The sequence below is a fragment of the Meriones unguiculatus genome, chromosome 4 (assembly GCF_030254825.1).
Source record: "Meriones unguiculatus strain TT.TT164.6M chromosome 4, Bangor_MerUng_6.1, whole genome shotgun sequence".
NCBI classification, from domain to species: Eukaryota; Metazoa; Chordata; class Mammalia; order Rodentia; family Muridae; genus Meriones; species Meriones unguiculatus.
Window position 1 is genome coordinate 78,681,084 of NC_083352.1, and position 72,089 is coordinate 78,753,172.

Here is a 72,089-nt window from a genome sequence, read left to right on the forward strand (position 1 = left end):
TTCCTTTTTTTTTTTTTTTTTTTTTTTACATTGATTCATTTTGCATCATGTCAAGGGCTTGTGCATGTCATGGGAAATGTGGAGGTCAGAGGACAACTTGCTGCAGTCTTCTCTCCTTCCACTATGTGGGATCCAGGGATTGAACTCAGGTCATTGGCCTTAGCAGCAAGTACCTTTACCCACCGAGCTATCTTACTGGCCCCATTTTTAACCCTTTAAGAGAGAGTCATCCTATGGAAATAGCTGCAATGGGGTCTGCCTTTGCCTGCATGGTAGTGTCTGAGATTCAGTCTGAGTACTGAAAAGAGGAAACAGGAGGAGAAGGTAGGGGAGGAGAATTTAAAAAATTAGAAGAGGGCTAGGAGAAAGGAGGAATGAGGAGAAAGGGAGAAAGGAAGTTCCTTTAGCATCTAATAATTCAAGCACTCATGTATGATGGTTTCACGACCTTCTGAAATTCAATATAAAATATTGTCTTTATTTATAATTACTTGTTTTCTTGGGAACAGGCCTAAAATGGAAACATTTATCGATGGAGCATTTCCAATATGGCATTTTTATTTTCTGTTTAAGTTTTGCCCTTAAATAAGTTCCTCTTTATGCCATTTGGTTTCAATTTAAGAGGAAAAACAGTTACTCACTGCCGTTGTTTGTTGCTTCAGGAAATAAATCAATTTAACTGGGAATCTCTCCCCCTCCTCAAATCTGTCCAACTCAAAAATCTTATTACATAAGCATCACTCATATCTTTCTGTGTGCTTGCTCTGTGGTTTGAACAGTGAACAACTTTTTTTCTTCTTCTCCTCCACCTCTTCCTCCTTCTCCACCTCCTCCTCCTTTGAAACAGGGTTTCTCTATTTTAGCTTTGGGCGTCCTGGAACTCATTCTGTAGACTAGGCTGGCTTTGAGCTCACAGAGATTAGCCTGCCTCTGGAGTGCTGGGATTAAAGGCCTGTGCCACCACGCTGTCAACTAGTGAACTTGTGTTTGTATTGCCCTCACACTTTGCAAAGCTACTTTGAAATCCTAACTTTGTTATCTGAATTTCTTGTACCTGGCCATCCTTGGCTCAGGCTGCAAAGCAGGCCTGCCCAGGAGATTATTCTAAGACCCTGAGCTTTTGGTCTGGATTGTGGAATATCTTCTATTAGTTCCTTTTCTCATCATTTTAACAAAAATATCTGAAAAGAAGAAACGTAAGGGTAGAAAGGCTTCTTTTGGCTCACAGTTTTGGGGAGACAGTTTATCACAGTGGGAAAGGTTGGAGGGGGCGAATGAGGCTGCTGGTCATATGGCATCTGCTGAGAGGACAACAGACAGGGAACCAAACCCCAATGACTTACTTCCTCCGGTTAGGCTCTACTTCCTAAAGGTTTCATAACTTTAAAAATCTGCAAGGGCAACTGGAGACCAAGTGTTCACATACAAGAACTTATAGGAGACATTTCATACTCAACCACAGCAGCATTCTGTCTAGACTAGGTCGAACGCCAAGGGTACTCCAAAGCTGTATAGAAAAACTTGCGGTTGGGACTAGTAATACACTTTCTAACCTGCTGCTCTGGATTTGTGTTGTTCCATAATCTACTCCTTGCAATGAAGTAGCTAGCGGTCAGCACATTATTTATTCCCCTTGCTTCTCTGTTTCTCGGCAACAGCTTCCCCAACTCTGTTGTTAATGGTACAGCGGTACTGGTAAATACAAGAATGCCTACCATGGAGAATAGTAGAATTTCAGCAAAACATTCACTACCTATCTCTTATGCTTCTCCTGGGGGAAACACAGCCAGCTCACAGCGCAGTTAAGTGGATTTGTAACTTCTTGTAAAACTAGACCTAGTGAATGCTGACTAATGAATCCATGGTGACCTTGGGTGGAGTAGGGATTGACAGAGAAAGAGTAAAGACTTTAATTTGTATTCTGTGGGAATTTCTTCCTTATTTTCTTATAATGAGACGGTGAGGAAGACCTAACCTGATAGAGCTATGTGCAAAAATCCTTCCATATAATTCAGAAATCTAATTGGGAATACACACAAACCTACCATACTACTGCTTACAGATGAAGTAAAAAAAGGACTGCACTGTGTGTGTGTACGTGTGTGTGCATGTGTCTGTGGGTGCAAGCACACTCATGCATGCATTTGTGCAGGTCACAGGAGGACGGTTGATGTCATCCCCTCGAGACAGGCTCTCTCCGCCATCCTGGATCTCATGGTGTTTTGGCTCTCCTTCCCTACCACTAGGATTACCAATGTTTCCCAGCACACCTGGCTTCTTAAGAAAATCATGTTCTGGGCATCAAACGTAGGTCCTCATGTTTACCAGATACACATTTTAGTCAACTGAGCTATTTTTTACTTACTTTCTTTTATTATAACCTTCTGATGTCTCTTCTGTAGATGCCCTAGGGGCAAAGGACATTGCCATTGGACAGAGGGAGAAACCCACATGGCAGGATTAATTGGCTTTAAATTAAAACAACAAATCACTGTCCGCAAACTAAGGTAGCACAGACAAGTCTTAGAATGTTTGGCTTCTTAGAATTATTTTCTCAAAGTACACCTTAATTAAAAGTGACTTGAAGATAGGATTGAGGCAAGCATTTACCATTCCCTACTATGTGCTAGACATCATGTTGAGTTTGTTTGTGTTTCCACACCATAGGGTATATGGTATTTTTTTTTTCAGTCTCTCTCTCTCTCAATCAATATCTTTCTCTCTTTCTCCCTCCCTCTTTCTCTCTCTCCTTCTCCATCTCTCCCCTTTCTTCTACTCTCCCTCTCTCCTGCTATCTCTCCTTTTACTCTGTGCCCCTCCTCTCATGAGTGTGTGTGTGTGTGTGTGTGTTTGTGTGTGTTCTTTTCCGTGCAAGTAAGTATTGGAGGCAAAAGGTTGATGTCAATCACTTTTACCTACCCCCTTTATGAGTCAGGGTCCCTCACTGAACCTGGGGCTTGCTATTTTGGCTAGGGTGGCCAGTGAAATCCAGGAATCCTATCTCTTACATCTAGCTTTGGATGTACTGGCTAGTTTTCCCTCAACTTGACACAGCTAGGGTGAGCTTGGAAGAGGGAACTTAGAATGAAAATGCCTCCTTATGATTGACCTGTGGGCAAATCTGTGGAGACGTTTTCTTGATCGATAATTCACGTTGGAGACACAGGACAACTGTGGGTGGTGCCATTCTTGGGCAAGTGGCCCTGGGTATGCCTTGGGAAGCAAACCAATAAGCAACATTCTTCCATTGCCCCTGCTTAACTTCCGATTCCACGTTCCTGACCTGAGCTCCTGCCCTGACTTCCTTGTATGATTAGCAGTGTGGACATATAAACCAAATAAACCCTTTCTTTCCCAGGTGGCTTTTGGTCACAATGTTTATCACAGCAGCTGAAGGTGAACAAGTGCAGTGCTATACAGACCCACATGGCACACCACACTCTGTGTGGGTGCTGGAGATCGGAATTTAAGTCCTCAAGTTTGTGCAGGAAATGCTTAGCCCACTGAGCCACCTCTCCAACCTCTAACCTCTAATCCACAGACAAAATACTGAGGGCCAATGACTTAGTTACTTATTGATTAAGAGAGAAGGAATTCCAGGCTCTTCTGGGCTTATCCCCACACAGACTCTTTCCATACAATTACATGGTACAGTTCCTGAACAGGAGGATATACAGAGCAGACCAAACAAAGTAAATTATAAAAAAGTCAAGACTACTTGTCAAAGTGAATGAATTCCAGCAGGAGGAGGTGAGACCGATGAGTTTTTGCCTCTACTCCTGCCATCTCACCACCAGGCAGGCAAAATAATCGCTGGTCACAGCAAAACTATGGGCTCTGCATAACTCATTAGCTTTTATTGTTTACTCTGATGACATATGACAAAAGAATTTGTTCCAGATGTCAACCCAATGCAATAGAATTGAACAGCTCATGGGGGAAAATGCCCAGCAAAGAAAACCACAGGAGATCTTCCAGGCAAAGGAAGTAGCTGCTTCAAGCCAGCCACCCTGATCCAAGTGTCCCCAGCTCTGATGGCCTCCTCTTCTCAGTCCCATGACCATTTTCTGTCTCACCAGTCATAAAGTTTTTGCTCTCTATTCTCAATGTTAATGTCTTTCCTGTTCTCTGAACTCAAGGCATTTGAAGAGATTATTGAGATAAATTCCTTGTGGGATTTAGTCTTGTTGAAACATTTTATCTGCAAAATATGTACTCATAGTATATATTCTTCACATAAGCTCAACGGCCAAGTTCAATGTATCTTGCTCTCTCTTTTGCTTGTCAGAAAGCTCAGAGCCCAATTTTGTACACAAGAGCAGAGCTCTACAAGGCCTCATTTCCTTATAAAATTATAAACCGCATTAGTCAAGGTTCTCCAGAGACATAGAGCCGCTAAGCTACATGCCTGTCAGAGGAATGCTGCATTTTTATGCAAACAATACTGTTATTGTGGAGGAAATTTGCTCATGTGAATATGCAATCCAGGAGGTCTCATAATCTCCACTCCAGAAAGGGAGGACTCAGGAGAGCAGAAAAAAGCCTGTCAGTTTGAGGTCATGCCTCTGAGAACTGGGGTTAAGGGTGAGGAGGCTTCTAGAAGTCTAATATCTCCAAGAGCTGAGAACCAGAAATTCTGTGGTCTGATGTCAGGAGACAAAGGATGCTCCAACTCACCTCTTCTCTCCCCTCCCATTCAGTCTGAGTCCTCATTGTGGCAGGTGACGGCTGCCTAAAATAAGAAAGGTTTAAGCTAGTCTGTTTTCATCACTGTGACAAGATACTTAAGGAAATAACAGAAATGGGGAAGGTTTATTTTAGCTTGTAATTTCAGAGTACCGTCATTTGGCTCTGTTCATACAAGAAGAAGATGGTGGCGAGTCTGTGACAAAATGAAAATGCTTGGTTCGTGAAAGACAGAAGGGAGTGAGGGGGCAGAAAGGAGGAGAATTTGAAGAAGAAAAAGGAAGAGGGGAAAAGAAGGGGAAGGAGGATAGGATAATGGAATGAAGAAGAAGAGGAGAAAAAGGAGTATTAGGATATAATGGCTAAGACATACCCTTTTCTAATTTCTTTTTCTGTCACTGTGATAAAATACTCTGACAAAACTTGGTTCTGGTGGTTCTCCAGGCATCTCCACCGTACAGACATTGTTTCTCCTTTGCAATCGATAGGTTACTATTTGTTGCAGCATGTTTTGAGATGTCAGTTATCCTATGTTATGTCCCGTGTGTCACCCAACAGCTACCATCTGCTTTAGGATGCCTGATTCAACACACATTTGAATTGGTGACTGTTGGTCCACCTTGTCACTATGGTGGCTGCCAATTGTTCAATTATTATGTCGCTCACTAAGGAAACAACCATACATTTTGAAGAGATTGTGAGTGAACAGGAACCCTTACACACTGCTGGTGGGGCTGTAAACAAGTGAGGTTCTTTAGAACTAAGTACTTAGGTTTGTTTTTTTTTCTTTCTTTCTTCAAAATACTAAGAATATTAGGGCTAGGAGATGGCTCAGTGGGTAAGTGCACTTGCTGTGCAAGAATGAGGATGTGAGTTTGAATCTCCAGAATTTTATAAAAAGGCAGGCACAGTTGCACATGCCTGTAAACGCACTGTTGAAGGTGGTGGTAGGTGGATCCCAAGAATTCACTGGCTGGCCAGCCAGCCTAGTCAAAATGCTGTGATTATAGCTCAGTGAGAGACTGTTCCAAGGCAATGTGGCAGAGGACAATAGAGGAAGACACTCAGCACCCTTTTCTGGCCTCTATAAATGCACCCACACATTCATAGGCGTATACCACATATTCCCCCCCACACACACACACAGAGACAGATAAAAAGTAAATAAATAAATGAATAAGACAGACCAGCCATATGACTCAACTGTACCATTCTTGTGTATTTACTTGAGGCACTCTAAGTCAACATATCACTGAGATTGCCACCCACGTCTACCCCGGCACTGTTCACAATAGTTAAATCATGCAAGCAACCTGAGTGTCCAACAGTAGATGGATTGATAAGAGAGATGATATGTATATATATATATATATATGTATATATATATCTATATACACACACATATGTATTCAGCCATAAGAAAGAAGACCTGTCATTTGCATGAAAATGGATGCAGCTGGAAATACAGTAGGCCTATCTCAGGCAAATATGTTTTCTTTTGTATTTTGTGGTTCCTAAAATAGTGTATGTGATGTGAATCAAATGGGATTTTTAAAAAATTGACATGCATACTTGTTATTGTTTCATTAATGAGACTTGATAGAAACAACTTAAACCAGGAAGAACTAATCTTGCCTCACAGTTTCAGAGGATCAGTCTATGACTGCTTCGGCCCATGTGATTGGAAAAAACGCTGTGTCAGCGGTAATTCATGTTTGAGTTTCTTTACCACATGATAGACAGGAAGTGAAGAATGTTAGTGAGAAACAAGAAATGGCAAGTATCTTAGAGACTCACTTCCTCAGTTAAATCCCACCTCTCAAAGATTCCAGAACTGTCTGAAACTGTGCTGTTATATTTTTTAAAATATTAATTTTATTTTTTTGTTTGTTTGTGTGTGTGTGTGTGTCTGTGTGTGTGTACCTGAGCCAGAAGGCCAGAAGAGGGCATTGGACCCCCTGGAGCTGGAGTTATCATAGGATGGGAGTCTCCTGGTCCCTTCCCCCAGAAGAGCATCAAGCTCTCTTAATCACTGAGGTATCTCTCCAACTCTGGTTATTTTCTTTTAGATAATGTTTTGTTCTAAGAAAGACCTTTCCATTCTCTGTCTAGGCATTTATTGTGTCACTATGGACCTTGAAATCCTCTTCTTACTCATTGCAGTATCGTCTATAGGACAGGGCAGACTACACCCAGACTGTTGTGGAATCATATTTGTTTGGCTTACTTCCATAGCGGCATGGATTCAGTGTTTACAGCCTGTCTGTTTACCATAGCAATACTGGTTCATTTCTTGGTTGGCTGAAGTTTATCATCCAGAATTTCTTTAACAAGATCTTATGGGATTTAGAATCTCTAAATTCATACACACTTTAAAAATTTTTCCCCTTTCCCTCTAACAGCTTCATTGAGTTACAATTCACATACCATACAATTCAGCCATTTGAATTTTCCAATTCAATGCTTTTTAATGTAGCCGGAGTCAGACAGTTCTCCCCAGAATCGATTTTAGGATTTTTTTCTGTCAATCCACACAGGAACTCAGCACCCATTCAAAGTCTTCCTATTCCTTCCAAAGCTCCATTTTTCTCCCAGATGTATTAAAAACAATCAATCAAACAAACACATAATATCAACAACAACTAATGATTGTGTGGATTTCCCTATTCTAGATCTAGCTTCCTTTCTTTCTTCCTTTTTCGTTTTGTTTTTCAAGACAGGGTTTCTCTGTGTAGCCCTGGCTATCCTAGACCTTACTCTGTAGACCAGGCTGGCCTTGAACTCAGGGATCTGCCTGCCTCTGTCTCCCAAGTGCTAGGATTAAAGGTGTGTGCCACCACTACTTGCCTTCGATTTTTCTTACAAGTGAAATAAGACAATATGTAGTAATTTTAGACTGGCTTCTATGCTGTGAACATATGTCTATTAGCTTTTTCTGTGGGAGTATATTTTCATTTCTCTAGAGCTTACACATTGATTGGAAATTATGGATTATATTTGGGTAAAATAGTCATAGGGTGTTATAGTGAAAATTTTGGTTTCCCTTTGTGTATTTTGTTTTGTTCCCAAATGTGGGATGTGGAAATGTTTTTAGTTCAACCTCAGTTGAAAACAAACTCGTGAGAGGGCACATGAGAACAGACCTGTGAGAAGGCACGTGGTGTTTTGCCGGAAGCTGTCTCTTGCATGGAGTAGGGTTTTGAAAGTTGGAAAAACAACTTTGTGTGGATTCTGAGAATCCCATGGACAGAGACAATGCTTTTGCATCACTACATTTGTAAGGTTCACATCGTTTCACTGGTCTTCACTTTTCTACAGAGAGAAACGCTCTAGAGAACTTCTTGTGACATTCTGGCTGAGAGTTGCCTCTTTTGCTGACTTGCATCAATTCGGCAGTCTTGCTGCTTTTGCTGAATCATGCTGCTGCTGTTGGTTTGTGTTGTTGTTTGGTGTTTGTTGTTTGACTGGACTGCTGGTATCCAGACAACAAAGAGTGGAATTGCCCCAAGGAACTACTTCTGAAGGTCCATAACCCCCTTTTCCTAATGGCCTTCTTTCTCCCCTACCTCTGGAGGTCGAAGTGTTTAAGAACCCTAAATGAAGCAGGGTTTTGAAAAATCCAACGCTAACTGTGTCATTTTGAGAGCTACCAAGGTGTCTCATGCAATATGTGTATCAGTTTACATTCACCAACATCTTAGAAGTGTTTCATCTCCACCTCAATTTTCATTGTGATGGCCCATTTCAATTAGTCATCTTGATGAGATCTAGAATCACTTAGGAGATGGGTCTAGAGCCGGGTTGGTGGGAGATTTTCTTGATTAAGTTAATTAAGATAGGAAGACTTGCCCACAGGCACCGTTTTTTGTACTTGGGGCCTTGGAATAAATAAATAAAGTGAGCTGGGCACCAGCATTCGTCTCTCTCTGCCTCCTGACTTGGATATAATGTCACTAGCTCCCTCAAACTTCTGTCACCTTGCCTTCTCCATTATGTTGTTTTGTGCCCTGGAACTGTACATTAAAATAAAGCCACCCTCATTTAAGTTGCTTTTGGGAGAGTGTTTTATCAGAACAACAGGCAAAGTATCAAAGACACTGATCAGTTTTTACTACTACCTATATTTTTGTTATTACGGCCATCATGTTGGCTTGAGAATACCATCAAATGGCAGTTTTGATCCACATTTAGTGGTTGGTCCCTGACTTTAACCATGTTTTCACCTGTTCCTTGCCCTGGAGCCTATTTCTGAAAAATTGCTTGTTCAGACTGTGTCATTATTTTTATTTTTAATTTTAATTTTTAATTGTTTGTATATGAACGTGTGTCAGAGTGTGCATAGGTGCCCTTCAGTATGGGCACCCATGGAGTCCAGAAAAGGAGTCATATCCTTAGAGTGTGAGTTCCACATCACTATGAGTCACCAATGTGGGTGCTGAGAACTGAACTCAGGTCCTCTTGAAGAGCAGCAAGTGCTTTTAACAGCTGAGCCATCTTTCCAGCTCCACCTGCTGATTTTTATACTTAAGTTCATTCAACTGTGACTCCTGGGTTCTAAGCATCTATTACAGATTTTGGATAAAATCCCCTTGTTAGATACATGGTTTGCAAATGCTTTCTTCAACATGTGGGTTGCATTCCCCTAACAGCTTGACAATGTCCTTGCAGGCAGGCATCTTTGGAGTCTACAAGAAGATCCAGTTTGCCTTTTATTGTCCATGCTTGTGCCATGCCCAAGAAACCATTGCCTATTCCAAGGACGTGCAAAGGTGCTCCCAATGTCTCTTCCAGCCACATGTAATGTGTGTGTGTTACACATCATCATATGAGGCCACCTTCTTCATTTGATTCAGTCCAGGACCTCAGCTCAAAGAATGGTGCCATCCACAGTAGATCCTCCCACCTCCATTAACCCAATCAAGATAATCTCCTACAAGCACACCTAGAGGCCTGTTGCCTAGGTGATTCTAGCTGTCATCAAGATGACAATTGAAATTAACTATCACCAAAGATGCTATCTAACCTCCCTGCCTCCGCCCCCCAGGTGGTGGGATTGCAGGTGTGCACCAACACACCCTGCATTCCAGCTTGTATTTCATCTCACCGTTGTCTCGCTAGATCTTTATTGTTGTTCATATTTCTGCCTTCAGCTCCAGTTCTTTATAATGCCCCATTAAACGTCTTTTTGAATGAAAGCCCAGTAGCTCCAGATCTGTGCTCAAAGACCGTATTTTCCTGTATGACTTTTTAATGTGCAATCTCCCTTTCTCTATTCCGTCATTCATCCTCGCACGGTTCCTGTTTATGTTCCGTCTTAGTCCCATTGATATACAGTTTGTATGTGGGTGAAATGAGTTTTTCCTGGGCATATCATTTATGGGTTCTTTCTGTGCCAGCAGGAATAGCAGTCAGTCTGCTCTTCATTCTGCTTTTCGGCCCAGAAGTAACGCCCTGCTTTAAGATAGAGTTTCTTTGAACTCTTCAGTGACTGTGTGAGCACACTTACCTCACCTGCACCAATGGAAGTGACCTCACACTTCAGCCTTCTTGTCCTTTTAATATTACCCATTCCCTGAAATATAGACACTTGTCCCATTATTGTTCCTTTCCTTTCCTTCCTTCCTTCCTTCCTTCCTTCCTTCCTTCCTTCCTTCCTCCCTTCCTTTCTTCCTTCTTTCTCCCCACTTTCTCTTCCCTTCCTTCCTTTTTTCCTTCCTTCCTTTCTTTTAACTTTATATGGTTTTATGTGGTGGTTAGCTTTAATTTTCAACTACACAAAACCTAGAATAACCTAGGAAGAGAGCCTTAATGAAGGGTTGTCTACATTGGGTTGGCCTTTGGGCATGTTTATAGGGGACTGTCTTATGTTAATTGGTAGTAGAAGACACAGTCCACCGTGGAGGCAACATCCACTAGACAGGACATAAGGAGATGTGTAAAATGTAGAAAGCAAGATGAGCATGAGCAAACAAGCAAAACAGCGAGCAAAGTAGCCTGGAATTGTAAGATGAAAACAAACCCCTTTCTCCCCAAAGTTTCATTTGCTAGAGTATTTTCTTATAACAGCAGGCATGAAATTAGTACATTATCATACTGGGGAGTAAGGCCAGAGCCCATGTCTTTCAGGCAGGTGCTCTACCACTGAGCTGTGCGTTCAGTTCTTTATGCTTTTTATTTTGAGTCAGGGCTCACTAAGTTGTCCAGGCCGATCTTGAACTTAACAATGCTCCTGACTCAGTCTCCTGAGTAGTTGGGATTTCAGGCTTATATCACCAGGCCCAGGAAGCTGTAGTACTCTTATGCACATAAGGGAAGAAAGTGTTAGAAAATGACCTTTCTGGTTATTTGGGAGGCATGAACTTGAAGCCTTTATTCTGTTCTATCTGTTCATCTTTACAAAAAAGCTTATTGCCTCTATACTTAATGCGCTAAATATTGTGTGTGTGTGTGTGTGTGTGTGTGTGTGTGTGTGTATGAAAGAGAGAGAGACAGAGAGAGGGGGTGTATATAATGAGACAAGAAGACATTGGACTTTTCTCCATCTTATTCCTTTGAGATAGGGTGTCTGTCTTCTTCAGCCTTGAGCTAGGAGGTGACAGCCACCAAGCCCCAGCAGTACTCCTGCCTCCACATGGCACAGTGCTGGGGTTAAACTCCCAGTTTTTCACACAGTGTGTGGGGATTTGAACTCAGGTTCCCATGTTTGTACCGCAAGTGCTCTAACCCACCGAGCCAAATCTCATCTCACTGGAACCAAATCAATGCCTTTTATTAAAATCATGAAGTTTGCATGGCTTCTGCAGACTTAGGAATAGACATTAGAAGGAAGAGAAGCTGGGTTTTCAAGGTGTCACCTGAAAGGCGTGACAGTGATGGATAATGACAAGGCAATTGAGGAAGGTGCAGAGAGCTCAGACATAGGAAGGCCAGAAAAACCACTGTAGTTAAGAAGGTCACCAGGTCAGGCAGAAACAATCTGGGAGCAAAGCTGGACAGTGAAACTCTTGTACATTGTGAAAATGTGATAATTCCTATGGGGGAGGACTCTGAAGAGCAGAGAGGTTAGGGACATAGCCTGGGCCTGTCCATTGTGAAGATGACGATTCAATCTCACTTGTATTTTTTTTCTATTTTCTAGTCACTTGCCCCCTTCCTAGCTCCCAGCTGAGGTATCTCAGGGTGCAGTAATGGTATTAGCCAAGAGAAGGAACAAAGAAAGAAAGACACAGAACTCTGTTTGGGATGTGATGAGTTATTGTTCCCAGAGCACTCTCAGTTCCACCACTGGCATCACATAGAGAAAGAGGCATCATTTCCCGTGAAAGCCCACTGAGCCTGTCATCTCACTCTTATCAGTCAAGTGAGGAAAGAAAATAATATTTCTAGAGCCCTGCTGGTGGCTGTCTCTTTCCCAGGATGAAACCATACAGTGAAGATGACACGGGGATCTCGAGATGGGGTTGTGACAGACAGCATCTGCTCTGAGTCATCCGTGGACCAAATGGCATGTCTCAGAATCCTTCTGCTCAGGGATTTCAGATGGGGGGGTATTCCAGGCACCTTGTGAGAGAGGTTGGTGTAGATGAGCAAAGCCAGCCTTATATAACTGTCTCAGAACATAGCATTTCCCTTCCCCGCCTGGTGACCTTGAACAGCCAGGCTCAGGGGGAGTTTTTACCAAGGTCATGCTATTCCCTTACATTTAAAAAGCTGGCACCACCATTCAGTTGGAAAGGGCTCTTGTTGCCAAGCCTGATGATGTGTATTAGATTTTGGGGACCCCCACGTTGAAAGAGAGAACTGATCCCTACAGGTTTTTCGTGACTTCCATACATATACATTGTGGTAAAGTCTCTCTCTCTCTCTCTCTCTCTTTCTCTCTCTCTCTCCTGAATAAAATATAAAACACCTTTTTTTACATTGTGGTAATTTGAATGAGAAAGATATCCATTGACTCATATACTTGAATACTTGGTTCCCAGTAAGTGGAACTATTAGGGAAGGATTAGGAGATGTGGCCCTGTTGGAAGAGATAAGTAACTGGGAAGGGTCCTGAGGTTTCAAAGAACTCTTACTATTCCTAGTGTGCTTTTCTGCTTCCAGTTTGTAGTTTGAATTATGAGCCCTCACCTAGTGCTCCAGTCAGCATGCCTGCTGAATGTCCAACCCAGAGCTCTACTGTTTCTCCATGATGGACTCTAACCCTTTGAAACCATAAGCCAAATTAAATGCTTTATTTTATAAGTTGCCCCGGTCGTGGTGTTTTATCATAGCAATAGGGTACCGGCTGGTTTTATATCAAACTGACACAGACTAGAGTCATCAGAGAAGAAAGAGCCTCCATTGAGGAAATGCCTCTATAAGATCCCTCTGCAAGATGTTTTCTTAATTAGTGCTTGATGGGGAAAGGCCCAGCCTATTGTAGGAGGTGCCAGCCCTGGGATGGTTGGTAGTCCTGGGCTTTATAAGGAAGCAGGCTGAGCAAGCTACAGGTAGCAAGCCAGTAAGAAGCATCTTTCCATGGCCTCTGCATCAGCTCCTGCCTCCAGGTTCCTGCCCTGCTTGAGTTCCTGTCCTGACTTGCTTTGATGATGAACAGTGATATGGAAGTGTAAGCTGAATAAACCGTTTCCTCTCCAAGTTGCTCATGGTGTTTTGTTACAATAATAAAAACTCTAAGTCAAATAGAAAAGTAACTAACACAAAGATATAAAAGCCCGAGAGTTAAGAAGAAAAGTGACTCATTAAATGACTTGCTGTGAAAATGTGAGTCCTGAGTTTCATTCCTAGAAGCAAAAAAGCCAGGCATGGTGGTCATGGTGGTGTAGTTTTAATTCCACCACTGGGGAGGTGGAGACAGGCAGATCCCCGAGACTTACTGACTGCAGGGACCTTGGCCAGCCCAGCCCGGCCAGCACGGCTCTGGTAGACCTTGCCCTTCTCCCCCATTCCCTCTGCCTTGCTAAAAATTGTTAGGTTATGTTCCTAAAACTAGCCACCAAGGTCTATTTGGCCACTTCTTCATCTTGAGGCTGACCACTAAGGTCCAGCTATCAAAGTATTGAAGTCCAGCAATGAAAAGTTCCCTTTGGCTGACCAATTGAAATTAACTCCCTTACCTTTATAAACTGCCGTTTGCTCATGTGCCAGATCTGTCTCCTGTCTACCCAGAGGCAGTCCTTTGTCCCTCTCCCCACACCCTCTCCCTGGCTCTCTTCTCTGTCTCTCCTGTCCTCTATCCTCTGTCTTTGTCTTGTATTTCCTGCCCTCTGTCCCTCTGGGCAAACAAATCCCCTTTGTGCTGAGAATTTGGTTGTGAGGGTCCTGAGCTGACACTGTTCTCTTATACTGACCATCCAGTCTACCATACCTGAAGAATTCCAGCCCAGACAGAGAGCCTGTCTCAGAACACAAGGTGGACCGATCCTGAGGAATGGTGCTGAGGTCCACCTCCCTGTGTAACACAAACACTTGCACACAACCCTCCCAGTGGGCATGCATCCACCCCTCCAGGAACATTCACGTATTCTACCTCTGTGGCACCACCGACCTTCTTGTTAAGCATTTATTTATTCAGTGCATGTATCCCTGTGTGTGCACAAGTGATCAGGTATGTACATATCACAGCCTACGTGTGGGAGTCGGAGGATGAGCTCCAGGAGTAGATTCTTCTTTTTCCATCGTGTGGATTCCGGAAATTGAGTTCAGGCAGTCAGGGTTGGTGGCAAACACCTTTTCCTTGTCCACCGTTTCAGTGGCTCTCACCCCAGCTCTCTGTTTGCTCCTCAGCGTGAGGCCAGACTCGTTAAGCTACTCCAGGCTTGCTTTGAAGCAACTTCATAACCCAGGCAGGTCTTGAACTTCGGATCTCCACATCAGCCTGCTGTGTAGCATCTCTGCAGGTCTGTACCACCAGCCTGAATCTGTGATTGTGTACTATGTCTGGATTCACATCCACACTTTGCCCCTTATGACCAGTTTCTAAACCTTAGTTTTCTTAGATAAGAACTGAGATACTGATTCTGGAGAAATGGCTTCATGGTTAAGAGCACCTGCTGTTCCTGCAGAGGACTTGAGTTCAATTCCCAGGACCCTCATCAGGTGCCTCACAACCACCTGTATATCAGGTTCCATGGGATCTGATGCCATCTTTTTGGTATCTCTCCACACACACACACACACACACACACACACACACACACACACACACACACAATTTGAAATAAATCTTTAAATCAATATAAAGTTAATCTCACGGATTGCTTGTGAAAATTCTATTACATGAGATAATGCACAGAAACTATTTGGCATAGGTTGCTTGAACAAAATAAGAGAGAAAGAGAAAAGAAAATACAAGATTTACCCTATTTCTCTTGACCACACAGATTTTGTGTTGAGCCTCTGCACAATTTCATTTCAAGTTTAGCTGCTGATGTAGCATGAAGCTGGCAAAAAGGCTCAATGGGTGAGTTAAGACACTTGCCAAATAAGTCTTGATGACCAGAATTTGAGCCCACACAAAGCTGGAAAGAGAATTAACTCCCCAAATTGTCCTCTGATCTCCACGTGCTCACCTTGGCACATGCACACTCACACTGCCCCTCACACCTGTGATTACTATTATGACCACCACCAATAATAATAGAATAAATAAAAAATATTTAAATGCTATGTGGCAGTTATGATGTCTTCTGAGATCTTAAGATCTACCTCTACAACTTAGTCTGCACTACTTTAGAATGGATAAGAAGATCCCAACATTGTCTATGTGCCTAAATGTATTTTACACATAGAGTCTGCTACCCATGTATGGAGAAAGTAGTGTGTACCACACAGGAATCAACTTCAGATAGTCAGCAGTAGAGAAGAGAAACTTTTGTTTTATGTAGCAATATGTTCTGAGCATCCAGTATGTAGTAAAGTCTTCAAGATTAAAGATTACAATAGTAATCATCTTTTATGTGCTAAGTACTGTGTAAAGGTGCTGTGTGGCTTTTCTGGCTTTAATTATCTTATACATGCTGGATATATATCAGTCAGGACAGGGCCGGTTGTGGTGTCATAACAAATAGCTCTCCAATGTTAGCAACTTGTGGCAGCAAGTGTTTCTTGCTCATTTATACTACATGTGCAATTTCTGTCTAGCTGACAGCTTAGTCTCTAAGTTTTCCCACTCCCAAACTCAGGAGGCAAAGCAGACACTGTTGCCAGTCACAGGGAGAGATAGATAGCTGAAAATAAAGATAATATATAGAGACAGAGCTAGAGAGAAATTGAGAGAGAGACAAAGATATATATATATATATATATATATATATCACATATATGTGAGAGGAAGAGAGACATGGAGACATAAAGAGAGATAGAATGGTGAAGGCAGAAATAGAAATAAGTAGAGAGAATAAGAAATGGAAAGAGAGAGACAGAAATAAACAGAGATGATAGATGATAGTGATTGAAAGATACAGATAAGTAGAGAGAAAGAGAGAGAGAAAGCAAGAGAGAGAGCAAGCTAGAGACACATGGAGGCAGAGAGTTAAGGAGAAAGTAGGGAGAGAGGAACAGCTAGAGATAGAGATAAATATAGAGTAGAGGAAGGAATGAAGAGTTGAGATATAAAGAAACAAGGACAGAAAGAGAACTAGAGAGAGATAAAATGGGAAAGAGGAGGCAACAGAGAGAAGGAAAAGGATAGACAGACACAAAGAGTTATGAAGAAAGGGAAAGAGAGAGGTAGACAGATAAAGTTATAGATGGAGGTAAAGAGGGAGGGAGGAGTAAAGGAAGGAGAGAAAGCCAGAGAACTAGAAAGATGAAAGTAGAGAGAGAGAGCTGGAATACTAGAGAGTACCAGAGATGGGTAAAGAGAAACAGACACACATGAAAGACAAGGAGGAGAGAAGGGGAGGAGAAGCAGGGAGGAAGAGATAGGAGGAAGGTGTGAAAGAGAGAGCTGTTAGCTCCCATCTCCAAGCAACATGAGTTGAAAGCTCATTGGTCAAATATGTCAATTGATCATGCTTAAAATCAAAAGGGACAAGGTAAGGTACACCTGTTCTTGTCCAGAGCCTGGAAGAACAGTTGAAATTTCTGTTAACAGTTCTAGCTTTTTCCCAAGGGTACTGACCCTCTCCCAGAGTAACTCCGCTAGGTGTAAAGGATTATGAAGCTGATCTGTGGGACTCCCTGGTCTGCTTGTTTCTACTGTCTTTATGCCATCAAAATGTTCAGTCTCTGAAGGAGATCTGATTTTCCCTGTGTTTGGATTGAATCAATTGACAAGACGAAGCTGCCAGTTCTTATAGACATCAAACTTCAGTGAACTGACTCCTGGGCCAGAGAGATCTCTGCAGAGCCACTGGAGCCTTGTCTGGTGAGATTCATAGGACACTAAGAAGCTGGTTTTGTCATTTTGAAGTGGCACAGATATCTAGGCTGCCTGAATCCCGGCGCCAACTGATACCTGGCTACATTGTGGTCAGGATGTTGTAGAATCCAGGCAAGCTCTTTTGTTGGTAATTCAAATACCAGCCTGCCTTTCCAAATGCCACCCACTGGCCCAGCTTCCGAAGCAACCATTGCCCTATGAAAGTGAGATGAAATCCTGTGATAGGTGCTCCAATTCCAGACAATCTTAGATTTTCACTCATATAAATATGAGGCTGAAGAGGTAACTCAGTTGGTAAAGTGCTTGCCAGCCTAGCTGAATCAGTGCATTGCCAGGTAGTAATAGATACTGTCTCAAAGACTCAAGATGGATGGCACCTGATAGCAACACCCATGGTTGTTCCTCACAAGGATGGCTTCAGTATGCATGCACAAACACATATATACACACTCTCCTTATACATATGAACACTCATGTATACACTCATACAACAAACCCTTAAAACATGTATTTATATGTATTCCCAAACACCAGCATTTCATGACTACCCACCATGATCAAGTCTGTATTAAATTTTCTATATATATGATTTCACCCTCAAACCAGGAGTTAGTTAGCAAATGGGTTCTAGGCAGGTCCACCTCATAACTCTTTTAATCTTTGCAGACCATATGGTTTGTCCCAGCCATAGAAAGCTTTCATTTGTATCAAAATCACCAGACAGAGCTGAAGAGATGACTCAGTGTTCAAGAGCACTTTATTACTCTTCCAAAGGACCCAAGTTCAGTTCCTAGCACCCATGTCAGGTATCTGTATTTCCAGCTTCAGGTATGCACCTCTCTCTTCTGGCCTCCATGGGGCACTCTCATATACACACACACAGGCACACATGTTGTGTGTTATTCATAGTTCTCTACGGAAACCGACCCTATACTGTATGTGTGTGTGCACATATATGTATATATATTTACAATTTATTAAATCAGTTTACATTAGAATAGTGACAATAGGCACCTCACACCAGAAAGACTGGAAGATTGGTAATTGATCAGTCCATGAAGCCGCCTCATCAGTCCCAGTTTGGTGCAGAAGAATTGGAAGTTTCGCAGAAAGCCAGTGAGCTTGCCCACAATTTAAGGTTCTTTAGACCTCTCCAAAGGAAGCAGATTGTTAGTTCTCAACTTACAGGTGAGATAGCAAAGCCCAGAGAAGAGTTTGAGCAAGTTTGGGGCAACAGCAGTTAAAAGTGTAAAAGGACGGTGGGGTCCACCTGATCCCAATTCTGTAGCAATTACTTCTAAACTGAGAAATAGTCCATCTGGAGGGAGGCTATGAAGACTCCGGAAGTAAATGACTCACAAGTTTCAGGAAGTCCTTGAAACTGAGAAGAGTCACCAGGCCCCTCCCTCTCAGCAATGAGGACTGCTGCGGAGAGGAGACCCTTGGACCCGCGGAGCTGTGTGAAAGTCAGGCGGAGAGCTCCTGGGTTCCAGCTTTCATGAGCTGTCACACCAGGTGTAGCGGGCTTTGAAAGGTGTTACAGCTTTCCAAGGAGGGCATGGCTGTGGTAAGTCCAAAGAAGTAGAGACAGGATATTTACCCAGAAGCCTTCCTAATATTTACTACTAAGAGTTTCTCCCAGGGAACTAATGATCCCTATGGACTTGAGGTTTCACTACTATCAGGCAGAGAAGTCATCTATTATTTGTTTTACTAAATTAGAACGTGTTATTGCTTGAAGCCCAGCTGCTGCCACTATTGGCAGAGAACACGAAACCCATAGGAGATGGTGACTAGGGGTATTCTACAGAGTGTAACACCTCTTCCCAAGGAGCCCATGGAGGTCAGAAGACAGCCTCTGGTGTCAGTTCTCACCTTCCACTTTGTTTGACACCATTCTCACCTTCTGCTGTTTGATGCTATGCACACCAGGCTAGGTAGCCATAAAGTCCCAGAAGTTCTTTGTTTCTTGCATAGGAACTCTGAATTACACTACTACACTCGACTTTGTTGGACTTTTGGGTATTCAAACTCTGGTCCTCATGCTTCTGTGGAAGTCCTTTAACCAAGTCTCCTCCCCACCTCCGACCCCTGCTTGGCAGATCTCCCTTTGAACTTGAGATGAGCTTTATTCATCCTACAGGAAGAGTAAATTCTCAGGCTGAAAGCTTTGCAGAGGCAGAGACAGTCCCACAGTGACAACCTTGGTGGCCTTGCTGCCCTGCAAGGATCACTGCCCCTGCACCCTTGGCTCTCTTCCTCTTCTTGCAGTACCTTGCTGAACTGTCATTCCAGAGTCATCTCCTGTGCCCTTCTCCGTCACCACCTCCAGTGAACAGCCTCTTTCCCTGAACTTTATGTAAGCTGGCTCCTTCCCAGGGCCCCCTGGCAGCTTTCCCAGTTGCTATTTTCTATCTGCCCGGCATCTCCTAGGTTCTCCTCTTAAGCTCTTATCCCTTTTTTGGCAGCCAAAATGCCCTCTATTTTATTCTCTCCCTTGGGCACACTCATACGATGGAACAAAGCCGAGAGATTGTTCACTTTCTCAACAGAAGCTGTTTTGAATTCAGCCTCAGCTGCTGCACCTTTCAGAAGCAAGATCGCTCCCAGAGCAGATGGCTCAGCACTGGCTATTTTAAGCCCCAGAGTCACAAGAACACACCCGAAATAACTCGGTCCAGCAGGGGTCAAATGCGGAGCAGGGAGCTGCTGGCTTCAGAGAAAGCATGACCTCTAGCTCACTGGAGTCACTGGCTAAGTCAGTGCTGGGGGTTTTCTGGTTAATGTTACCCTTCAGCTGATGCTTCCCAGCTGACTTGGCTACATGCTCAGCTGCTCTTGGGGAAAAACATCTCTGGCTATGATGATGCCATAGCTTGTATTCCTGTCTTTGTAGCTGCTACCAGACTACAAAGACTACTGGCATCAAGAGGGTTTCTCTTTGCCCTCTCTATCACTCAGCTCATTGTAGCTGTGAGGTAAAAAATGCTTTAGGGTTGGAAAGATTACTCAGTAAGTGCTTGACCTGCAAACATGAAGACCTGAATTTCATCCCTAGAACACATGAAAAAATTTCCTATTTATATTTCTATAACTGTGATAAAACACTCTGACCTAAAGTGACTTAAGGAGGGAAAGGTTTTATTTGATTTATACTTTCAGGTCACAGTCCTTATTTGAGGGAAGTTGGAGCAGGAACTAAAGATGGAACTTGAATAAGAAACTGTGGTGGAATGGTGCTTACTGGCTCATTGGAAAGCTCATGTTTAGGTAGCGATTATTTGTGTAGTCCAGTACTACCTACCTAGGAAATTATGTCACCCACAGTGGGATAGGCCATCTAGCCTCAAATTAGCAATCAAGATAATCCCTCACAGACTTGCCTGATTTGGTCAATCCCTCAATTGACACTCCCTTGTCACGTATCTCTAAGCTGTGGCAAGTTGATGATTACAGCTAGAACAGTCAAGTATGGTGGCATATGCTGTTAAACCAAGCTTTTGGGAGGAAAAGACAAGTGGATTCCTGAGGCTCAGTCATCAGCCAACCTAGCTGAGTCAACAAGCCCCAGCTCAGTAGAGACCCGATCTCAAAAAAGAAGGTGAATGACTCTTACAAAATGACACCTGTAGTTGACCTCTGGCCTCTCTATGTGCTTATGGGTGAGTGTGCATGTGCACACACCTACACACAGAGAGAGAGACACAGACAGAGACAGAGAGATAGAGAGAGACACAGAGAGAGAGAGAGAGATAGAGGTGGGGGGGCAAACACCTTGAAACACAATGATTTGTAGCATCAATTATCTATTCTCTTTTACCTTCCTGAACTTGGCTCAAGGGCAGCTGACCTGGGGCTCAGCCTGGTTGATCTTGGTTCCAGGTTGTGCATTTATTTCTCCTGTTTGACTTAAATTTCAGCTCATTGAGTTAAGGTTGGTTCTCAACAGCCTGTGCTAACCGCAGCAGTGGGAATACAATAGCAAACATTTGATCACATCTGAATATGCAGAGCCTTTATTTGCAGAATTGTGATAAACTGTCACTGGCCAGAGAAGTTTATGGAGGGAGCTTGTCATCAGTGGGGCAGTAGGGTCACATCATGCACGTTATGGTAGAATGGAGGGAAGAGTTGGGATTATGCTTAAGCTGCATAGCACTAGCCACAGAAGCGGAGTGGAGGAAGAGGAGTGGTCAAGGTGACAATCTGCTTTCCTTTTTTGGAATAAACATAAACTATTCTTTGTGCCTTTATAGGATGGATTCCCACATCAGTCCATGGAATGAGCTATTTAGTGCTGTTGAATTCTTCAAATGGGCTTCTTAGAGTTTTATATTCTTCCATTCCGTTCCATTCCATTCCACTTCACTCCACTCCACTCCATCTATTCTTCTGTTCTGTTCTGTTCTGTTCTGTTCTGTTCTGTTCTGTTCTGTTCTGTTCTGTTCTGTTCTGTTCTGTTCTGTTGTTCTGTTTTCCGTTCTCTTCTGTTCTGTTTTATATTTGGGGAATCTGTAAGTAAAAACAGGACAAAATGGGCCCCTTTAAATAAAACAAAGCTTTTTATTTGTATACCTTCATCCCTGCATGTAGGAGTATTTCCAGTTTCAACAAGACCAAACAAATGAGTTTCTGTCATCTTCAAGAAGACAGCAGCAGATAAGACTAATGTAACTGTGTTTTGAGGCCATCACAATGTGTCTGTGGGCTTGCAAAAGGGCTAGGGGTGCCCTCATATAAAAATTTATGTATAAAAGCCATGCCACACTAGCTACGTAGTTGTTATATCACTTTAAGTAGCCTGCTGAGTCTTTGGATAGGGAGCACTCCCTCCAAGGCTACAACAATGGTGCATCAGCTTCTGCCTCCTAGCTTTCCCTACCATGGGCTTCTATAACTTATTCAGCGCATCATATGACTTTTTATGTTTTAAGTCAGCATCTAATATGTTACAGTCTGCACTATCTGGATAGACCCAATGGTTGGGGAAAAAGTCTTTGGGCTGAAGAGGTGTCTCAGCAGTAAAGAGCACATCCAGTTCCCACAACCAATACTGGGTGGCTCCACAGTGTCCTGCAAGTCCAGCTGCAGGGGATCTAATGGCCTCTTCTAGCATCTGTGAGCACCTGCTCACACATCACACACACACACACACACACACACACACACCACACACACACACACACACACAATTTTAAAATACTATTTAAAATTTTTAACGGGGGAAAATAAAGGCAAAAGAATCAGTGTTGGAATGATGCCACTTGAGAAAAGTTGGACAAGTCACATCTGCTTTGAAGGTAAGAAAGCTCATCAGCCAAAATGTGAATAGCCAAAAGATCCTGGAAATTGCTACCAAAAGCTGTGTATATTAAAGCTCCTCACCTGTTAGAATTCAAGAAGTTTCAGTTGTGCAAACTCTTTTCTCTGTATGTGTAAGTACCGAAAATAGATTATTATTTTTTAATTTTTTATTAGTTCTTTGTGAATTTTGTACAAGGTATTTTGGTCATGTTCAGTCTTCCCAGATCTAGCCCCCTTTCCTACTCACCCAACATTGTGGCCTATTTTCTTTTAACACATTTCAAGTCAAGTCCCTTTCATGTTGTCCATATATTCTTGGATGGGGGACCTTTCTTTGGATCCTGGACAACTTAATCGGGATATACTCTTAAAGAAAATTGACTACCATAGAGGGCCTCTGAAAGGCTCTGCCCTGCAGGGTATTGAGGCAGATGCTGAGACTCATAGCCAAACTTTGGGCAGAGTGCAGGGAATCTTATGAAAGAAGTGGGAAATAGTGAGAGGATCTTCACAAGGAGAGCAACAGATCCAAAAGTCTGGGCACAGGGGTCTTTTCTGAGACTGATACTCCAGCCAAGGACCACTCATGGAGATTGCCTGGAACCCCTGCACAGAGGTAGCCCATGGCAGTTCAGTGTCCAAGTGGGTTCCATAGTAATGGGGACAGGGACTGTCTCTGACAGGAACTGATTGGCCTGCTCTTTGATCACCTTCCCCTGAGGGGGGAGAGCATCCTTACCAAGCCACAGAGGAAGATAATGCAACCAGTCCTGATGAGACCTGATAGACTAGGATCAGAGGGAAGGGAAGGAGGACCTCCTTTATCAGTGGACTTGGGGAGAGGCACAGGTGGGGATTGGAAGGGGAGGAGGGAAGGAGGTACTCGGGGATACAAAGTGAATAAACTGTAATTAATAAAAATAAAAATAATAAAAAATTGACTGCCTATCTCCTAGCAGTTATTGATTGCCAATATTCCATTGGCTAGGGGTAGGACTTCAAGATCACCTTCTGTCTCCATGACAGAATTTGCTCTAGCAGAGGCCTGCATACATCTTTCACATGCTGTTGGGACCCAAGAAGGCATCTACACTCATGAGCATACAGGAATAGATTCCTAAGGTTGGGCTGGTCTCAAGCAAATACACACAGTACTAAAACATTAATTTCACAATGGATGTGGCTGCGCATGACTGTTGTCCAAGCTTTTAGGAAGCAGCAGCAGAAGGATTACAAATCTAAGGTCAACCTGGGCTCCATAGTGACAGTGAGGCTAGTCTGGGTTACATATGGAAATCCCAATCCCCACAAGAGCGAACACATTAACCCCAGCCTACTTTGTATCCCACATTGTAAAACTGCCCACAATGTGAGCATATTAGAGTATAGTACAGTACAGGACAGCACAGTACAGTACAGTGCAGTCTGATATAGTTGGGGCTGAGTTTAGCTCCCCCAGTTGGGCTCTGATCTATCCTGTTTGACAGCTCACATTCCTCACATTCCAGTGTTATACCTCAAGAGCCTCCTTTTGCAGTTTCCTCTCATGTTGCTCTCCATAGTCCTGTTACTTCCATTTAAAGGCCAGCTAATGGCAGCCTTGTGGGAGGTGGGGGTTATGGCCCAGCAGTTGTTTGCTGGTCAAGTAACAGCTGTGTGAGTGGAGAGCCTTTGCCTGCCTGCTGACCACCAGCACAGAAGCAGCAAGGCCTGATTGCCCATCCACATGAATGACAAATAAGAGAGTTCTTTCTATATTTGTGCATGAGTATGTGTGTGTGTATATGTCTTATGTAATAGAGTGATATTGTGTGTGTGTCATACTCTGTGCGTGTGTGTGCATGCGTGTATGTACTGACATGGGTGTGCCATAGAGAACGGCCTCAGAACGGTTCTTCATCTTCCACCTAATTTGAGACAGGGTTTCTTGTTCTCTGCTGCATAGTGTTTACTGGCTGGCACTTGAGCTTCCGGGAAGTCACTTGTCTCCACCTCCTATCTCTCTGTCAAAGTACAGGGATCACATATATGTGCTACCACACTCAGCTTTATGTGGATTTGGGGGATCCACGCTCAGTCACAGATGCTTGGGCAGCAAGCACTTTACTTACTGAGCTGTCTGTCTCCCCAGCCAATTAACTGTGAAGCTTTAGCTCAGTTAAAGACCTTGTTGCAGGCTCAAGGACCCTGAAGACACTGGATCGTGCTCGGTAAGATGTTCTGAAGCGTGATAACTGGTTAATTTAAGTCCTACCCAGGGTCTTAGGGAGTAATGCCACACATAAAGCACGGAGTATGTTGTGAGAGATGACTACAGTATGTCTCAGGTTGAAAGTGAGATTTGAAATTCAAATTTGCTTTGCTTTACTAACAGACACTAACAGCTCTGGCATTCAGGAACTTGTATGTTTATACTAGGGTGATAGCCGAAATGCTTGGAAAGTCAACATGACCTCAAATGTTGTCTTTCCTAATTGTTCCATGCTGGAAGGGATGTTTAATGTCCTAAAATACACGAACTGGATATCCTGGTCGTAATCTTTTTTTCAACATAAATGAGTGCTCCACACACCAACCTGTCCTCACCCAGCACACTTGGAGCAATGTGATTGATTGCTTCCTCACCGCATGGCGGGTATTACTGGCGAATGAACCAGGAGGAAGATTCTCCGAGACAGAGGCCCTGGCTCTCCATTTCTCTGTGCAGCTTCTCCTGTTGTGGTTTTTTTGGAAATAGGACTCCCACTGACATCAAAAAGAATCTTTCTCAAAGTGCCTGGGAACCGCAGGGCGGGCAGTGTGGTCTCCCGGCAGCAGACAATCAGTCCCAGATGCATTCATTGGCGATCAAATTGGGTTAAATAACCCCCTTCCAAGCTGGCCTGAAAAAAATTTGCCCAATACAAGGTCTTTCATGCATTAGACCTCGAACGAAGGGCAAACCTCAAAGCCTGGCCTAGTTCTAATTTTAGATAAGCAATTTTATCCGAGAGTGGAGCTGTGGAGCGAGGGCTGCTGGCGTTCCCTCTCTGAGTGCCCATGGAGGAGTATTAGGACTACATTTCTGTCTTGACAAGGTTTCCTTTTTCACCCTTCTCAAGTGTCATGTGGATATTTCACTTCGAAAAGAGCAAAGGAATAGGAGGCCCGCTTAAAATGTCAAGTCACATGACTGGCAGGTGCCTGAAGTGATCTTTGTAACTTCCCTTGCTCTTAATACCAACAACAGTACATGTGCTATGACAGCAGATTGGAACAGACTGTTTGATTTCTAGGAGCTGGCCCCTCGTGTATGTCATCATCTCATAGGGGACTCGTTCTATGGTGTCAGTTTATATGCTTAGGAGCTACAGAAGCAGAGATGGAGTGCAGTACCATTGGTATGTTTGTGACCAGTGTTAAATCTCTCTCTCTCTGTCTCTCTCTCTCTCTCTCTCACTCTGTGTGTGTGTAAGTTGGGGAATGTAAAATGTTATTCCTCAGGAGCTTGTGTTTTGAGACAGGGTCTCTCACTGGCTTTCAAACCAAGTAGACTAGGTTGGCTGGCTAATGAGCCACAGAGATCCCCCTATATCAGCCACAAAACACCTATGCTCTACCAGGCTTGTTAATTTTTTTTTAACACGGCTACAGGTAACCCTAGATTGTATCAAGTTGACACAAAACTAGCCAGCACACCTACCAATAGTACCATGGTCTGGCAAGAACCCATGAACATTTTTTTTTTTTTTGGCGGGGGGAGGGACACATCAAACACAGAACCTGATGCTTTTATAGAAATTGTTTTACTTTGTACCTTAGTTTCCATTAGTCATGTTGACAAATTGAATGAATGGAAGAATATCACACTGGTGCTTTAATTTGGATCTGAAATGACCTCCCCCAAACCCTCTGTGTTTATGGGTTGTTGTCAGGTGATAGTCCTGCTGGTAGGAGTGCTGGCTAGTTTTATGTCAACTTAATACAAGCTAGGGTCATTGGAGAGGAGGTACCTCAACTGGAAAAATGCCTCCATAATATATGGCTGTAGGCAAGCTTGTAGGGCATTTTCTTAATTAGTGATTAAAGGGGGATGGTCCAGCCCATTATGGGTGGGGCTACCCCTAGGCTGGATTCTTTTTTTTTTTTTTTTTTAAGCAGGCTGAGCAGACGACAAGGAGCAAGCCAGTAAGCAGCATCTCTCCAAGGCGGCTACTTCAGCTCCTGCCTCTGGTTCCTACCCTGCTTGAGTTCCAGTCCAGACTTCCTTTGATGATGAACTGTTTTATGAATTGTGAGTGAAAGAAAGCTTTTCCTCCCCAATCTGCTTTTGGTCACGATGTTTCATCACAGCAATAGAAACCGTGACTAAGACAGTAGGTGATGGAACCTTATTTAAGAACTGGGACACAGTGAGAAGTCAGATTTTTATGTGGGTGCCCATGAAGCTGGTGGTGGGACTCTACCACCTTTTCTCTCTATCATCGTCTCTCCTCCTCTCCTTTTTATTCCATCAGGTCATGAGCAGCCTCCTTTATAACTTAGTGCCCCCATATGGCATGCTGTGCTATCACAAGTCAAATCAACTAGACATTGATCAAGACCTCTGAAATCATGACACTTTTCCCTTTTTAAATTGATAGTCGAAGGTTTTTGTTTAGTGATGTAAAGCTGATTCATAAACACACACACACAAGCACACACAAAAACACATGCATACACACAGAGATACATATCTACGTGTGTAGATATGTATATGTAGACATGTGTATACACATCACACCTACACAGATGCACATAATGTATCCACATATATACCAACACATATATGGCACACCTAGAGAGACACACACACATACAATAAGGATGCTCATCTGAGTAAATATCAAGTATCCATGAGGATAGAATCATTCATTTATCTTGACTTATCAATGTCGTAAGGAAGGTATGATTGGCAATTGCCCATGAGTTTGCCTAAGTTAAACTTAGTAAGGCAAAAGTAATGTTGGAGATGCAAGTGCAATGTAACTTAGCACTCATTCTCTCCTGTCTCTCCCATGTTCCCCCAAACTCCTTCAAGTTTATGGCCCTTTTTTCTTTGAATATGTATGTATTTACATATATTCATAAATATATCAGTACAACCTGCTGAGTCCATTTAGTGTTGTTTGTGTGTGTATAACCACACAAAACAGGGCTACCCACTTGGTATGCATGACCATTTAGGGAGTATAGGATTACCACTTCCTCATCCATGCAGAAGGCTAATTGTCCCTCTCCCAGCAATCATTTGTTGCCTATAGCTTTTTTGGTCTAGGGATTGGGCCCTGTCAGATCCCTCCTTCCCATTAGCATATCTATTGTTGCCATCTTGTTTAGGTCTTCTTTGGGCAGCCATATTGTTGAGGTATCATGGGTGTGGTTTCTCTGTCTTTTCTCAGAGATGCAATCTTAAAGCAGACTTCTTGGTCCTCTAGCTCTTCCAATCTGCCCACCTGTCTCCCACTCAGGCTTCACTTCCTGGAGCATCAAATGCAGATGTCTTGTACATGTATCCATTGGAGCCATGCACTCCATGATCAGTTGATTTCTACATTTTGACAAGGTATGGTTTTCTATAATGGTCTTGACCATTGACTCATTTCTCCAGGACCCTGAGTCACAATTCTAGAGTGTACAATCCATCATGGTAGAGAGCAAATGGTAGTTGGAGAAGCTTGAGCTATGGAGGCAGGAGTTTGTGGTGAGGCTCATTCTTATTTCAATGGCTCAAGAGGCAGAGTGAACCTCTAACCTTATATTCAATCACCCAGGTCCCCAAACCTCTCAGAATAACAGCTCCAGCTGGAGACCAGGTGGTCAAAGGCAGGAGCCCATAAGTGGTATTTCATATTCAAATCATTATACCCAAGCTGGCTGAGAGACAGTAGAGTTATCTGTATCTTTCCCATTCCATTATTTCAGCCTTGTAATCTGAGTGTTTTAGGTCACTGTAACCATGGAAGATACATTTGTTTACATGAAGATTTTCTAGGACCATCCATGTGTTCCTGAGGCAGATCTCAGACTCATCTATCTTTCTTCTGACCCAAAGAGCGAGGCACAGAATTCTGATTGAATTGCCTGGTAATTTTGTCATGAACGGCACTGCTTTTTTTCCTCCCTTGCAGACATTACAGATGGTAACAAGGGAGTTATTTTCAATCAAGGCATGCTACAACGGCAAAAATTTCTCCTAACACTGTGATCCCTTCTTCTGAAATCCATTTCAGATTGGCGGATAAAATGTGATTATATTTACACTTTCCTGACACAATTCAGGCAGCAAAATAACAGCCTGCCGGAGACATTTTTCTTCTTCATATTTAGATATGTCAACGTTGCTGTGGGGGGGGCAGGGAGAAAGGGAAGGGAGAGGCAGCTGGGATTGGTGATACATTTTAGTTGGCTCACAAATAGAGATGTTCTGTGTGCTGCTGTCTATCTCTGTCTCAGAGTTTCTTGTATGCTGTGCTGAATGGCTTTTGTAACGGTGACACAGTACAGCAATCGATAGTGCTATGTGCAAATCCAATTTCTCATTTTTGCCATGTGACACAGCCCATAAATTATCTTAACATAAACCTTTAATTGGTTCATGCTCATTATGGGATAGACAAGATTTGACTCATCATTACCTGTATGAGTCATGGTGGCTGTTTGTATTGAAAATGGAAGTGTCACCATGGCAAGGATCAAATGGTGGAGTGGAGATAGTCACAGGGGTCTGATGTTGGAAAGAGAAAGAACTTGGGCTTGAGTGATAACTATGGTTCTGTTTCCCAAACTATAGTTATACTTTCCCTGGGAAGATGTGAAAAAAAAGAAAAAAAAAGTCTATTCTGCCCAAACAGAGCTATGAGGACAGATTAAATAAATGAATCCACCCAAATCTAGCTGAGAAGCAACGCATGTTCTGGAGTTACTTATGGGAGTATGGGGAGGGGTTTCTTACAGAAGCATGGCTGACCCAAAAGCAGTTGTACCACTGAAGAAACTGCTCCGCACATCATGGATAAGGACTCAGAAAAGAGTCCCGCCCCATGTAGGCAGCTCCACTGTAGACAGTACCTCGCCCCCCAGCAACTGTTCACTACTTTTATAAGCTTGGACTTGGGGCTGTAAATCTTGTAACTCTTTCAGCACCCTGATCCCTATTCATTAGCTTCTTGAGTCTCATAAGCCCCCCTCCTCCCTTCAGCTGAGATGGTTTCAGCTTGGAGGAATCAAGCACACCACAGCCTACCCCAAATCATCTGTGTGCTAGTACACAGTCCATCTCACATACTTCTTTGAGTCCGTATCCTCATTTGTAAAATGGGTGGGTGAGTTTAGGGCTAATCCAGATTCTTGTTGGGGAACGCTCTTCTTCCGCAAAGGGACTGGACCAAGTTTTCAAGTAGTCTCAGTGCACAATTAAACCACCACTCAGGAAAGGATATTTATTCTATTTCTGTCACACTAAAAAGAACAGGAATCAAAACTGTCTCTCTGGACTCCAGAGGAGAAAGGACCTCCTGTTTTTCAAGTCTCTCCTTGAGCTCTTGATATATAGTGAATATTGTTTGTAAGCCAGGAACAAATGACTTATTATCCCAGTTGCTGGGAGCAATGCCAACAGACAGTCTGTGTCAGCTTTCTATGCCTATCACAAAATAACTGAGATAGCTAATATAAAAGATAAAAGGTTTTCTTTGGCTCAGAGTTCCAGCCATTCTTTTTAGGCTGTTGGTGCAGGGGTTGCTGATGTCTAAGACAGGGACCTTTTGGTGCAGTGATCTGCTCACCTCATGGAGAAAAGCAGTAAAGGACTTGAGTTGTGTAACATCCTTCAAGGACACGATCCAAGAACCTTTTTATTATGCCCTACTTTCTAGAAGCCCTACAATTTCCCAATAGCAACACAACAAGGAACAAGTCTTTGATTTATGGGGAACATGAGGGATACCCAAGAGCCAAACTACTTGCTGAGCATGGTAGCACATGCCTGAATTTGAAGCCAGTCTGGCCTCTGTAGTAAGACTGTCTCAAAAGAAAAACATAAACTACAAACTAGTCAATTGAGGGACATCAGAGAGCCACCGTACCACAGAATATATAAGATACAAGCCACGGATGATGCATGAGAAGGTGTGAACTATGGGATTGTCTTGCTCTGACTTGGCACATCTCACAGGCTTCATCCTGTGTTGAGAATTCTCTATAGGTTGTGCTGAGACATTCATCAAATCTTTATCCCAGCCCCACTTCTCTTAGTGCAGGTTTGATGAGGACCCTTGCTGCTAATTTTTGAGCCTGCCTCTCAGGCATCTCAATTATCATCATGACAAAAGTCTCTTTCTTCTAGGTGAGGAAGTTTACTGTCTCTACTTCAGTCATACGGCAGAGAAGGCTGATGTGAGTTCAGAAGTAAACCCCAGAAAGAGGTTCATACTGAAATGGGCCTCTTCCTAGATGGGGTAGGTCTAATGATTAGATCTGAAACAGTACAGCTTTAATGCTTTAGTTTAAAATATTATCTAAATCCCTCATACCTCAATTACAATGTTAAAAAATTAAATTAAGGAAAAAAGGAGATGAACATTATTACAGACATTCAAGCTAAAAGCTTGTAGGGCTTTTTGAACAAAATACCACCATGTGCTTTAAAGGTGAGACAAGTATAATTAGCTGACTCTCGATACCTCTGTCCCCTTGAGCAGGACCCACTGATCCTCTTGTGATTGCCACACTCTTCTTAATAACTTTTCCTTTTTTTTTCAACCACTTCTTTATTTCAGACAGGGTCTCATGTAGTCCAGGCTGGCCTTGGATTTTCTGTGTAGCTAAGGATGACCCTAGAACTCTGACCCTCTAGCTTCTGCTTCCTGCCTGCTGGGATTCTTGTAGTCCAGTACACACCCAGTGCTGAAGAAATGTCATCGTGTTTCTAGAGCTTGCCTTATTTTGGTAGAATTAAGAGTTTATTCTTGGATGGAGTGGAGAAAGTCTGGGTTATTCAGGAGAGCAGGACAGAACGCATTCATGTCTAAAAGCGAATATTTTCTTAGAGTGGCAGGTGGCAGGCTTCATTCTTTTTCATTGCCTGTGTGGCCCTTTAGGGAATTGAATTTCAACATCTGTTCAGGAGCCTGCAGCCATCAGCCAACGTTTAGCTTCTGTTCATCATGCTACAAATACATGTAGTTGCCCCAAGATTAAGGAGAGGAAGCAGAAATAAAGGTAAAAAAAATGGGGGGGGGGAGAAGCATTCATTCCCAACATTATGACCCTTCAAATATACTGAGTTCTTTTTTTTTCCTCATTTTTATTGATGCTGGGATGGAAGCTAGAACTTTTCATATGTTAGGTAAATGTCTACTTCTCAACCATGGTCTCAGAACCTCAGTGGAAGATTCTAAGTAAATGTTTTACCACTGGAGGATTTTAGGCAGCTGCTCTACTGCAGAGCCATGTCTCCAGCCCCTTACTGGGGAATTCTAGACAGGCAGAGCCATGTCCCCAGCACATTAATGGGGGATTCTAGACAGGTGCTCTACTGCAAAACCATGTCCCCAGCCCCTCACTGGGGGATTCTAGGCAGGTGCTCTACCGCTGAGCATACCTCCAGCACCTCACTGGGGATTCTTAGGCAGGTGCGCTACTGTGGAGCCATTCTATTTTTATACTTTCCAATGGTTACATTATCTTTGGTGATGTTACAATCTATGCAACAGTCTTGAGTTTGCCAAGTGGATATAGTCTTGAATGTCTAGGGCTGTTGGCTATTGACCTCTTTTCTTTATGAAGTATCAGCCTCGGGTATTGTCCTGGTTTGCTTTCTATTGCCGTGATAAGGACTGTGACCAAAAGGAACGCAGATAGGAAAGGGTTTATTTGGGTTACACGTCACAGTTCATTTGTTGTGTGACACTATTCCTGGAGAGACATGAGCAAATATCTACTCACTCCTGTTATGAAAATGAAGAGACTGAAGTGCATATTGGGGTCACTTACAGGAATATGGGTAATTACAGGAGCAGAAACGACTCACACCCAGTTGTATCACCCAAGCCCACCCAAGCATTGGTGACAGTTCACAATCTGAAAACCTGGAATCCTGCCTACCCAGCCTGCAGGCAAATCCACAGGTCAAACAGCATCCTTTTCCAGGAGCTCAGTTGGCCTGAGCCTGTTCCAAAAAGTTGGCCTGGACTTTGTTTATTCTAAATAGTGTGGTTGGCCTCTGCTTCTTCCAGGTGGCTGGTCTGGTGTGACCCCAAGAGTGACTCTTCTTCATAGTCTTACTACTTATGTACTCTTGAGAAGGAAAGGACTGATGGATCCAGTCAGTTTTAAGGACTTTATAAAGGTAATTTGAGTTGTATGGTTCCTGTCTTAATAATGAGCTTCCATGAAGGGTGGAGTGTTTCACACGCCCCTTAAAAGATTCAGTTGATTCATCACTTTATAAACATAGTGTTGTGTAGGTTTAGAATTTTCACCAAACCTACTTTATTTAGGGCTCCAGAGGTAGGGAAAAAAGAAGGTTATTAGGTAAAGGGGGTTGTAGACAGTTTTAGAAGCAATTCTTTGGGATGGTTCTGCTCTTGTTTGTCCTAATACCAGCAGTCCAGTCCAAAGGCCAACACCAAACAGCAACAATAATTCAATAATCAGCACATTTCCAAAGATTGGGACAAATCAGCAAAAGCTGAAAGACTCAGTTGGATTGCCCTGAGGAGTTTTCTGGAACGATTCTCTCTGCAAAGTCAAGCGTCAAAGCACAGAGATGAGAAGAGCCATGTCGATCCAAAAAGTGATGTCTCACTCTCTGTGGGTTTCTACATATCTCCTTTCCTCGGAGCCCACCCACAGATGTTATCAGCTGGATAAAGTCAAGCCCCTTGCACAAGAGAGCTCCAAGCAAAATGTCAAATGCCCTCTTACAATCCAGCCTCCGGCAAAACACCATATGCCCTCTTACAAGACAGCTTCTAGCAAAACATCATATGACCCAACAGCGTCATCAAAAAACCAGAAACTTCCACTCCAGTATTGTTCTCCTATGTCTTAAGCAGTTTCTCTCTAAGATGGAAGGTTTTAATTTCAGATGAAACTGTTATTGAAGGAACTGAAACAGACCACGGAGCAACACAACTCACTGGCTTGCTTCCCATGGCTTGCACAGCCTGCTTGCTTATAAAACACAGGACCATCTTCCCAGGGGTGGCACTGCCCACGGTAGGCTCGACAATCATTAATAAAGAAAATGCTCTACAGATTGCCTGTAGGTAATCTGATGGAGGCATTTTCTCAATTGAGATTCCTCTTCCATGATAACTCTACCTTGTGTCAAGTTGACTATAATGATGATGACGATGATGAAGATGATGATAATAATAAACTGATTTAGTTTGAATTTCTATTGCTGTGAGGAAGTACTGTGACCGAAAAGCAAGTTGGGGAGGAAAACGTTTATCAGCTTATACTTTCATATCACTGCTCATCATCAAAGGAAATCAGGACAGGAACTCTCTAGCAGAGCACTGATGCAGAGGCCATGAAGGGATGCTGATTACTGGCTTGCTTCCCCTGGCTTACTCAGCCTGCCTTCCTATAGAACCCAGGACTACTAACCCAGGAATGGCACCACTCACCATGGGTTGGGCGCTCCCCCACTGATCACTAATTGAGAAAATGCCTTACAGTTGGATCTCATGGAGGCATTTTCTCAATGGAGGTTCCTTCCTCTCTGTGACTCTAGCTTGTGTTATGTTGACACACAAAACCAGCCAGTACAACTGAACCTTTGTCAATTTGACATACAAATACATCACTATTAAACCACAACCCTTTCTTCCTTATTCATCCTCAAGATCTCACATTAAAAACATAAATAAGTTAAAAGTCCCATAGTCTTTACAAGTTCAAACATATTAAAATTTCAATCTCTCAAAGTGCGAGGAATATTAAGAAAGAAGCGAGAAGTAGTAAGATCTGGAGAGGACAGGAGCTCCACAAGGAGAGCAACAGAACCAAAAAAATCTGGGCACAGGGTCTTTCCTGAGACTGATACTCTAACCAAGGACCATGCATGGAGATAACCTAGAACCCCTGCGCAGACGTAGTTCATGGCAGTTCAGTGTCCAAGTGGGTTCCACAGTAATGGGAACAGGGACTGTCTCTGACATGAACTGATTGGCCTGCTCTTTGATCACCTCCTCCTGAGGGGGGAGCAGTCTTACCAGGCCACAGAGGAAGACAATGCAGCCACTCCTGATGAGACCTAATAGACTAGGATTAGAAGTAAGGAAAAGAAGACCTCCCTTATCAGTGGACTTGGGGAAGGGCATGCGTGGAGAAGGGGGAGGAAGGGAAGAGTTAGGAGGGGAGAAGGGAGGGAGCTACAGAGAGGATACAAAGTCAATAAAGTGTAATTAATAAAAAATTAAAAAAAGAAAAAAATTCAACCTTTCTAAAATATTCAATCTCTCAAAAAATCCAAAATCTTTTAAAGAACTTTTGCTGAGGAAGCCTGTAAAAATCAAAATTAAATTAAATACATTTATTTATTTATTTATTTATTTATTTATTTATTTTTAGGGGAAAGAACCAAGACACAGTCACAATCTGAATCAAGGAAAACTAAATAACTCAGTGTCCAGTGTCTGGGATCCACACCCCATCTTCTGGCCTCCTCCAAAAGGTTTGGGTCACTTCTCCAGCTCTGCCCTCTGGAGCACACACTGCCTATCTTTTACATGCTGGCTAGCTCTGCTTCACTACTGGTACTGTTCTTGGTGGCTCTCTCTTGGTACTGGCCTCTTCAAAACTGGTGTCCCTTGCTACAACTGAGCTGCATTTTTGCCAGCAGGCTGTCATGCCAAGCCTCAACTTCTACGCATTAGCCCTTCAGTTCTAGGCCTTCAACTGGCACTGAGGCTGACCATCCCCAGTGGCCTCTCCTGGCCTCTCACAGTGACAATCCTCAGCTGCTCTCTATGACACCTTCATGCTTTCAAAACCAGTACCACCTGGGAAACTCCTACACATTACCAAGTCGGTCTGCCAATTCGAGGCACAGCCATGGCTGCCTTTGGAACACAGCTGCTCTGTGCTCTCAGGACACTCTTCCCAGAAACATTCCCACTGCATGCTGTTCTCTTCTTAATCATGGCTAATCTCTTAGCTCCACTTAACCAGCATCAATTGTCCCAATAACAAAAATGCTTTAGTAGTTCTAGTATCTTGTTGACCACAACAAATTCTTCGGTCCCAGATACTCAGAACCACAGAATCTTAAACCAAAATAGCAGACAACCTGGTAGAACCTTTAAACTTCCCTATGAAAATTCACAAGCCAGGCCTCCATCCTCTGCACTGCTCTCAATATTCCTATCTTTCAAGCTCCCACAGAACATTCCACAGAGCTCTTGACACTAAATGGCTTTTCTAGCCCAAAGTTTCAGAGTCCTTCCACAATCCTCCCCAAAACACATGGTCAGGTCTGCCCCATGGTCAGCAATGCCCCACTCCTGGTATCAATTTGTCTTAGTTGGGGTTTCTGTTGCTGTGATGAAACACCATGACCAAAAACAAGTTGGGGAGGAAACAGTTTATTTGGCTTACACTTCTATATTGCTGTTTGTCAGGACAAGAAATCAAGCAGGGCTGAAACCTGGAGGCGGACACTAATGTAGAGGCCATGGAGGGGTGTTACTTACTGGCTTGTTTCCCTTGGCTTGCTCAGCCTGCCTTCTTAGAGAACTCAGGACCACCAGCCCAGGGGTGGCCCCACCAGTTACTATAAGGCCTTAATAATCCCACCCATGCCCCTAAACAGTCTCTCAGATTAGACATTCCTGCCACACCCAAACTTGGCTATCTACATCCATACATGACCCTGCCCCTAAGATACCATGTTCCTATTATCTGCCTTCATAATTGCTTCATCCACGACTTGTCTTTCTTTTTTAATGTTCATGTTTATGCATGTACACCTGTGTGTGTGGTGTGTATAGGTATGCATGTGTGTGCACATGCATGTGTGTTTGTGTATAGGCCAGAGATCAACCTTAAGTATCTTTCTCAATTGCTATCCACCTTAGACTTTGAGATGTGATTTCCTTTTTTTCCTCATTTATTTATTTAATCACTGTTCCCAGCCCCCTCTCTTCTCTCCTCCCAGTCCCACCCTCCCACCCCCTTCTCCCATTTCCTCATTTCTTTCTTCTCAGAGGAGGGGAGGCCAACCCACCACGGGTACCAACCTACCCTAGCACCTCAAGTCCCAGCAGGACTAAAACACATTCTCTCCCACTGAGGCCAGACAAGACAGCCCAGCTGGAGAAAACGAATCCACATTCAGGGACAGAGACAGCTCCCGATCCCATTGTTAGGGGACCTACGTGATGACCAAGGCGCACATCTGCTACATATGTGTAGGGGTCTCATCTAGAAAATATCCTGAGTGATAGACCAGACCCAGAAAGACACACATGTTATGTGCCTATGAATAATAGCCTTAAAGTACAAGACAAACATGCTAAAATCCACAGATCCAAAGAAGCCAAGGAGGGACCAAGGGAGGATGCTTCTTACTCAGAAGGGAAAATAAAATAAATATTTGAAGTAGATGGAGGGAGGGAATTGGGTAGTGGGGGGAGGGAAATCAGCTGTGGGAAGAGCATGGTGGCTGGATGGGGGTGGATCAGGAGAGAAGATGAAAATTAGTGGGTGGGCATGTCTGGGACAGGGGAGGCTCCTGGGAGTCTATGGAGGTGACCTTAGCAGAGACATGATTTCTTACCAGACCTGGAGTTTCCTGAATTGGCTAGTCTGGCTGGCCAGCGAGCCCCAAGGATCCTTCTCTCTCACCCCTTGAATCCCGCCTCCTGCCCCCCACCAGCACTGGGATTACAGGTATGTACCACCGCTTGTGGTTTCTTAATATGAGCTCTGGTGTTTAAATTTGAATCCTCATGCTGTGTCTTCCCAGCTCGCTCAGTCTCTTGTTCTCCCTCCTCCCTTTCTTTCTCCTCCTCCCCTCTTTCTTCTCCACTTCCTCATCCTCTTCTTTTATGTGTGTGTGTGTGTGTGTGTGCGCGTGCGCGCGCGCGCCATGGCACGTGCATGCGCAAATCAAAGGTCAGCTTTGTGGAGCTGATTGTTTTCTTTTCCCTTGATACCCAGGATAGAACTCAGCTTCCTGGGTTGTGTCACAAGTGCCTTTACCTGCAGAGCCATCTGACTCATGCAAAGAGTGTGCCAGTGAGAGAGCCACATGACTGTAGGGGAGTGGGAGGCAGCAAGCCAGCTGTTGGGATCCGTGTGTGATTGTCTGAAGGAAATGTAAGATTTCAGAGGTGTGAAGGAAAATCGTGTCCATGCGGGATGCTTACAATAATAGATTTACAGCACCTCTATTCAGCGCCACTCTCCCTGCTTATTAGATCTGTAAATTGTTACTTAAAGGTAAAATTTTCAGATTGATTTAGTTTACACATTCCCTCTGAGAATCACATACATTCCCAGCAGCCACGGAGCAGTCGGTATGGCCTGAGTAAATTAAACTTGTTTAAAACCATAAGTAAATACACAGGTCTCTAGCCACTCGTGAACAAGTCAAACCCGAGAGAAGCCATGGAGATACATTGCTAGCATGCATCAAGGAATATCCTTGTAAGGACAGGGTGCAGAGCAACCAGGGTATGTCTGGGAGATGATGAGTTTACTGCCTGCCACAGGTGCAGGGCATGGCACAGGGGGGAGGGGAGAGGAGTGTTGGAATACACTGCTCAGGCTCATTTGTGTGAATTTATGTGTACAGTTGATCATGGATATGATTGATACTATAGAAGTACAAATAACAAGTAATTAAGCCTGTGGTTGACTGATTTTGTAATCTTTACAATAATGAGAGAGAGAAAGAGAGAGACAGAGAGAGAGGAGAGACAGAAAAAAGGAAGGAAGGAAGGAAGAAAGAAAGGAAGGAAGTAAGGAAGGAAGGAAGGAGGTTGTGCTATCTGGCTAGCATCTAGGGAAAATGATATTGCTGACTTGATAGTATCTAGACTCTCCACAGAAATAAATCACTGAACATGTGTATGACTAGGTAAATTGAAGTAGGAAGAGTCACCCCTAATTGTGGGTGTTACATTCCCTTGGTTGAGACCTGAGAATGAATAAAAGAGAAAGAGCTGGTGAGATGGCTCAGCAACATCTGCCACCAAACCTGGCATCTGATTTAGGGGTTTCAGATGGCATGAGAGGACAAATTCCTGCTATATGGCTTCCTCGGACCTCCACATGTATTTTTTGGCATGCTTTCCCCACACCACCCCCAACCCAGAAAATAAATGTAATAAGACATTTGTTTAAGGAGAAAGGAGATGAGCATTAGCATTAATTGCTCTCTCTCCTGTCTCTGTCTCTCATTTCTGTGCCTCTCCATTGTGGATACAACGTGAGCAGCTGTTTCATGCTCCTGAAGCCCATGCTTTCCACACCATAGTAGACTGTATCTTTTCAAATGGTGAGCCAAAATCAACCTTTTCTTACTTACATTGTTTTTTTTTTTCTTATTTTTTGTCACAGCAGTGAAAAAAGTTAATCAATATAGAGACAGTAGGCAACTTCTGATGCCTGTCATGCCGCTTTGACTCCAAGTCCTTGTTAAACTACATATGCATTCCTGGATACACTAATTCGTCTTCTCTGCCTCCAACTTTCATCCTCTAAAATGGAGGCAGTTATATAACGAGAGTTTGACATAAAGATATTTATGAAAGCCTCTCATACCCCCAGGACAATGGCAGTAATCAATAGGCAATGAGCCAATACTGGGCACATTTATAAGATATAAATTACTATATTGGTTTTCGAAAATAAAAGAAAAAATATTCCTACTCATTGAAATACTATTTAATGAATAGTATACATGTATACATATATGTATGTATCTATCTCTCTCTCTCTCCATCTAGTATATATAAAAGATGAAAACAGGAATGTAAAATGACAAAGTGAAAAGAGGAGCCAGGTATGAATCTGGACACTTGCCTAGAATGCACAAAGCTCTAGGTTTAATTCTCTAGTATAGGAAAAATTTAAAAAAAGTAGTGATACTGTTTATCAGTTAAAACCATGCACTGTTCTTGCAGAGGACCCAGTTCAGGCAAGTCACGACCATCTGTAACTCCATCTCCAGAGAATTAGATACCCTCTTCTGCCTCCTCTGCAGATATTTGCACTCACATGTGCACACTCATAGACAATCAGATATGCAACGAATAATGAAAAACAATACAAAACGTAGCCTTCAAAAGTGAAAATGCATAGTAAGTGTGGGCCATTCATGAAAACATTTAGTGTTCCCTCATACTAAGCCAAAGGATCTGGAGTGGATTGCTTTCTTAATATGTGTTTAATTAATCCATTAGTTACTTGACATAAGGACTAAACTGAATGGTAGTTAATTAAAGCAAAGGGCAGACTGACAAGAAATATTAAAATGTTTGAATGTAAGAAAGTGGAAGAAACCTGAATGCTTAACATATTAGTGAGATTTAGATTAATGGGTTGAGGGAGAATATTTCTTGATTTTCCTACATAAGCTTATTTAATGTACATATGGATATATGCTTACACACAAACTTCTAATAGTTCTGTCTCTCTAGACAACTCTGACAGGTGCATTGGGATCCTCTCTTTATGTTTAAAATCGTATGCCATTCAAGATTCTAGCAGGCTATTTAAGCATTTAACTATTGCTCAAAGCTAATTTTAATATTCAAATAATTTGAAATGTATCCATTCAAAGACCTGTATATAGATACTTACAGGATTAAATTCATAATTGCCTAAAAGCATAAGGAATCAAGTACCCCTCTATTAGTAAGTCAATTAAATTTTGGCAGGGTACACTCTCCAAATAAAACAGATTAAACATGAAAAGGAAAAGGCTTTCAATCCACAAAAAGGTACTTAGGAATCCTAAGTGCATGTTGCTAAGTGAGTAAAATCCCACCTGGAAAGAATGTATGCCATAAGACTCCATTGTTCTATATAGATTGTTCTAGAAGAAGGTCAATATTACAGCAATTGCATACAGACCAGTGGTTGCTATGTACTTGGGGGATTACAGTGTCTTGTCTTCTTCTTCTTCTTCTTCTTCTTCTTCTTCTTCTTCTTCTTCTTCTTCTTCTTCTTCTTCTTCTTCTTCTCTTTCTTCTATATATCATACTGTGAAGTGAGCAGATATGCTTCTCTGTTAACTCCTATCATGATGTTCTGCCTTCAAACACCAGATGTCCAAAAAGTAATAGGTCAGTTGTTCTTGGACTGATGTCTTCAAACTGTAAGCCAACATAAACCTCTTTTCTTTATAAATTGATAATTTGGGGGATTTCTCATAGTGATAATAGCTGACTAGCACAGTGGTCTTTGCTTTCTTTTCCTTTCCTTTTCCTTTTTGGTGTGTGTGTTTGTATGTGTGTGTTGTGCATGTGTGTGCATATATGTTTATGGAGGCCTTAATGTCATGTGTCTTCGTTAATCGTATATCCACCTCATTTTGGGGTCAGCATCCCTCACTGATCCTTGAGGTCCGGAGCTCATTGATTTGCTGGTTAGAGTAAACCCCACCACTCCTTTCTGTCTTTGCCTCCCTAACTCTGTGATTTCAAGCACATGGCACCATGCCTGCCTTTTTATGTGGATTCTGGTGAGTTTGAACTCAGTTCCTCATGTTTGTGCACCAAGCAGTTTACCCATTGAGCCATTTCTCTAGCCTCCACCACTTTTCATTATCAAAATAGAAAGAATTGGGGGAGGGTAGTAAGAAAGAGGAAGTGAGAAGGGGAAAAAGGCAATGACTTCCACAAATGTCTTCCTCAAAGTCTCATGGTTCAAAGTCTTTCTCCTTAGATGATGACATTATTGAAAAATGATTGGATTTTGAGAACATTAACTTTGGTTATTGGTGAAGTCATAGCTGAATGAGCTACAAGGATGGGAGACCTGATGACCTTTTCAGAGAAAGTAGGTCTTTCAGGGCATGTCTTTGGAAGGTAGATCTTGTCCTCAGTCAATGTCATTGTGTTTCTCTCTGTGTGTTTCCCTCTCTGTCTCTCTGTCTCTGTCTCTATATATATTCATAAGGTGAGTAGCTTCCTCCAGTGTCCATATTTGTTTGTTGTTGTTTTTTCAGTCTTATCACAAGCCCATGGCAGTGGAATCTTGAATCAGTGTAAACCTTTCCTTCTTTAAGTCTTTTACCTCAGGGATTTTGCCACAGTGATGAAAGCTGACTAATACACACAGGCAGGGCAAATATTCCCTAACTGCTCTCATCTACCTAAACCCTGTGTCATCAAAGAGGTGGCTTCTCTAATTAATTCAACTTTGGGGTTCCTGCCAGTCTCTAGAACGGGGTGCATGAATGCTCTTTGAGCAACCCTGGAATTGGGGTCAGAAGGGAAGCCAACATGAATAGAAGGCTGACAGCAGAGTGACAGGCTAACATTTAACTCTTATTCCCTCTGCTAGCTGATGAAACACACAGTTAATTCCAGAAACCCGGCTGCTGGGGCGGCAGCTGAGGGAAATCAAAGGCTCAGCAGGTTCCCATAATTCATACTCATTTTGTGTAGCCAGAGTGGATGATGGGATGGCAGGGTATAAAAACGTCCCCAGCTCTTGTGAGCACACTGCTGCGTTGAGGCTCATTCCACTGCTCTTTCTCCATCTGCATGTATGCCCAGGGCCAGCCAAAATCTGGATTCGTGCAGGGAAAGTAAATGGAAATGCCCACTCTTCACTTGCTCAGGCTGCTGAGGCAGCTGGCACAGACAAGTGACCCAGTTCTACCATCTAATCGGTATTGTCTGCACTTCGGGGGCATCCTTCTCCAAGGGACGCTCATTGTGATCCATTCTATTTACCCACAAATGCCGGAATTTACTTCCAAGGAGCTACACACGATAACACTCTCCTTGTGTCAAAGACTTTTATTTGAGATGAAAGACCCAACAGTGCCTGGCTTGTCTGATTAGAGCTGTAAGTTCTGTGATTATCCTCAGAATACAGACAGGGCTTCAATTGCAGCTTTGTTCTTTCCCTCCCCTCACGGCTGGTAAGCTGAGAGCTGAGCCTATTCCCCGAGACAGCCTTGTTCCAGCTAGCTGCTCAATTGCTCAGTGTCACGCAGGTTCAGATATACACATTTTTCTCTCTCTCTTTCTCTGTCTCTGTCTCTGTGTGTGTTGCATGTATGTATACATACATATATGTAGATGGATAGATGGATGGATAGATAAGCAGATAAATTTAGTGTTGGTTACTTTTCTCACTATAGGGTCTGATGTATCAGCCATCTGTGAGAAGTGCTATTTTCCTTAATCTTTTTGGGTAGAGTGTAAAGGGTCCTTAGAACTATGATTATCAAACTGAATGTAGAGTACCTCCTCAACTTCTTCCTAGAAGGATCATGTCAGAGCGATATTCGACGTGAACTGGGGAAATGGCTCAGTCACTGTAGTGCTTACTGTATAAATAGGAAGACCTGAATTTGATTCTTGGAGCCTATGTAAAGAAGACAGACATAGTGGCATGTGCTTGCCATTCCAGTGCTGGAGAGGAAGAGTCACATAGATCTCTGAGGCTCACTAGCTAGCAACCTGGGGCAAGTGCCAGGCACAGCGGGAGGCCCTATCAACAACAACAACAAATGGGTGACTGAAGAATTATCCACAAGGTTGTCTTCTGGCCTTCTTCACATACACACACATCAGCACACGTATATGCGTGTACCGATCTACAGATGCCTGCACATAGCCCCTCCCCAGCATTAGTGATGAAATACAGTGACAGAAGCAATGGCCACGATTAGGGAGAATACAGCAGCAGAAGCAGGAATCTAGCTGATCAGGTTCATTTACACACAGGAAGAGGAAAGAGGGGGGTGGAGGCAGAGAGAGAGAAAAAGACAGACAGAGCATACAGGAGCACACACAGGAAGTGGAGTGAGACTATAAACTTTTAAACCCTATCTCCAGTGAAGTATTTTCTCCAGCAAGGCTTCACCTCCTAAAGGCTTCATAACTTTCTCAAACACCTTTTTGGGGATCAGTGTTCAAATATGTGAGCCTATGGGGGACATTTGTCATGCAAACAGCCACACAAAGATACTAGATATGACACCTAGACTTGAAATGAAGGTTGGTTATGAGCCAGGAAGAGCCATCTTCAGGTTGTCTATCTTATTGTTCATCTTGGAATTTCTTCCTAGGGTGGTCAGTCCAGATGCTTAAAATGAACGACTGTGAGATACTGAGGAAAGAAACCACGTGAGGGCCAGTCACATGGCTCAGTGCGTAAGAGTGTCTACTGTACAAGTGCAAAGACCTGAGTTCGATCCCCAGCACCCACACAAAATGATGGATGTGCTCACATGTATACCTACAACCCTGTGCCCTGGGAGTTAGGGTGGTGAAGAGACAGCAAAATTGCAGGGTCTTGTAGGCTGCTGGCCTAGCTAGTTTCAGATTTCAGTGAGAGAGAGACACTGTCTCAAGAGAATGAGGTGGACAGAGATAGAGCAGGACATCTGGTGTCCTCTTTTGGGCTTCAGACTCAGGACAGTAGCTGAGGTAACTTTTGAACCATAGTGGATCTTGGTCCCTACCTGCTTCAGGGCTTGGTTGGTGCAACCTGACCTCTACCTGAACTCTCCAGCCCAGGGTAGGGCTCTCCCTTTTCCAGAGGCTCCTTCCACCCCTCTTTCTTAATTTCTTCTCTCTTTCTCTCCCTCTCCTCTTCTTCTCCACCCTTTCCTTCCCCCCTTTTTCTCCCCCTCACTCTCTCTCCATCTCCTTCTCTCTCCCTTTCTGCAATGCACTTTTCTGTCGACCCCTGCAGGGCGACTTCTCTGGCCCCAGATCTTTGGGACCAGTGAATCCACAGAGAGCTGCTTCAGTAAACCTACACGAATATACTTTAACTTGTCTTGAATTAGCTCATTTCTCCTCAGAAAGATAATCTGTCATCCTCCTCTGGGATGTATCCATCTGCACACACACTCGTGGACACATGCTATATATATCCACAGCCAACCCCTCAAAAAAAGAAGCTGTTTGAGAAGAGCCACCCAGTGAAAGAAATAAGCACAATAGCTCCCCAAAGGACCACCCCGTCACCCAGGGAGTGCTGTGTGGGGTCTGGAGATCACACTAACCCAGTGTGAATGATTGACAAGGAGGACTACAAAAAGCAAGTAGAAGTCATATTACCTGAGCATCTTTTGTGGCAGCCAGCCCCAGTGTAACCATCCATTGTCTGGAATGGGGGAGGAGGGAAAGGGCACAGTGGCCATTCCCAGACACTAGAACAGATAAAGAAGCAGGAGTGGCTGTGGGGAGGAGGTGGGGTCGAGCCCAGTGAGGGCGGCTGCGGTTGGAAATCTTCAGTGACCTCTGAGATGGACTGTGATGTACTCCATGGAGATAACAGCAGATGGAAGTCAGGGGAAGTTTGGGAGATCAGAGACTTCTTCTCTATCTGATTATAACCTACGCAACCTTTAAAACCTATTTTCAAGGATACTTCCCAAAAGGTTCTGTTTTTAGAAGTGGGTCATCCTCCCCCCAACTCCCCAAGCTCCCAGAGCTCTTAACCTTATTGCACTTATTATCTTCTGTGTTATACTTTAGTTGCCTGCGGTCCGTTCAACTCAATTAGTTTTTTCTAGATCACCATTGCTGGAGGTCCCATCCCTCTCCTCTTGATATTTTCCATCTTCTGGAACCTATAGTCATTGATGGAAGAGACCCTGTCTCTGAATCTGTCCTATAATACAACCAGAATTGTTGTTCAATTATTAACACATATGTGTTCAAGCTTGTGTGTGTGTGAATTAGGAAAGTTGAGAACCACTGAACTAGAGTGACTGCCCACAGAGCCTTTGGATCTAATCTCCTTCACCTCTCCAGCGTTGGAATTATAAACATGAATTGGCACACCCAGGTGTTTCATATGGGTTCTGGGGGAATTGAACCCTGATACTCATATTTGCCTGTCAGGAACTTTATAGGTTGAGCTATCTCTCCAGCTCTGATTTCATCTCTTAAAAGAAAGGATGGCTGCCTAATGATGGAGGCAAGGTGTGTGTGTGTGGGGGGTACTATCCCCTGAGAGGGAAAAATCATCGTGGTTTTGAATTTCAACACAGTCAGATTCTACCAGGAATGGTCAAGCCTTGCTCATAATGTGTGAGCAAATACTGGAGGGAGGGAAATGGTCAGTGGATTTGAATCATTCCATCTTTAGGAAATGCCCTTGACAGGGTTGGTATCCTCTGTTGTGCTGTCTTTTTCATTCACCTGCATTGCTAAGAGTCAGAAGACAGAAGATAAGACAAGAGGCAGGGGGCCCAGCTGAGGCTCCTGGGTGAAGGGGAGGGGACTGGCTTCTGGGGGGAGGAAACAGCACCTCCTGGACTAATTAAACCCTTTGGTGGCTGGCCGCCTCTAGCCTCAGTGTATTAGCATTGCTGAATCAGCTCCCCTCCAAGGCCAAGCTGCGCTCTCTTTTTCCTGCTTGATTTGCCTAATGGAAGCTGACAGTGAAGTTCAACCCTGATTGTCAGATTTCAGTAGGAACCTCAAGGGGGGTGGGGGGAGCAGACATTTGAAGAATAAAAATAGCTCACATAATGAGATCCTTTATTTAGCTGAACCATTTCTTTAGTGACTCACCTCTCTCTCTCACACACACAAACACACACACACAAGTTGAGCACACAACATCTAATTTTCTAGTCCTTGACAATGTCCTGTGAAAAAGGTGGGAAGTCATTTTCTACTGGAGGTAAGAAATGCTCCCAACACTCTTACCTGGCCTCCCCAATTCCTATCTCTTCCAATATACCCAAATGCCATGAGAGTAGTAAGAAAGAGTTACATGCCTTGCCCCAAGCTCCAAGTAGGATATTTATATCTTTATTTTTCAAGATTATTTTATTAATGTATCTATTTACATATAACAATTGGTGTTATTATGATATTTTCATACATGTATAAGAGCATGGGTGAGACATTACATACAGTAATATGGCCACCTTACCAAGCTGTGTATGACTGAAGAATCTATTTCTTCCTTCTCTATCACCCATAAAGTAACTACAGATTCTCAGGGAAGAGTGAGATCTCTTTGAGTGCTTCTCTACTAGCTACTACCAATTGCCTAGAATCCCCTGCAAAGCCGTCTGACCCTCCCTCCCACACCTTCTCTCTCTAAAACAGAATGTTGACAGGCTCAGTCTTGTTGCAGTCTTATAGGCAATTCTAGCTGCTATGAGTTCAAGAGTGCAAACCCTGGATATTAATTAGACACTAAGTAAGAACTTGGCAGGAGAGGACATGAAGAGAGAGAAATGAAGAGCCTAGCAGAAGCTCTGATCAGCTATTCCATTTAACCTTTTCATATATGTTGGATGTTATAGAGTAGAAATCCAATGAATTTCAGGACAGAACCTAGGCAGCCACTGCCTGGAGACTAGAATAAGACTTGTGGAGTTCAAGGAAGTTTGTTTACAGCAAACAAATGAGATGTAGTTAAGTAGAAGAAATATTTAACAGATAAGGTACTTCTGAGACTATGACAAAAATATGCAACTATTTTCTTAATAAGAAAATGAGAGTGATGAGGGGAAGGAGAGAAGAAGAGATGGGGGAAGGAGAAATGGAGGCAGAAAGTAAAGTAAAGAGGAGGAAGGAGGGAAGAAGGAAAATAATCAAGAAGAAAAGAATGAGAAGGGGGAATGAGGACTGAAGAAGGATAAGAGAAGAAAGGAGGGAAGGACGAACAGATGGATAGAAGAGAGAAAAAGAGAAGAGAAAGGTAGAAGAATAGAAAAAGAAAATGGAGGGATGGAAGAAAGAACAGAGGCATAGAGGAAGAGAGAATGAAGGAAGGGAAAGAGGAAGAGAAGAAAGGAAGATGTGGAAAAATAAAGAAAGAGGGAGGATGGAAAAAGAAGGATGGGAGGAAAAAATAGAAAAACCCAGGGTCCAGCTATGAAGCAAAAGCAAACAGGAGTTTTTCTGAGTCACCAGTAGTGTTACCTGTAAAGCAGAGATAAATCACTTTAGTCTACATGTCAAAGAATTTATTCTCTTGACAGGCATTACTCTCAAGGATGAAATGTGATCCCAGCATACCCTCTAGCTCTACAAACTTAGAAATTTATGCAGCCACAATGAATGAACGCTTTCCACTTTTTGCTTGTTGACACCAGTTCAAGTTCGAGAATGGACCTATAGATAAAGCAAGGGCGTTCTCATTCAGGTTTTGAGAAAGACTGTTTGTGTCTTCAGTCTTGCTATACCTTACAGAAGGTGGGTAAAGAAGAGGGCATTGTAGGGCAAGAAAGATGTCTCTGTAGTTAGGAAACTTATGTGCCAAATGCACATAAGAATATCCGATGTTGTGTGCCCAACTTGTGTGTGTGTTATTTTATTCTGTGTGGAGTAAACTTTGGAAGGAATTGGTGAAGAAAAATAAGTGACCAGCATCTCATCTTCCTTATCAATAATGCAAAAGCTTTGTAGCTGATAAGTCACAAAGTGTTGTTATAAGCATATTAAGTAAAATAGAAAATTTAAAAGGAGTTCAAAGTGGTACCACCTATGCTTAGAGATGGAATTCAGAGGCTGTGATGATTACCTTTAGTTGTCAACTTTGCACAGTCTTATCAAAAAAAGTGTCTCAATGACGGATTGTCAGCATCAGTTTGGCCTGTGGCCATGTCTATGAGGAATTGTCTTGATTATGTTAATTGAGCTTAGAAGACCCACTCATTTAGGGCAACACCATTCCTTATGACTGAGTCCTGGGAAGTATAGAAGTGTAGAATGAGGGCTGAACATTTGCATGCATGTGTCCACTCTCTACTCTTAATTGCAGGTGTGATGCAACTAGCTTCTTCAGATTCCTGCCTTGATTTCCCTGCAGTGATGGACTATGACCTGGAACTGTATATTGAATAAACCTCCCCCCAAATGGCTTTTGTCAGAACATTTTATCAGTAAGACTGAGGGGATGCCTCAGTCTGGGTTGCTAATGATCCTGTCAAGCCATTTGGTTTTATTGACTTGCAAACCACACCCAATATTTTGAATAAAATTTAAATTGAAAGATCATTCTAACAAACAGAAAAACAACTTGATTCAAGAGTTACAATTTCTCTTTGGAAATTGTGCATGAGATCCATCTAACAGATTTATTTGCTTAAAACTGAATCTGAGACTCTTACCCTGCACCCATGACTTGAATTTCTATACATTACTAAGAATGCATTTTTAACATACATTTCTTACTGTACGAACTACATGCTTTAATGAAATGACCCCAGAACCAGGCAATTGACCTATGATTTACTTCTAAATCTTGTTCCTTTCAGAAATAAGGCCTAAAGCCCTTTGAGTAAGAATTCTTATATTTTTGCTTTTCCTTTGTTGTGTATGTTGCTGATTTTCAGTGGCTTATGGACTCACCACAAACAGAAACTTTCTACCTTAGTTTTATTTTTATTTTTGAAATTTATCAATTTTAGCACTAATTATTTGTAACTAGGTCTCGTGTGGCCTAGGCTGGCTTCAAACTCAGTATATAATTGAAGATATTTTTGAACTTCTGATCTTTTCACTTCTACATTCTAAGTATTACTAGCACGTATGACCATGTATCATTTGTGCAATTCTGGGATCCAATCCAGAGCATGGTAGACAAGCATTCTAACAACTTAGCCATATCATATAACGTATATCATGTAACACTTAGCCATATAATATAACATATATCATATAAAACATATCATACAACAACTTAGCCAAATCTCCAGCTCTTCTGTTTGATTTCCAGTCTTCTTGCTCCTCTAGTCTATGTACTTATCCCTGTCACCCAATCCACCTGCTACGGCAGACACATCTCCTTTCTCTTGTCCTGCTTCCTGTCCTGATTCATGGCTGATCATGAGCAGCTTTCAAAGCTGTGCTGGTCACATCAAAAGAAAGAGAGGGAAGCTGAGAAATCAGGTGACCACTTCCCTTGCCTAGTGATAGGTTGTGTGGGAGAAGAAGATAAGGCATCCAGGCAACTGACTTTTCTTGAACACTCCAGACATTATTTCACATGCTTCATGGGAATGACCCTCTCAGTTCCACGGCAGCCCATAGTGCAGGTTCTATTCTTGTGTAGCACTTGCCTACAAATTGAAACAATCTCTCCTGGAGGGAAACCCACTAAAACTCAGAAAAGGTTCTAAAAGTATGATCATTAAGAGTCAGTAAGTAAACAACTCAAAGGTCTCAGGAAGTACCTGATGCTTAATGGATGTATTCACAGGACTTCCCCCTCCTCAGGTGTTAATATGGAAAGCAAGGACATCTGAGGAAAAGATAATCTTTGACCTATTGACCTTCCTATGAGTTGTACAGAGAGATAAAGGCTACTATATTTGTAAGCTGTCGTCCATACTGGGCTGGGCTTTCAGTAATTCAGCTGCCTTTGATTCATTCCTGCTCTTGTAAGTAACCCCTCTTCATAGTCTTGTAAGTAATGCTCATACACTTGAAATAAATTCCCACCCTATACTCCTGTAAGTAACCCCAGTAAATACTTTGGTTCACCAAGTGAACCCCTAACATCTATTGTTGGTCCCCTTTCTGGAGTGAGTAGACATTTGTTCATGTCACCAAGAATGGTATAACACAACAGCCTTCTTTTTGTTACACTCAAGAAACCAAACTTCATAAAAGTTATGTGACTATCTGCATATGTCACTATTGTGGGACTGCTAAATTGGCTGGCTCAAAGTCTAAATTTATAGTAAGTATTATGGCACATGCCTATAGTCTGACCATGGAAGATGTAGAGGCAGGAGGATTAGGAGTTCAGAGCTACATGGTGAGTTACAGTGCATCCTGAACTATATAAGATCCTATCTTAATAAACCAGAAACTGATCAAACAAAAGTTGGTTTAGAACTACTTAATTTAATGCATGTGTTTGTGTGTTCAGACAGCATTATGTAAGCAGGCTAGCTTCAAATTCACTATATATCTGAGGATGATCTTGAGTTCCTGATCTCTCCTGCCTCTGCCTCCCAAGTGCTGGAATTCACTCAAGCATCATCACGCCTGGCTCTCTCTTTCAGTTCTTTAAAATGTATCAATTACAGTGCAATTCCATAGTGAATGGCATCCAGTGGATGGCAGTTTACACTGCATAACAAAACAGAAATGGCTATAGCTGTATACTAACGAGCAGGATGGTAAGGGATCAAAGAATATGTTGGAAATAAACATAAAATTGGCCTTTAGCAATACATGGAAGGATGCCCATGGATGTGGACTTTAATCTTGACAGTATAATAGCTGAGTTCTCTGGTCTTGACTCTCCGGAATGCAGTGGTTTAGCAAATAATCATCACATTCTCTCCCAACCCTGAAGAATAAATAAATACTATAAAGAAACAAAGCATATTAAAACTATTTTCCAATTTTGATGTTTTGTAAATTGCAGAGGTGAATGAGGCAGAAGTATGAATTTAATGTAAAATAGTACATCAATATTTAACCAAAAATAAAGAATTCACATATCAAAACTTAACTATTTGCTATCCAGTATAAAATGGATTTAGGATGTGTTTATCTATTTGTGCTACTGTAACGTTCTAGCATAGAATGTGTGGCTTAAACAGCAAAAGTTCATTTCTACTAGTTGTGGGATTGCAGAAGTGAAAATTTAAGGTCTCTCTGAATTTTTTTTTTCCTGGCTTATCCACAGCTTTCTGTTAACTGACCTCTTCTTTTGTGTGTGTAATGAGAAAAAAAAAGTACCCTTTTTGATGTCTTTTCTTATAAGATCATGTAAGATCTTTGTGAGTTCTCTTAACTGCTATGAAACAGTAAAGGCCCAGTTTTTAAACACACCCACTGGGCATTAGGGCTTGTGGTGTCCCCAAAATTGAAACTTTCCATTACGGCTCAGGTACTAAACAAAACTCACAAGTCTCAAGAGGCTCCTGGAAGTTGCAGGACTCACAAAGCCCCGCTATAAAGTTATGTAGACAGAAAGGATTGTTCAGAAGAGGGGACTCTAATCAGTCAAACTACTGCAAGTTGCATAGGGAGTTCCAGGATGAAACTACTACCCATGATGGGTTGGGCATTTCAGTCATCCATGCTCCTGTAAAAAATTCCAATAAACTTATCGCTTTGCTAAATAAGACTTAGGTGGAATCATTGAATCGGTGTGATGTTAGTGTCCTACCTGAGGTAAGCAGATTTTTTGTGTGTGTCTATGTGTATGTCTTTTTTAACATGAATTTTGAGACACACAAATACTTAGTTTGTATTATCTTAGCATCCGTGGAATGAGAGCATTGGCTCTGGATTGACAAATTTCTCCTAAGAAAAGAGAATAAAATGCTCAAGTGATGTCAGAAAGTCAAATAATAGAGTACTGATTTCTGAAACTTCAGAGCTCACAGGAATCATCTGGTGAGACTGATTAAACATAGTATTGGAGAATAAAATTAGCTCCCAGATCACTTGTGACCAGAGCTAAAAAAAAAAAAAAAAAAAAAAAGAACATTCTGTCTGGTCAGATACTTTCCACTGCCCCTAAGAAAATTACATAGCAATCTCTTTAGAGAACTAATTTTTTTTCCGTCAATTACCTTAGAAATAAATTTATCATTTCAGTGACAAGGAGACACAAGTGGATGGTGTTGTCAACTGAATCCTGTCTGTGAGCAAGAAGCTCTTTCTCCCGTCTCTCTCAATAAAAATTTGATGCTATAATGTTAAAAAAAAAAAACAAGTAAAATCATTATTTGAGGATTACGGATTATAGAGTATTTAAAAATAGAGATATGTTTGTTTCTTTTGAGATGTGCTGAGCAATTAGAACTGGGTCAACAAAACATTGCTCAACCCAGACCCTTAGGGGACCTCCTTTGGTAGGGATGAGACATCTGTGATAAGCATATCTTTCCCTTTTTAAAGAAAGAGCACTTCTCCAAAGCTTGGAATGAGATGTTTTTTTGTCTTAAGTGGTTTAATCATTCTCTCGGGGCTTGTGTTTATACAATTAATGTGCTCAAAAACTCTATTAGTTTTTGTAGGCCAATAGGTTTTATCTAAAAATAGGGATGCTAATGAGAGCAAGGAGGGCTGGATCTGGTTTGAAAGTTTTGGGTTGGTGAGGTTGCTCAGTAGTTAGAGGTGCTCCCTGCCATGTCTGGCCATTCCCAGGACCCACATGGTACAGGGAGAGAAGCAGATCTGAAAAGTTGTTCTCTGATTTCCACACATCCATGTTTCTGAGCGTACACTCTAGATACGTGACTATAGAAAACATGATTTGGATAAGAACAGAAGTACAATGCATGGATTCATTTCATTTATACTTTTGTTTATAAATTCATTTTGCATAAAGAATATCAAAATAGCAGGTTTTGTTGAGTCCTTAATTCATCAGACAGTAACCAACTGTGAAAGACAAACCATACTGTGATAGTTAAACTTTCCTGTCACCTCTTCAGGATTTAGAATCCTCTGGAAACACACTTTCAGTCGTTTCCAGTAGGTCTAACTGGGGAGAAAAGCCTCACCTTGAGGAGGCAGCTGCCTCGCAGTCCTTCAGCCATGGATTCCCTGCTTTGGTGGACTATACCTTTCAATGATGAGCAAAAGTAAACCTGTCCTTTTTTTTTTTTTTTAAGTTTCTTTTTTCAGGTATTTTGACATAGCAATGAACAAAGTAACTAATACAGATAGTGAGATTAGATATCTTTTGTAGGAGACTTTTGTCCCCTTTATGGCATGTTCTGATGCTGTTGGCTTCATAGAATCCAGATTCTTTCTTGCTACTGTTTGAATACGGCCCATCAGCTAAAGACTTGTTCTCTATCCCATGGCGCTATTGGGAGGTAATGAAGCCTCTAAGGGGTAAAACTAGTGGAAGGAAGCAGTTAGCTTATTGGGGATGAACCCTTCATGGGAAGACTGAAGCCATGGCCTCTTTTCTTCCTCTTTCGTTGCTTCCCAGTACCCATCAGTTGAAGTCTTTCTCTCTGCTCCCACCCTACCCCAGGTCCAGTAGGTATGGAGACAACTGACCACTGCCTGAAACCTCTGAAACATCAGCTAAAACTTTTCCTCCTTTTAAGTTAATCATATTAGATATTTTTATAGGGATTGAAAATGTCACTAATGGCTTTATGTACTAAGAGCTAAGATGGAGGGGACTTAGAAGTGCCAGGAAAATGAATAGGCCTAATTATTGTGCTTAGAAATTATGTGAGTGGGTCATATTGTTTACTCTTAGTCAGTCAAATAACGTACATGCTGTTGTCACCTTCCCAGGAGAGATACTTGTATTTCTAAAGTTATGCCATTTGACTGAATTCAATCACTAAAACGAAAATATGGTCATGGTCTGTGTTTGTCTCCCATTAGTGGGGATTAGCTACCCAGACTTGTGATGGTTTATAGAAACCTACACTGAACCCATTGTCTATTTTTACATCAGAACTGTCATATTAGATCACATCAATGGAAATATAGCTCAGAATCCAGTACATGTCAATCACCTCCAATGCTATCAGGCATCCCACAGACAAGTTTACATATTTGATCTGGGCTACCATATCTCCCCTGCAAGGCATATTTTTATCCATCTATCCATTTATTCAAAGATGCTTCAGCTCTACACTGAAATGCAAAATGAGCCATCATCTCATGTGTCCCGGCCCTTTATCCCACAGTGCTCATATTGTAAGGGGAGCCATAATGTAGAGATAACTGGCCAGAAGTTGAATGGGCAGTCCCAGCAGCCTCATTTATATCTACGAGAATTTTTGTAGACTTGAATCATGTTTCCTTTGAATTTGGTGTGTGTGTGTGGGTGTGTGTGTGTGTGTTTGTTTGTGTGTGTATGTGTGTGGTGGGGCGGGGGAGTACAGGTTGTGGCACAACCCAATTGCAATGGAATTAACTGACCAATGCCTGAGATCTCTAAAATGTCAGTCAACACAGACCTTTCCTCCTCGTAAACTTAATCACCTCAGGCAGTTTGTTCCAGCGATTGAAAACTGATTAATGTGCTTAGCTCATTATGGATTGTCTATCTAACTCTACTCTTTGTTTCTATTCCAGGAGGATGTGTGAACCATAGGATATGTAACTGGCAGGAAATCATTAAAGATTCAGTGTTTCTTAGTATTAAAGAAATCTGGGATCAAAGAGACCCAGATCCTCCAATGACTTCCTTTATCACTCTTTTAGCCTAGTCTACACCCAAGCCAAAGAATCCACAAATATCATATGTCCATTGCACTCTTTGGGTCATTGGGATCCAGTCACTGGTGATACAGTGGCACTGCAGTAGCTCACATGTCAGATCCAACTCCAGATAAAGATCTCTCATTATGACTGTGCCGCTTTCATACGTATTTCCAAATTAAAAAAAAAAAAAAGGAACAGTTTTTTGACATAAATGAATGTGTTATAGTATGGTTCTTCTAGCTGCTATTTTCTCTCCCAGAAATCAGGCCGCACCTCACCATGCAGTCTGTTTTCTTCCAGGTGTTGTGCCCTTGAAGCCTTCACAGGGTTCTCACTCTTTCTTTCTTATAATTGTGAGCAAGACCAGCTTCTCTCCAATACCTGGACCTGAATTAGATTTTTGGTTTTTGCTCTTGTTTAGGTTCTTCTTCCATGTCAAGGGCCACACAGGCCACATACATGGAACCTTCCGCTTGCCCCCTCTGCAAACCTGTGGAATCCAGGAACCTCCCTTTGACCTTGGAGTTTGAAGGTTCTCCTTTAAAGGGTCCATTATACTGCCTATAGCTATGATGCCCTTGCTCCTACTGGCCTCCTATCCCAAGGTCCCCCTGTAGCTGCCTATGAATATGAGTCAGCAAACCACTTAATCAAACTCTCATGAAAGTTATTTTTTTTTACTTTTTTTAATTAATTATAGTTTATTCACTTTGTATCCCCTTTGTAGCTCCCTCTCTCTTCCCCTCCCAACCCCACCCTCTCTCCCCCTTCTCCACCGATGTCCCTCCCCAAGTCCACTGATGGGGTAGGTCCTCCTCTCCTTCCTTCTGATCCTAGTCTATCAGGGCTCATCAGGAGTGGCTGCATTTTCTTCCTCTGTGGCCTGGTAAGGCTGCTCCCCCATCAGGGGTAGGTGATTAAAGAGCAGGCCAATCAGTTCATGTCAGAGACAGTCCCTCCTCCCATTATTATGAAACCCACTTGGAGACTGAACTGCCATGGGCTACATTTGTGCAGGGGTTCTAGGTTATCTCCATGAATGGTCCTTGGTTGGAGTATCAGTCTCAGAAAAGACCCCTGTGCCCAGATTTTTTGGTTCTGTTGCTCTCCTTGTGGAGCTCTTGTCCTCTCCAGGTCTATCTCCCCCTTCTTTCATAAGATTCCCTGAACTCTACCCATAGTTTGGCTATAAGTCTCAGCATCTGCTCTGATACCCTGCAGGGTAGAGCCTTTCAGAGGCCCTCCGTGGTAGGCTCCTGTCCTGTTCCCTGTTTTCTCCTTGTTCTGATGTCTATCATCTTTGCCTTTCTGAATGGGGATTGAGCATTGTAGCCAGAGTCCTCCTTCTTGATTAGTTTCTTTAGGTGCACAGATTTTAGTATGTTTGTCCTATATTATATATCTAATATCCACTTATGAGCGAGTATATACCTGTGTGTCTTTCTGCTTCTGGGATACCTCACTCAGGATGATCTCATGAAAGTTAATTTTATGCCAGGTCCTTTCTGCAAAACTGGAGGACTTCCTTTCAGAATGTACATGGAATTCCAATTTCAGTCAAGGTGGCACAATAGGGACAGAAACAGCTGAGTCCCAATACCTGTCTATGCCCTTAGGATGTGACTGTGGCTGTATCTGAGGTTGAGCATTTGCCTGGCAAAAACTAGGCCCTGGGTTCTGTCCTTAGTACTGTGAAAAGCAAGGAAGGACTGGAGAGAAGTGGGAAGAGAGGGAAGAAAGGCAGGCAAGAAGTGTGTGTGTGTGTGTGAAGACATAGTGATTGATAACTCCTTAACCAGACAGGGCTGAAGTGCTGGATTACTTGAGCCATGCCTGAGAGAAGCCCAGTCATTCAGGAACCTACAGAAATGTTATGATATGTTGGAATGCTGGGTTGATACCCGGCAGATGGAGCTGAGAGGAGGGTGGCCAGTCTATCTGGATGCCCTCCGTGGCTGAGGGGGATGATAAGTGTCAACGGCCCAGACTTCCCCGGATTTCCCAGGGAATAAAACACCACCAAGCTGGGAGATCTGTCGAAGCAAGAACTCGGTTTTATGAATAAAGTGGTCCTTTTTATAGGTTTGGGTCAGGGGGCAGGGTTAAGGAAGTGAGGTAGGATGATGTAGAGGGAAAGGTTAGGTAGTGCAAGGAGAGGTGGGCCAATGACAAAACTCCACGTAACAGTTACCAGGCAGGGTTGATTTTAAGGCAGATACGCTGAATCACTTTTGCCTGGAAGTGGTGCCTCTTAAATCAGAAGCTAAAGACAGGTCTCCAAACTGGAGCCAGGCTCAGGTAGATGCAGCAGGCCTTATCAGGCCCAACATTAGAAGACAAGGTGCTCTACCAAAGACGCTATAGTGAGAATTAACAGACAAGACATGGGCTAGGAGGAAATACTGACCGATGGTATCACATGCCTGTGACCACAGAACTTTGGAGCTTCAGGGGTACTGTGAATTCAGGGCCAGCCTGGGCTACGTAGTGAACCTCCCCTCCTTCTCCAAACAACAATAAAATCCTCAGATAAAAGTGAAATAGCATCCACAATCCCACTCCAAATACAATAAACTTGGTCTGTGAGGCTTCCATAGTTGTTGCTCCCATTGGTCTTGCTGAAGTTCAGCTACACAATACTATGGCTCTGAGAGTCCTTGTCCACCCAGCCCTTTTCTCACACGGGAAAGACGTGCAGCTGCATGATTGAATAATCAGACTCTGTGAGTGGAGTGGCTGAATGCTCAGAGGAGATTCTACAGAAGATTCCAGCGAGTACGGTACAGGTTTCTTTTCTTTAATAATTATTTATTCACTTTACATCCTTATTGCAGCCCCCTCTTTCTCTCCCAGTCCCTCTCTCACATGCCCCTCAGATGGGGGTGGGGCCTTGTGTGCCCTTCCTCACCTGTGCTGAAAAGTTTACCCACTGTACGAGCAGATAAGCTGGGGTACTGTTAGAGCATTTTACAGCTCCTCTCCCAGTCCACAGGCTCTTAAACTCTGTCTCCTCTTCTATAAAGTTCCTAGAGCCTTGGATAGCTGATGCAGACCACTCACCTACAACTGAGCACTCAGGCTTACTTACATTTCTTTCAACACTGCGCAGTAAATTGAAGCCTCGTGTACATCAGTTTGTATTGTCCACCACAGTCCCACCCATTCTTAGGACTGACCAGATGCTATTCTGAGGGAATCTAAGTGCTTAAAAACACAATTGTGTTCGTATGACTTTGAAAAGCCATTCATTCTGCTCCTGCCCTGTAGAGCCAATGGGGCAAATCTGTGTCCTAGCCACTTTCTTAGGAAAACAGGCTGAGTTCTCAGAGCCGTAAACTCCTTCATGGCTGTGGCTTGCAATATGCTTTTATTTTGCTGACCTTCACTCTCAAACCTGACCTATGTCCATTTCTACTATATGCTTCTTGCAGTTCCAGAGCTGCTTTGCTGTCTGTCTGTCTGTCCATCCATCCCCCCCAACTCTGTATATGTGATATGTGCATATTTATGCCAACGTGCACAGAAGGCAGTAGCACATGCACACATGCACATGTGCAGGTGGAGGTCTCTCACTGGACTAGGACCTCCCCACTTCAGCTACACTGGCTAGCTAGTGGAGTAAAGAGATCCACCTGTTTCTGCCACTGCCCCACTCCTACTGCTGGAATTACTGGTGTTTGTCACTGTACATGGCTTTTCATATGGATCCAGAGGATTTGACTTGTAAGTATGTATTTGGCTTTGGTTTGGAGGGCAGGAGGGTGGAAGCATTTGATGAGATAGGGTCTCTTGCTCAGTAGCTTAGCAAGGTCTCAAACTCACTATTTTTCTGTCTCAGAATCCTGAGAGCTAACATTACAAGTGTGTGCTCCAACACATTAGTTGTTTTGCTGTGAGTCAGGGACATCAAACCTCTCAAGCACTGGAAACACAGGCATGCATCTCCATAACACATCTAATTTTACCTACCTTCTCACTGGTTCCCTGGTTAGGATTCCTTTTAAAGCTTCGATTTTAGGTGCTTAGGTAGTTTGCCTGCGTGTTTGGTGTACACTGACTGTGTGCCTGCAGAAGCCGGAATCATGAGTCCAGATGCCCAGGAACTGGAGTCACTGACAGTTGTATGCCACCATTTAGATGCTGGATGTTGGATTCGGGTTCTCTGGAAAAGCAGCCAGCACTCTTAACCACTGAGCTGTCTCTCCAGTCCCTTGAAGTCATATTTTTTAATTTAATTTCATTATTTATTGTGCACAGGGTGGGGGAGAGACACATGGCTTGTAGAGAGGTCAGAGGAAATCTTGCAGGGCTGTTCTTCCCTTCCACCATGTGAGTTCTGGGATTGAACTCAGGTCCTCTGACTTGGTAGCAAGTGCCTTCACTGCTGAGCCACCTCACCAGCCTCCTGGATCTGTTTTTACAAAGAAAGCCAGGAGGAGTGTCAGTGCCTGGCCTCTACAGAGTGAATATTAGACAGAAAATTAGTCAAAAGCATGTACTTTGTATCAAAGCTAGAGCCAGGCATGGTGGCACAAGCTTTTAATCCCAGTACTCGGGGGAGGCAGAGGCAGGAGGGTTGCTGTGAGCTTGAGGCCAGGCTGGTCTACAAAGTGAGTCCAGGGCAGCCAAGGCTACACAGAGAAACTGTCTTGAATAACAAAAACAACAACCCTCCAAAACCCCAATACATCAAAGTTGGTATTATGTGTCTGTTTAAGTAGTGTGTGTGTGTGTGTGTGTGTGTGTGTGCGCGCGCATCCATTTTCATCCCTATTTAACACAAAAATTCTTTCTTCAGGACCTTATGTGTCATTTTCTTAATAGCTTTCTTATCATGCAAAGATCAGCACATACCAATGCTCACAGCCATGTTCTTCCCTTCTCCAGGGAGTCCCTCCTCTCAGGTATTTATCTGGCAACAGAGCTCATTAATATGGTAAGGCATTCTGGTTTTAAACAGCTCCTCAGAACTGAACACGCCATCATTGAATGGAAGCTTCAGTCCTGAGTGTGTGTGTGTGTGTGTGTGTGTGTGTGTGTTTCTTTTTCCCTGCAAACAATCAGGCAATGGAACAAGGACACAGGAGACAAAGCCTGCCCCCCTCCACTTGGCAATGAAAGGCATGTGCTCTCTTCCATTAATAGACAGAAATGTCACAGGCTCTCAGCAAGGCTGACTCAGGCTTCTGTGAGGAGGGAGACCCATTGAATCCCTACCCGTGCCCCACTTCAAACTGGCAGACAGTTCAGCCCCTGTGGCTCTCTCTTTTGCTGTCATTCCTGTTGATTTGCCTTCAAGGTGGTCATTCAGAGGGAGCTGGAAGAAAAGGCCACTGTTGTCATTTCAGACAGGGGCTCTGCAGTGGCTCTCTCCCTCTCTCTCCAGCTCCAGCCTCCTCTCTTAGCCCAAGGGCTCAATGAAAAGGATTGTGTACCCTGAAATGGTATGTGGATTTGTGTGTGTGTGTTTGTTTCCATTAAGAGGGACCCTCTTGAAGACAGATAATAACCTCTTCCCCTCACAATAAATGACAAGCAGAGGCACAGTTCGTTGGGGCTGTGGCTGGCCTTGCATCAGAAAATTCCATTTTCCTCCCTGCATTGACTCTGTCAGTCATGAATTTAACCTTATTGACAGCCAGTGCCGACTTTACTCTACCCCACTGCCTGACCCCACTCTTCCTCTCTGTTGGCACTTAATTCTAAGCTATTTGCATTCTGGCTGGAAATTCTGCAAAAGCAGCAACATCCCTCTGCCCCAATTCTGAGACAATGGGATAGAGCCCATGTCTCTCATCCATAGGCAGAAGGTTGAATTTATTACCGTTTTAGAAGACTTGAATCACAGTGGCTTATATCACTTGGCTCGGGAAATAGTGGTGCCCGAGTGTGGCAGGAGAGGACACAGCATCAGGATCAGCATGAGGGAGGCCAACTGACCAAACGATTGGAGCTGCGTGTGAGGGACAGAGCACAGTACATGCAGCCGTCAGCACATGCGGCAGAAGGCAGGTGCTGTATAAACGATTTGTAAAGTGTCAGGCTTGTTGAGGCCCAGGGCCTTTGCATATTAGAGATTTCCCAGCTCTGTGAGCCACTTCCACGTTTGGGACTGTCTTTCCTTTCCTCAAGCAACTGACTCTAGTATTTTTTTTTCTGTTGTCTGTATGTCCCTGGGTTTTTGTTCTGTCACAGAAGAAGCTGGCACCCTCAGCAGGTACCCTCTGAACTCTGACCCACACCTGTAGCACTGAGCAGGGAGCAGAGGATAGGGCTGGAGGTGGTGTCAGGTTTTAGGCTAGTGAGATGGCTCAGTGAGGAAGGGTCCTTTTTGCCAAACCAGAATACTTGAGTTCAATCTTCAGAACCCACGTGATGGAAGGAGACAACCAACCCCAGCAAGCTGTTCTCTGACCCCACTCATACTGTGGCATAAGCACATGGCCACATAACATATACGTGATGCATGTGTGCTCCAGTGCCCAAATCATCTTTCACCAAGAACATTAATCAAAAAAGACAATTGTTCTTATTGCCATGTGCTCAACATAGTTAGATGTTTAGGAAAGCTGGTGTCATGTGCATGCCTTTGATTGGCATTAACTTAGACCACAGACAGGTGCACACCTGTGCTCTCTTAGGACCCCTTTCAAGCCAAGCTTGTGGTACATGCCTGTAATCCCAGTTCCTGGAAGGTAAAGGCACAAGGATGAGGATCAGGAGTTTTATGTGGGGTGTCTCCATAGACACCATGGCCAGCAGAGTGTCAACCCACATGAGACAAGAACAAAACAGGGTTCAGTTTGACTCAGTAGCCAGTGTCGGTTCAAACCTCTAGAGTCTGACACCAGGAAATTTATTTAAGTACAGTGCAATCTGGAGAAAAGCTTCCCGGTGTTGCATAAGCCAGTGTGCACAATAAAGCTTAAGGCATAATTACATTGACCCTTTTTCAGAGTATATTGTCACTTCTTCCATGAAAATGGGGTTTATGAAAAGCTGTCATCTAAGGGCCAGGGAGAGGATCTGGTGTGCTATTGGTCATACAGAAAGCACAAAGGTCACCAGACTGTTGACAAGCTCTAGCCCTGACTGTAAGGGTCTGGGGTCGGGGTTAAGCAGGCTTCAGTAATACAGATAGCACAGACGTCTCCAGGCTCTTGACTACATCCATCCTCTGACCTGGGCAGGAAAGAGGCCATGCATCTCTCCCTTTGAAGAGACAACCCTGTGTGTTTAACATTCCTGTGTATCCCTCATGCTTATCTGTGATCACAAGGGCTTCGTGCCCACTATAGTTGTAGACCAAGTGTAATACATGATGCTTTGACTCAAAAACCACAAAGCAAACCAAACCAGCAAGGTCCCTTCCCTTTGCCTCCTGTTCCTATGCCCACACTACTGAGGTCATAAAGACACACAGGCCACAACTATAACTTGCTTGGAAGAAATGGAGACAGTCTAAAGAGACGCTTTTGCTTTTCAATTTGACTCTGAGACTATTGAAACAATGGACTCCCCTCCCCAGGATGAGAATTTTCCCAAGAATCTCTTGCTGAGATGAGAAAAAGTCTCCATCCACACAGGGAGCTTATCTCTGGAAGAGATTTATTACTTGTCAGGCCACCTTACAGGATGAGACAGAAAGCCCAGACAATGATGGATCAATGGTGGGTGGGACCATGCCTTGGCCAGGACTGCTTGAATAGGAATACCTCTGCCCCTCTGTTTAAACTTTAATATCACTCCAGAAATCCTGAGAATGGACTTGAGGGCGTCACTGGAACTCTTTGTCACTTTGCCTAATGTGGCCACATTGAATAAATCTTATCTATCTATCTATCTATCTATCTATCTATCTATCTATCTATCCATCCATCCTTCCACCCACCCACCCCACCCACCCACCCACCCACCCACCCACCCACCCACCCATCCATCCATCCATCCATCTATCTATCTATCTATCTATCTATCTATCTATCTATCTATCTATCTATCTATCTATCTATCTGCTTTTTTACTGTTTTAATTGACTTCTGGAGAATGGGTGGCCAAAATTGATGATTAGGGGCACAAACTATGACTCCAGGCTTTGCAGCATGCCCAGCTTTTGATGTGGCTGCTGGGGATTCAAACTTAGGTCCTCACACTTACACATCAAGTACTTGTTTCTTACCCACTGGAGCCATCTCCCCAGCCCCTCCACTAGCAGATTCATAAACTAAATTTTCTTTCCTGTTCTGTGCCATGGTGGTGTCCTGTATGACAGTGGATGTTACACAAAAAAGACATCAAAATCTTGTCATTCTGGATAGCCGAATGACTACATGGAACCTAACTTGGGAACCAGGACTTGTATGAGATTGCAGTGTGTGAGTTAGGAATGAATTTCCATTTTCTAAATCAGTTTGTATTTATGGATCGTTGTTTCTCAACTTACATTCACTGGTGCAATATTCTCAAAAGTATTCTTGGAGGGGCTGGAGAGATGGTCCAGAGGTTAAGAACACTTACTTCTCTTACTGAGTACCCAGGCTTAGCTGCCAGCACTTGGGTCAAGTGGCTCATGACATCATCTGTCCCTCCAGCTGCAGGGGATCCATCTTGTAGACTACTGAGCTACTAGGCACACACATGGTACACACACATCGTATACATGGTACACACATTCTATACACACACAATTATGCACATACTTACATACAAACACATACATATATACATATATAAATCTTTTAAACTTTTGAGTAGGAGTGCATCACAGTAAAAGGAGAACAATCTAATCACTAAACTAAGTTTGATTTTCTTTTTCTAAATCCCCAATTTTCTTATATCAAAGCTACTCAAATCCCAATGGAACAACTGGGCCTGGTGATCTAGTCTCCTTGTAGTGGGAGGCTGAAGTAGGAGTTGAAGGCCTTCCTGAGAGAGGGAGTGATTTCCGGCTAGATTGGACAACTTAGGGAGGCGATATCTCAAAAACAAAAGCAAAAGGAGGGTGAGAGTGTGGTTCAGTGGGAACATGTTTGCTAACATGCATAGCCCTGCCTTCAACCATCAGCACTACAGAGACAGAAAAAAAAGAGAGAACAAGCAAAATAATGCTCACACTTAATCTCTCAGTCCCCACTGGTGATCCAGAATTATGACAAATCATGTTTCCCCCCCCTGGGAGCAGCTATTCAGGCATGGTGTAATCAAAGTCTCTGCTGACTTCACTGAGGAAATCGCTATTCCAGACACCAATATTTTCTATTTAATTTGCTTTTCCATCCATTTATAGGGTTTTATTCTCCCCAGACATTCTATTTGCCTTATTTTCCGAAGTACTGACATGAATGGATTCAAATATGTTAGAACTCCTCTACTCAATAAATAGATTAAGGAGCTGGAAGCATGACTTTGCAAAAGAGTCCTTTTCTAGAATCCCAAATGAGTGGCTGGGGCATGGCTCGGTGGTGGGCCACTTTCCTAGAATCATCCAGTTAGGGGTGGGACATGGCTCAGTGGTACAACACTTGTCTAGCATGCACAAAGTCCTGGGTTCAAGTCTCAGCACAATAAACAAAACAAAACAAAACAAGAAATGATTAAAGGATTTAAAAAAGAGCCAAAGAGAATGTCAATTTGTAATTAAAGAGTTCAAGCTATTATGAAGTACTTTACGCTTTAATTAAACCTCATGCAAGTCATACAATTTACTTGGGGACAAAAACTAAGCTCAACCTTTCTGATGGCACTGTGGGAACAAGTCGAAGCTGGCAGATATTGAATTTTCTCGAGGTTATTCAAATCATGACTGAAAAACTACAGTGGGTAAGATCTGTGCATGTGCAATATTTTCCCTGAGGCGCCCCATTGCCTAGAACTCCAGCAGAAACATTCAACCTAGTTAATGTGATGTGTCAGAATTTGTGATTTAACAGATAGCTCAAAATGCAAGGGAGAAGATGACACCAAAAAGGAAGCCTGTATATAAAGCAAAGTCCTCAAATCTTTATATATTGTAGTTTCATTGGGTTAATGTGACAAATGCCATGACCAAAAATCAAATTAGAGGAGGAAAGGTTATTTGGTTTATTCTTCCAGGTCACTGTCCATCACTGATGGAAGTCATGGTGGGAGCTCAGTCAATATGGAGGCATAAAACATGGCAGAACAGTGTTTGCTGGCTTCTTTACTGGCTTGTTCTTAGCTAATTTTCTTACACAAACCAGGACCACCTGCCTGGGGAACGGTGCCATCCACAGTAGGCCGGGCTCTCTTCCATCAATTAATAATAGGGGCCATCCCTCAGAAGTAACCCACAGGCCAATTTGGTCTGGGCAGTCTCTCAGTTGAGACTGCCTTCTCATGTGATCTTAGGCTGTGCAAGCTGACAGTTAAAACTCAAGAAGGCATGAGATGAGTTTCCTTCAAATACGTGGCTGATACACACATTGTGCTTATGTTGAAAAAAATGTGCAGACCTTCTGCAGAAAACAACAGATGGTAAGTTGCTGTAAAAATGGTAAAGGAAACTTTAGTAAGAATCTCTGTTATGGGACCGGAGAGATGTCTCAGCTTTTGAAGGCACCTGTTATTCTGCCAGCAGACCCAAGTTTAGTTCCTAGCTCCAGCTCTGGGGGAACTCATGACGTCTTCTGGCTTCTGTGGCCACCTGTACACACATAACATACATGCACACAGATTCATATACATACACGTAAATAAACAAGAATAAATATTAAAAAAACAACAACCAACCAACCAAAAATCCCAGTTGTGACTTTTCCAGAGGAGATGCAGACTTTGTTTTTCTAAGGTGAGTCCATGTCCCAGTTAGCTTTAACTGTCAATGTGACATAACCTAGAATTATCTGAGAAGAGACTCTGAATTGAAGAATTTCCTAAATCAGATTGGCACGTGTGCATGTCTGTAGATGGGTTTTCTTGGTTGTTAATTGATGCAGGACAGCCTAGCTCACTGTGGAGGTGCCACGCCTAAGCAGATGGGAAGGAAATCAAGCTAAGTACAGATATGTCTGATAGCCAGCAAGCAGCATCTTCCCTGGTTTCTGCCATACTCCTTTGGCTCTGAGGTGAGTTCCTTGGGTTAGAGGCAATGCTGTGTGGAACAGCAAGTTGGCCAGTCTTCTAGGTCCTGACTTGACTTCGCTCAGTTATCGATTATAACATGGATTTGTCTGCCAAGTAAACTCTTTCTTTCTCAAAGTAGCTTTGGTAAGGGTATTTTATAACAGCATAGAAATGAAAGAAGGGTATTCGGAGACCAAAAGAGAAATCAAACAACATACCCTACTAAAGGACAAAATAAAACATTGATATGCTCAAAGTATTAGCCTGCAATTAAGTCATTCATTAAACAACGACAAATAAAAGCAACTCATCAATGAGAACAACAGAATTTTGTTTCTGCATTGTAACACCCACAATGCTTAGTCAGTACACAATAAACAATCACCAGACATGGAGAGGACAATGAAATACAATCTACTGTTGAGAGAAAAATCAGTCAATAGATGAAGACTAAAGATAGCCTCAATGTTATAATCAACAAGCAAGGGCTTTTAAGAAGTATACAATCAATGACATGTAGGAAAAGATGGACACAACTGAGAAGAACTGGAGCACTTATCGAGAAAAGAAACTACTGGAATAAAAATTTAAGCCCTAGAATTAAAAAACAAAACCAAAACAACCAGAGTGTTTGAAATATCAGTTTTACTAAAATAACTGAATAACAGTGAAAGAAAGTTGTGACTTTGAAAGAACATGGAATATTGAAAGAAACCTGAAAAACAATTACTCAGTATATGTATCATAGTTTACATACTTAAGGTACTAGAAGAAGAGAATATAGATTATAGGCTTGAAAAATAATGGAAGAAATTATTGGATACAGAGGATTGTCAAGGTCAGCATGGGCCATGTTCTGAGACCGAATATCAAAAAAACAGCAATAATTAATTAATTATATATATTAAATATATTATATATTATAATTAAATGGAAAGAATTAAATGGAAAGAAGCTCATGAGTACATCCCCATGATTATGCTCTGCAAAGCCAGAGGATGATTCCAAAGCATCCAAAAGGAAGCCATATGTATATGGGGAGCAATGGAGGTTAAGAGACAATAGAAATGTCTACATGAAGTTCTATACCTATTAAAATTATTCTCCGAGTAGGAAAACAATTTATACAGACATCGTGGATTAAGAAAAGCAAATTGAGAGAATCTTAGTCAGCAAACTCGAATGAAGAAATACCAAAAATATTCCTTCTAGTTGTGAGTTAACCAGTTTCATATTGTGTCTTCTTTCAGATCACGGTTTTTGGATGGATTTGAGTCCATTACTGCAGAAGAAGCCACATTTTGACCCTGATCTGTAGTAATATGTTTTGTCAGGCATTTTCATGGCTGGAAACAGGAAGAGAAGGCAGGCTGAAATCAGTTGTTATGTATACCCTTCAAAATTCCTCCCAGTGACCTGTTTCCACCATCCAGATTCCCACTTCCCAAGTTCTCTGTAAGTCCTCCAGATAACACAACAAAGTAAAGATTGGATGTACAAAATATGAACCTGGGTGGGGGTGGGCAACAAAGATTCATACCATAGCAGGTTGGAAGTGAAGGAAACCAGACAAGTCTCAGTTCTGTGTAAAGGAATAAAGAGCATCCTACCTGATAAATACAGTTAATCTTTGACAATCATGGATTTTGTATTTGAGAATTCCCTTGCTCCTTCAAGCTTACCTGAAACTGTAAAAACCAGTTGTGGAAAATGTTTTAGTTAAATGATGCTCACATTCCTAGGTGAATCAACCACTTTGTGGTTGTTGTTGTACATTTCCTGACAAATGTAATGAAAGAGTGGATTGCTTTGGCTCACAGCCTGAGGGTACACAGTCCATCATGGTGGGAAAAGCATGGTGGCAGGAACATGAGTAGGTTGACCACATTGCATCCATAGGCAGGAAGCCTAGAGATATGAATGTTGATGCTCAGCTCACGTTCTCCTTTGTACACATTCCAGGACCTCCAGCTGGTAGAATGCTGCCACTCATATTCAGGGTCTATCTTCCCACCTCAGTTAGCCTAATCTAGAACCTCCCTCACAGACATGTCTAGATTTGATTCTTAGGTGATTTTTAGATTCTGTCAAGTGAATGATGTCATCCATCACAGAAAGTGAGACTGAAGAAAACAGCACCACCTGATTGTTCGAAGTTTTGTATTGCAAACAACTCATAACACTGTTCTAGCAGGAACAGAGAATGAACAGACATAGCGCTAGCTCACAGAATCTCCAAGCCTCCTTCTCAGAGACATATTTCCCTGAGCAAAGCTTCACCTCCTAAAGGCGCTGTAAACCTCTCAGACAACAGTTAAATAGGTACCAGGTGTTCAAACACACGAGCCTGCAGGAAACAGTGCATATTCAAACCTCAATATGTCTGTATCAGTGTGATCTATCTGGGATGTGTGTGTGCGTGTGTGTGTGTGTGTGTGTGTGTGTGTGTGTGTGTTTGAGAAAACAAACGCACTATGCGAGCTTCATTCACTTACGACTTACAGCATATGAAACACTCAAGTTCAGTGTTTGTGTATCAGCAATACATACTCAGGGAAATGTGTTTTGACATAAATACACATGAATCAAGATTACATTTTGGAGATTTAGTGATTAAAGGCCTGTAGGAACATAGCCTTGTATTTTCTTCAGGAATAGAATTTAATATCATTCACTGACTCAGTCTTTGTAAAGACTTTATATAGAGAATATGATTGTGAATGATAAGAAATTGTTGTGTGTGGTGTTCTAGTTTCATATTTCTTGCTATAAGATAATAAATAAAATGATAAAATAAAATGACAAAAAAATTAAATCAAGGGAGATTTTTTTTTTTCAGCTCACAATTCCAGGTTAACAGTCAGCTACTGCAGGGGAATCACAATAGTAAGAGCTTGACACAGTAATTGCATCACATCCATAGTCAAGGGAAAAGAGAAATGAATGCATGCATGATCAACTGCTTGTTTACACTCAGCTGGAGTTCTCCACTCATACAGTTTAACAGCCCCTAAATAAGGGATGGTGCCACCCACGCTGGGCTGGGCCTTTCCATATAAATAAACTTCATAAGACAATTTCCTGTAGTCACGCCAACAGGCTAACATAGTTTAAAACAGGCCCTCATTGAGACTTTAACATAGTTTAAACAGGCCCTCATTGAGACTTTAACATAGTTTAAACAGGCCCTCATTGACACTTTTGCCCCAGTTGATTCCAGGTTGTGTCCAGTTGTAAATTAAAACCATCAAACATGGCAAAATAGAAATGTCAAATTATTCTCTTTAAATTCCTTAAGGACTGATGATTCTTTGGGGCTTCCAATGTGAGTGCTGCTTTATAAAGTGTGTAGATGTAAAGTACATCATAGCAGCAGCACCAATGATGGAGCAGTGATGCCGCAGATGTGTAATTCTAATGCTTCATACAAACACAAAAGAAAACCTAAGCATATTGTGATGGTGCATAATTCTCAGAACACACACTACAGAAAACATACCATACATAAACCATATGGGTTGGTGTCTTAGTTAGGGTTTCTACTGCTATGAAGATACAAAACAAAAATACTATGACGAAATATAACATGGGAAGGAGAGGAGTTATGTCACCGTATACTTCTTGTCACAGTCCATCATGAAGAAAAGTTAGGGCAGAAACTCAAGTCAGGACCTAGGAGGCAGGAACTGAAGTAGAAACCTGATTCCTGGCTTGATCCTCATGGCTATTGATGCCTGCTTTTTTATACAACATAAGCTTTCCTACTTTGGGGGGTGACATCGTCCTCCATTAGAGCATGAGCCTGCTCATGTCAATCATTGAATAGAAAAGTGCCTCACAGGCTTGCCTACCAGCACTCTCAGGGAAACATTTTCTCAATTGCAGTTTTCTCTTCTCAGCTAACTCTAGGTTCTGTCCAGATAACAAAATAACAAACAAATAAACAACTAAAATAAAATAAAACAAAAATCCAAGCCGGATTTGGTAGTGCATAATCCTAACATTTGGGAAAAAACAGGTGGATCTAAGTGAGTTTGGGGCCAGCCTGATCTACATAGGGAGTTCTGGAACAACCATAGCTTCATAGTGAGAGCCTATCTCAAAATAAAACAAAAAGTTCAGGAAAATGAAAAATATAGCAGTAAAGGCATTTTGGTTAGGTAAAAATGAGTTCAGAAAGAGACAGAGAAATAACAAACAGACTTCAAACAAAGCACAGAATGGTAGGGCTAACTTAACTGCAATAAAGTAATGGGATAAACATTCAATGTAAAAACAAAACTCCATGTTGCAGCTTCCAAGATGTCTTGATTCTTGATGTGTGTGTGTGCGGGGGTGATGAAGGTATTCAGGGGTCACCAGCTTTCCTGGGGGAAGTCCCTCATCTATACTCTATAAGTCTATAAGCTGATTTACAAATATTAAATAAAACAACAGTTCTAGTCAGATAAGAAGCAAAGAACATCAGATTATTGGTTTCTTTCCCACCAGTGACTGTCTGACAGAAACATTTTAAGGAAAGTGTTCTAATTTCCTTTTTGTTGCTATGAACCAACACCATGACCAAAGGCAACTTAGGGGAGGAAAGCTTTTATTTGGCTTATGCTTCCGGGTCACAGTTCATCACTGAAGAAATTTGGGACAGGAAATCAAACAGGTAATTGAATCAGAAACCATAGAGGAATGGTGCTTGCTGGTGTGCTCACTTTTGTGTGACACTGTTCCTGAGACATGAAGAAACATCTATTCAGCTCAGATAGGGAATTAATGACAAAACAAATGCAAGGATACTCTCAAACTCCAATGTGAGGAACTCTAAACTTTGCTGGGGCCACTTACAGGAATAAGGATGAGGAACAGAAATGATCCAAAGGCAATGGCATCACTAAAAGCCCAGACTGGCATGAAGAACAACTCAATAAAGCAGAAATCCTGGGGATTACTGCTCAACCTGGAGGCAGTTCAATAGGTTGGAGAGTACTCTTTTCAGACCAGTCACTCAGCTGGCCTTGAGCCTCTTCTAAGCAGCTTATCTTGTTTGAGGGCTCTTTACAAGGTTTTACTCTTTATATATGCTTGGGAATGAGGGGATTACATAATCCGATCAGTTTCAGGAACTTCCTATTTTGGGTTATTTATTTTTTGAGCTCAGTGAGTTTTCCTGAATGATGGAATGTTTCACCTCCCCTTAGGATATCTCCCTGTTTTGTCTACCTATAAAAATCCTGTATTAAAATATCCTTTTGTCCCCTTTACTATTTTGTGTGTGAAGGAGTTTCTCTCTAAGAAGGAAGGTTTTAATCTCAAAGAAAACTGCTATAAAGGTCCATTCACTGGTTCATGCTTAGGCATCCCTAGACCACCTTCATAGAGATGATCCAGCTCCCAGCTCACAGTGAGCTCGTCCATTTTACATCAATTAAATATTAAGACAATGACTCAGGGACATGCTCACAGCTTAATCTGATCAGGACAATCTCTCAATTGAGACTCCTTTGCAGGTGATTCTAGGCTGTTTCAAGTTGACAATTAAAGCTAGCTAGGATAGGAAAAATGCTTTATTTTGGCTCATGGTTTTAGGAGACTGTAGTCCATCAAAGACATGGCAGAATAACTCTGCCCAGGATGGTGGAAGCCTGAGGCCACCCCTGTTCATCTAGTACAAGAAGCAGAGAACAGGCAGAACTAGGACTGAGTACAGTCTTCAAGTATCCACCTCTACTGACCCATTTCTTTCAGCTAGGTCACTCTTATAAGGCTCACAGACTTAAAAATAGACAAGACGAGGACTGTATGTTTAAAGCATGCACCTAAGGCGGACAGTTCATACTAAAAACATAACTGGATTTGCACCAACAACAGAAAAGACGAGTAAGGAAATAAATAAATGAACTATTTCGGAAATAAAAGGTTCAGTAGCTCAATGGTTACAGTGATTGCCTAGTGTGCACTAAGCCCTGGGTTCCTCAGCACCACATACAACAGACACGGTGTTCTACACATGTATTCCCAGCATTCAGAAGCTGGAGGCAGAAGAATCAAAAGTCTCCGTCATCTTTGGGTACCTCGTCAGTTTGAGGCCCATCTGGAATACCTGAGATCCTGTGTAAAATGTATGCGGTAAGTTAAGTAATTCTTTTTATTAATAAAAACACATAAAGAACCATGACTTCCATTTTCAATTCAAACTGTGTATTGGTAGGTCTCATCTCACTCTTAGTTCTGAAGATGGGAATGTCACCCAGGTGTGGCATTTGTAATGGTTTCTCTTGATGTAC

General features: G+C 42.6%; 1 long non-coding RNA gene across 1 annotated transcript; it reads right to left on the reverse strand.

Moving 5' to 3' along the window:
- Positions 1 to 20,940: 20,940 nt before the first annotated feature.
- Positions 20,941 to 44,867, reverse strand: LOC132653500 (uncharacterized). Its single transcript, XR_009591230.1, has 3 exons — positions 44,668 to 44,867; positions 40,493 to 40,621; positions 20,941 to 21,586 (listed from the first exon to the last, which is right to left on the reverse strand). It is a non-coding gene; the product is annotated as an uncharacterized LOC132653500 (long non-coding RNA).
- Positions 44,868 to 72,089: the final 27,222 nt, after the last annotated feature.